The sequence below is a fragment of the Microtus pennsylvanicus genome, chromosome 19 (assembly GCF_037038515.1).
Source record: "Microtus pennsylvanicus isolate mMicPen1 chromosome 19, mMicPen1.hap1, whole genome shotgun sequence".
Taxonomy (NCBI): Eukaryota; Metazoa; Chordata; class Mammalia; order Rodentia; family Cricetidae; genus Microtus; species Microtus pennsylvanicus.
Window position 1 is genome coordinate 5,217,179 of NC_134597.1, and position 72,089 is coordinate 5,289,267.

General features: G+C 42.5%; 1 protein-coding gene across 2 annotated transcripts; it reads left to right on the forward strand.

Moving 5' to 3' along the window:
• The first annotated feature begins 29,354 nt into the window (after window positions 1–29,354).
• C1galt1 (core 1 synthase, glycoprotein-N-acetylgalactosamine 3-beta-galactosyltransferase 1) lies at window positions 29,355–55,890 on the forward strand. Of its 2 annotated transcripts, none has more exons than XM_075953444.1 (4): window positions 29,355–29,561; window positions 43,342–43,578; window positions 46,825–47,492; window positions 51,232–55,890. In XM_075953444.1, the coding sequence occupies exons 1-4, from the start codon at window positions 29,555–29,557 to the stop codon at window positions 51,445–51,447; spliced, it is 1,128 nt and encodes a 375-aa protein (XP_075809559.1). In that variant the 5' UTR covers window positions 29,355–29,554; the 3' UTR covers window positions 51,448–55,890. The 2 variants fall into 2 exon arrangements, with proteins under 2 accessions (XP_075809559.1, XP_075809561.1); XM_075953446.1 differs by lacking the exon at window positions 29,355–29,561 and adding an exon at window positions 29,590–29,946.
• The last annotated feature ends 16,199 nt before the right edge of the window (window positions 55,891–72,089 follow it).

Consider the following 72,089-nt stretch of genomic DNA (forward strand, 5'->3'; position numbering starts at 1 on the left):
GATTACAATAAATGTATATTTTTCAACTTACGTTGTAGCTACTATGAGATGCTTCTAGCCATGCTATTTGGAATGCTTGGTACCTGTTATGGTTTTCTGGCTGAGTAGCATTTCTTAAATAGTTCATGTTATGGTTTTGGTCCCTTTAAGAGACAAGCCACGCCCTCCCCCATCCGCTGAGGCAGGCTGATCTTCAGCTTCCGGCCTGAGCTCACTTCTCTTTTCCATCTTCCTCTCGGAGAGGCAGCTTCGCTTCTGCCTCTCTCCCCACTTCTCTGCTTCCCCCCTTCTCTGTCTCTTTCTCCTCTTCTCTCTCTCTCTCTCTCTCTCTCTCTCTCTCTCTCTCTCTCTCTCTCTCCCTCTCTCTCTGTACCCCCCTTCACCCTTCCTCCTCCATAACCCCCTGAATAAACATTCAACCTCACCCTGCATGTCGTGTCTATCCATGTTTCTGTCTTCTGCCCGCCCGCCATGTGTCTCCCTGCCTGGAACCAGCCATTGCTCAGGGACCAGCAGCCGTCTCTGCCTGGGGCCCACTGCCTGCTGCCACATGGCCCGCTGCCACCGCTCAGGCCACCACTCAGGGACCAGCAGCTGTCTCTGCCTGGGTCTGGCTGCTCCCAGGGCCCGCTGTCTGCCGCCACATGGCCCGCCACCACCATGTGGGACCCACAGCATTTCTGCTGCCTACTGCCACCGGGGATCTTGCAGCATTTTTTAAAAAAAAAAAAACAACAGTACCCACTCCAGTGGGGAAAGGACATAGAAGAAAGCACTTTGACTTCTAATTCCCTCCATCCAGAAGTGACACAGTATATATTCTACAAGTGAGTCTGGGTAGCACCTGAGATATCTGCGGAACCCTAACTGCCTTTGCCATGGCCGATGAAGGGAATCAGAGTATAAAACACATTAACCCTTGTTGAGATGATTGCTGGAGACACCATCTTTACGTGGGGTGTGTCAGCTTGCTGCTTTCCCGCCCACAGGCAGGTTGGTACAGTGTCCCCTTGATTGCACACATTAAATGCCTTTCAAGATCCTTCTCTTGTTTACCCTGGGCATTCCCAAAGGAGTGCCTCCCATTGTTACCCTTCAGAACTGAATTGCTTCGAGTGTAAAGGAGAGACTTGAGGTTTTTTTTTTTTTTAAGGCATTCTGGGAAGGAAGAAGCAACCCCTGAGAGAGCGCCAGGACTTGGAAGAAAAGTTATAAAGGATCTGAAGGGAGTCTGTCAGTCAGCTGGCAACAAGCCCAGGGCAAGAGCAGTGGCCAGCGGCACAGTCTCCGGATCAGTACAATGAATGGCCAACAGTCTAGATGATCTGCCCTGTAATCCTGTCCTTGAGTTTAAACAATATTCAAAGCCTGATATCTCAGAGAAAAAAAAATATAGTCCAGTCTTGGGAAGGCTGGAATGTTCACACGTATTCTTGGCCCATACTTTCCAGGACAAGGCCACTGTGTGACACTGCATTTTAAGATGATTTGCCTCTCAGACCTCGTGTCCAATTTAAAAAAAAAATTGTCACCATGGAAATCATCTCTGTAGGAAAATGGAAAAGGACTTTTCTGTGCATCGGGGATGTTCCCTCCAAGCAGATGACAGCACAGATTTGGAAGGAGGACCAGACAGCATATTTTCATAACTTTTGCCAACAGCATTCAACAGAGAAGGCACATTTTTATCTCTTTCAATTGTATTCTATTTGTGCAAGTAAACCTGGAGGAACATCAAGGAAGCGAATTGAGTAACTATTTAGAGCCAGGAAAGAAAAAAAAAACTGGGGCAGATGAGCTGGGAATGAGAATTTTCACCCTGGTCTCTTATATCTATTATAAACCTTGAACATGTAAGCACGCTATGTAATCAACGCTTTGGAGTCACGTGACAGGGGAAAATCTTTCCGTGAGCACGGCCCTGTTTAGAGCTGTTTTAGAACGACGCACCTAGAGCGGAGCAGCAGAGGAGAAAGAGCCGTGGTAGAGTGGCCGTGCCCGGACTTGTGGGGTGTGGAGGCAGATACGTGAACTACCCAGGTGTTTCATCTAATTGCTCAAGGCTCTTAGTGTGACCGACCCTTCCTGGGCTGCTCCTCTCTCCTCCCTGCACCGCTTTTCTTTTTAGAGACCATCAAAGCCAGGTGTGGAGAGGACACCGGAAGAAGCAAAAAAGACTAAGGTGCTCTCGGGCTGGGTGACAAAGAGTAACTTCAAAGGCTCTGCTCAGAAAGTAGTTTCAAGGGGCTTTCGGATGTTGGTGAGCTGCATGTGGGAAACTAAATAAAGCAGAATGGAAGGGAAAGGAAGGGAAGGGAAGTACAGAAGTAAGAGGTGAGCAATCCAAGGCTAAAATGTGAACTTTAGGATGACAATGGGCTTAATGGTAATCATTGGATCTCTTTGTCCCTTGTCCCTCTGTGGCCACATGGAGTAAATCTCCCGTGTGTGTGTGTGGGCGCGCGCGCTCATATGCTTCATTTGGTTTACTAATCCGGATGCCGTAATTGACTAATCTAGGACACAGGACTGAACCTAGATTCACAGGGCACAGACTGTGCCCTCGAGTTTAGTAACTGTATCCATGTGACCATCATTGAGCTTGCTTACACAAGTCTAAAGGCACAGACCAATCATCCACGGAGGCTTCTTGGTACTGTGAGCATAAAGAGTCCAACTCATCTCAAAGGGGGTAACAGACAATTTATTCTGAAGTCAAATATGAGTAACCATGGCCTAGGATTCAGGTTACTCCTAATTCCACGTTACCTCATGGTAACAGCGTTATGAAGTTTTAATAGTAACAGAACAAAATAAATAGATTAGTAAACCAAAGCAGTTTTTAAAAATACCAGTCTTGGGGAGGGGGAGGGAAATGGGAGGCGGTGGCGGGGAGGAGGCAGAAATCCTTAATAAATAAATAAATTTAAAAAAATTAAAAAAAATAAAAATAAAAACACCAGTCTTGTAGATTGTGTGGAAGGTGTGGCTTCTTGGGTTCACAATGCAGTCAATGACAAGGTGCATGGGACAGGTCTGGGGCAGCCATGGGTACAACACACTATTCTGTAGTAGATTTTCCTTTTTAAAATGGGGCTGGAGAGATGGCTCAGAGGTTAAGAGTATTGCCTGCTCTTCCAAAGGTCCTGAGTTCAATTCCCAGCAACCACATGGTGGCTCACAACCATTTGTAATGGGGTCTGGTGCCCTCTTCTGGCCTGAAGGCATACACACAGACAGAATATTGTATACATAATAAAAAAATAAAATGTCTTTAACTGAGAGAGAATTACATCACTTTCCCTCCCTTTCCTCCAGCTCCTCTCAGCTATAATCCCTTGAACACCTTCCATGCCCCCAAGAGTTGGGCCGGGGTCTACCCCTGCTCCTGGGATTCATCTTAAGGACAGTTTCTGGTCAGCCAGCTAAAACATTGTTTGTTTTTGTGCTCCCTCTGCCCTGCCTGGTGATTAGCTGTAGTACATTGTTTACTTCATCTTGCGTGTGGCAATTTCCCACCTTCTGGGGGTAATTCCTTAGGTATTTAAGGATTTCCCCAAGATTGACTAAATGGCTTTCGGCTGATCTCCTTTCAAATGACCCTTGCCCGGCTTGCAAATGACTCAGTGGCGAGCAGGCAAACTGTACCCCAAGAGGGTAACACAGAATCTGGTGTTACACCCAAGTTGATACCCTCTTTTTTCTTTATTTTTGTCACATACATATATCTATAGAGATACAAACTGTTTTCGTTGTTGATGTGTATATGGTTTCAGGGCTGAGCACTCTGCATTCAACAGTCATATGGGGGCTCATCCCTAATTCTCCCTCACCAAGTGGTTACTGGCTCTTTGTCTAGGGAGGGACCCTGTGAAAATTTCCCCCTTTCCACTTGACACGTCCATTGATTCTGATCTTGTTTACGCAGCCGTTTCCAGGGAGACCGTTTTACAGCAGACTTCTGCCTATTCTGGCTCTAAGACTTTTTCCACCTTCTCTTCTGCACTGTTCCCTGAACCTTAGATGCAGGAGTTTGATAAAGATGGGCAAACTGAGTCTGGGCTTCTCAGGATCTGTTCATCTGTACATTGTTACAGCAGACTTCTGCCTATTCTGGCTCTAAGAATTTTTCCACCTTCTCTTCTGCACTGTTCCCTGAACCTTAGGTGCAGGAGCTGTGATACAGATGGGCAAACTGAGTCTGGGCTTCTCAGGATCTGTTCATCTGTACATTGTGTCTAGTTGTGGTTTTCCACGAGAGTCTAAAATTTAGACTATCATTTGCTGTAAGGAGAGACTCCTTTGGTGAGGGGTAGTAGGTATACTTGTCTAGGAAAGGTGACTTGCACACCTAAATTTTCTCCTTTTTTTTTTTAAGTACGAAGCAAACTAAACCACAGTATAGTAAATACATACGCTATACCAGTAAAAGTCTTTCATCATCAATATCAAATGCTGTGCATGGTAATCAAATGTATGAGCTATACTTTCAGATTACTGGGAAGCTAGTCGATTTATTACGTCAGCATCATCACAAACACATGAGCAATGTACCACACTGACTTTACAAAGGTCACCAGGTCTTGGGAAGTTTTTGGCTTTGTTATCTCATGGTACCAACATCATCCATCATCACCATAAATGTTACCATGAGGTATGTGACTGTCTGTGACCTATTTGTCATGATTTTACAGTTTGAGTAAGAACTGGCAAGTTGCCTCTGCACACTCAGTGTTGACTGGGGCATTTGACTAAAGCTGCCAGAGCCAGGGTGCCAGGTTTCACTTGCAAGCCTGAAACTCTAGCCGATGTGACTGACAAGGCTAGGGTTATCTGAGTATCACTCCCTACCCCCATTTCTCAACTGGTAACAATGCGGTAACAATGCGAGTGTTGCTTCTTTCATGAAGGCGGATCCCCCAAGTCAAAAAGGAATCCATGAGGCCTTTTAAGGCCTAAGCCTGCAAGTCAAACTCTATCCGATTTAGCAAGTTCTGTTGATTTAAAGAAGTCAGGGATTGATTAGAATTTAAGGAACAGGAAATCGATACCTACTCTTGGTGAGAGGCTAGTAAAGTGACCTCCAAAAAGGCATGGAAAGTGAAGAATGACGGGGGCCATCCCGAACAACGACACGCTCTGGTGGGTAGCACAGGCTGAAAGGGTCTACATGCCGGTCTTTGAGCTTTGCTAACCCACTCACTGTGAGGTTCTCTTTCGCGGGACTTGGGCTTGCTGCTCACCCGCTGCAGTGCCTGTACTCCAGTTGTTTGGTCTCCTACGTACTGACCATGGCTTTGGATCTGCTCCATTTGGTTTAGAGCCTGTGCTGCCAGGGTTTGCTTCCTGAGCAAGACTATACACAACTGTAGCAAAGACTGGGCAGCAAAGGCAAGAACATTGTCCAAGGTAGAATTTGGTTAAGAACACCAACTCTTGAGACAGAAGCTCACCTTTGAATCTCAGCTCTGCTGAGTATTACTGTGTTACCTCAGATGGATGCTCTCTCAATCTGTTTTCTCATGCACAAAGGAAGTTTCAGAACAGCGCGTGTCTCATACGGCTGAGGTGAGGCTCCAAGAGTACGGCCAGCTCCAAGAGGCGGCCAGCGTGGTGCCTGCGCAATCAGCGCTCAGTACACCTTCGCCGAGCATCCCACGGAAACGTGGAGAAATGGAATGGCAGCGTAATGTGATGACGACTTTGCCGTCAGAGGTGGCGAGCTCACGCTGAGGGTGATGAAATCTCCCACAGAAGAAGCCTGCCCTAAAAATTTTAAATTCAAAGAAAGCTAAATTTATAAAGGAAAAACAAGCAAATTTTCTAATTCAAAGGAAGTTGGAACACGAAGCATCTCAGTTGAACAGTTTTCTCTTTCACAAAGGGGACTCTGAGAACCTCTGTGAAAAGATGGGTTGTGTGTTTTAAAGGAGGGTTTAAAAGCTGCAAGAGGAAGAGGGAAAAAGCTAAGTAAAATGGGAACATCTCAAGAGTCTACAGAACTCTCCAATGATGAAAGCAGAAAATTACTTAAATCTTTAAGGAAAAGGGGGGGGAAGGGAGGGAAAGAAGGAAGGAAGGAAGACAGAAAGGCAGGAGGAAGGAAGGGAAGAGAAAAAGGAAGAAAGGGAGAGAGAGAGAGAGAGAGAGAGAGAGAGAGAGAGAGAGAGAGAGAGAGAAACTCCAGGGTACTCAAAAACAAACACTAGCTTCAAAAGGTCAAGAACATTGTTAAGAAACCAATATGTAAGCACCCAGCGCTGAAAGGCTTGAACACTACTGCAATGGGTTTTATTAAAAGGAGATAGTGCAGGGTAAGCTGAATGTGGTTGATATCTGATGGAAGAAAAGTCCCAGACACGGTCACTGGGGTTGTTTAAACAATTCCATTTGGGGCACACTGGCAAGCCTTTATTAGAAAATTAGCAAATAACTCCTGGAGACAGTGATGTATCTTAAATTAATTTTTTTCCTCTTTCCTGCATCTACTGTGCCTTGCCCTTCCTCTCTGTCCTTTCCATCGCCCCTAATCTAAGAGCAGCAGTAGCGTGGAGAAGAGGAAATTGTAAGCTCCTGAGGCCACAGCAGCCCTATAGATAACACACAGAAAACCACCACCCAAAAAGCCTTGTTTTCTAGGGAGAAACTGGGTGCGTTTTAGCTTCAAATAATAAATACAAATTGAAATAAACTACTCACACATACACGCACACACATGCGCACGCATGCACAAGCACATACACACACACATTTGAAGTGAAGACTTTCCTAAAAGAATTGCTGTCCAAAGCTCTGTGCGGTGCCACAGGGTCGCAAGGCTCTCTTTCACTTTTCCTGCCCACGATGCAGCTTTGTAGACCATAGCTGATGATGTAAGCATTGTCCTTAGAGAAGAGGTAGAAGGGGCACCATTTGCTCTGCGTGTTAGAAGCGTTTTTACAAAGGGAAGAAAAGTAGAATACAAGATTGTTCAAGTTTCACTGGGTAAAGCAAAGACATTCATTTGGTCATCCGTCCAGCAAATATTTGTCTAAGGCATAATTGCCAGGCACCATTCCAGAGCCTGGGGAGATACAGAGTTGCTGTTCTCTTGGGTTTTCTAATCCAGTGGAGGGAAACAGGCAATAAACGAGACATAAAAGGTGATTGGGTCCAATGATGATCATTCAAAGGTGAGAGGTTACAGGTCTCTTGGGGAAGGCATTCCTGGAAGGTCTCCCGATCAAAACAGCCTGAAGGAAATGCTGGGGCCTGGCAAGAGAGCTTCTGAGTAGAGAAATGACAAGCTCAAAGGCATGAGACACAGTGTGTGGCCTATGCCCCTCTCAGAAATACCTCATGCTTTCCTTGCAGTTCAATAGCCACTCGGGTGAACTTCTGAGTCACTTGATATAGCAGCCCCATATTTTCATTTCACATTAAACCCACAAGTGGTAACGCCAGCCCCGACCTGAGGGAGAGATCAATCTGGCCTTTGTGAAGAATGAAGAAGAGGCAGCAGGGATGCAAGTGAATGATTGGGTACGGAGTGCAGGAGACTCAGTGTGAAGTAGACAGAAGAACTGGCACTCTAGTAACACTGGTAACTTAAGACGTCACTGTTTCAGAGCTCGTCCTGCTGCTTGGCAAGAAATTCAACAACTACCCGAGAAACAGATCACTTATTTCAGATCCATGGACTCTGTCTTCCATGATAATCGTTCCATGATAATCAACAGCGCTCTTCAGTTTTAGGAAACAGTCACCATTGATTCTGACCCAAAGACGTGGTATCGTCATCAAAAACATCCATTTTTAAAAACTATCCTTCAATTCCAAAATGTTTTCAGCGAGCAACAGATGTCTTGGGTATCGGTGGCTAGTTCTTATCTGTCTCCAGTGTTCGGCACAGGCTGTGTTCTTCTGGGGTTTGCAGTCATGAATCCGTCCCCACAGCTGATACTTTACATACGTAACACGGTAGGCATGAGGGTACCAGCCTGCGAAACAACTGCAAGCCTATCCACTCTGAGCTTGCTTTATTAGAAAGTCTTCTCTTTTCTTCAATTTCTCTCCCCACTGTTGTGATGGTTTGAATACGTACCCACAGAATCCCTGCGCTGCCAACGATCCCTAGCGCAGCACTGTTGAGATGGAGGGTCTAATGGGAGGTGCTCAGGCCATGGGAGAACCACCTCTTGACAGATTAATGTCACCACGATGTCAGTAAATTTATTATTATTATGAAAAGATATAGGGGCTTGGGAAATGGTCTATTCAGTAAAGTAAAGGCATGATAAGAAGAGTTTGATCCCTGGTACCCACATAAAAGGCGGACATGGCTACATGCATCTGTAATCTTAGTACATTGGAAGCGGAGAAAGAGGGGTCTAAGACCAATGAGAAGGCTAACAACACATCCAACTCTAGGCTGCTGTCCAGTTGGGAGCAATCTCCTCAAACTTCCAGCTGCATTAAAGAAGCAGTCACATTTCAGGTTTCAGAAGGTTTGCTGAAGTGCACAGTGCTGGGTAGTGACAAGTGTCCGGATCAGCACTGAACATCATAAGCCACCACGTCCCCATTTCTTGGGGCCTGGAGATTGGCTGTTTGAGCACGAGTTCTCAGACCTGCTTCTCCTGGGCCCATTGCTCCAGCTCCAGCTATTCTGGGCAGCAGTTTCACATATCTATTGTAGTTCCCATGGGCTCACAGAATCTCTACTACTGCTGAGCTGGATGCCATACCATTGGCTAAACTTAACCTGGAAGGTTTTTTCTCCTCTCTTCTACTCATGCTCACCACTGTTTTTGCTTAACTCCTTGGGCATTTGGATTTTCTGGGACAAATGCATGCCAGTACAGTGCTCACTCGGTGTTTCTTATCAATAGTGCCCACATTTCATTATGGATTTAAGTTAAAACAATATTGATATCAAATGGGTGACTTACACTCATAGTCCTGATCTGACCTGTAACATGTACTTGGTTCTATGCTAAAGTAGGAGTTGAACGTCAAGGTCATGAGGGTCAAGTGGCTGGAAATGCCACCTAAATGCTCTCCAGTGGGTCTCTACACTCATAGCACAGGCCTCAACTGCAAACCTCTCGGCTGCAACTTCAGCTACCAACCAGGTATCTTAAACTACACATCTACCAGATGCCTCAACTACCTACCGGATATCTCAAACTGCACATCTAATAGACACTTCAACTTAACATACCATTAAAAAAAACCAATATGTGATATTACCCCAAACACCCTTTTTTCCTAGTTCCATGATCTACTTATAAATAAAGCCTTACCTTTCCAGTTGCTTAGGTGAAAAGCTTTGGCGTCCCCTTTAAAGCTCTCTGCTTACACTACATCCAATCAGCCAGAAACATTGCTGCCTCAGGCTTCACGATGGAAACAGGAATTTTAGAAAGAAAAGGATTTTTGTCATCGCCCCCTTCCCCTTTGAAAAGTCCAATTACAAACCAAGAACTTGACAAATGCTGATTACTCAATAAACCTAAGCTGAGTGACCTGGTGAATGTGAGCCTCCAGAGGTGATTGCTGTTGAACTCACTAGGATGCCATCAATTCTAGAGACCACTGGATTCCAAGGAAAGCACACTCAGCAGCTTAAGACTTCCCATGGTTCCCTCATGCAGTGCATGGGAGTCTGCCTTGTGGGACAACCTGACACACCCACCATGCTCCAAAGAGTCCAGGCCTGGATGGACCTTTCCCTCAGACTAACACATGGCTGTTTGCAGGAGTTCTAGTTACGCACTGTGCCTGATACTTCCGGTCTCACGCTAACCCTGTTCCCATCTTCTAAGACCCTAGAACACAAGAAGCTTCCTGTTTCTCCGAAAAGAGAACTCAATACCTTTGAAAAGGGGCCCAGAATTTAGAAAAGGCGGTTTGTACTGCCTGGGGGATGAAAGGGCCCAGAATTTAGAAAAGATAAAGACCTTCTTTTACTCTTTCTCAGTACGTGTGTGTGTGTGTGTATGTGTGTGTGTCTGTGTCTGTGTCTGTGTGAGAGAGAGACAGAGCGAGAACGATTACACTCACATATACACACTCTTACAATTCCTCTCCTAAAGTTATCTGCCATCTTTTCTTCAGTGGGCAATGACTTTACTAATCTTACGTTGTTTGAATGCTGGGGGAGACTGAATAATTTCCAGAAGTCAAAATGATATGTATAACAGAGCATATTTGAAAATATAAACCATTTAAAAGATATAAACCATATAAATCACATATAAACCATAATGAGAGATTTGAGTTTTGGCCAAGTGTCTAAGGGGCTTAATTAACCATAGCCTATGCAGCTCCATCCTAGGAGGGGACAGAGCAGCCGGAGGCCTGTAGTGACTGACAGGTGAACACAGGCTGAGTGAGCTCCTCACTAACTGAAAAAGTAATCTCTATTTTTTAAAACTATATCGATGGATAGATAAATTTATATATGTATATTCTATATATGAATATTACGTAATTGTATTAAATATGCGTCATGATTGTAATGCTCATTCCAAAGAAATATTTTATAATTGGCACTTCTTCTAAGATGGCTATCAGGGCAGAAGGACCACATTTATTTGTAAAATGCGAAATTAGCAGACTGGATTGCCACAATCAGCAAAGGAGAAACTTGGTCTACTAAGAAACAAGGGTATTTCCATGTTCGGGTGCCAATTCAACCTAATTAAAGGTAATCAAACACGTGAATGGTTATGGTAAGTGATAAAATCAGAAAATAAGGCAAAGTCAAACACATAAAAACAAATTATTCCAAGGAAAGCCATTGCCAAAGAAGTTGTAGAAAGTGAGGTGTCAGAGCCTCACCTCTATAAGCCAGAAAGATAACTCTGCAGCCAAAGGGGCCTGGAAAATAAACTTGAAATAATTGTTTTGTGAATCTTTAATGCAAACTTGGAACTAGAACAGCAAAATAAAGAGGAGGAAAGGCATAAATTGAGACTGATGCATATTTAAATATTTAACATATTCTAGGAGTTTACTTTAGTCCAAACAAATCAACTGCCCTCTTTCATCTTTCAACCCCTACTAAGAAGACATTATCTTGTCCCTTTAACTACTAATAAGACTTCCTCACAGAGAGGTCATACAAGAGATCCTAGCCTCAAAACCAGCCACTAATACTAAGATTTGAATTCAAGTTGGCGTGAATCCCAAACTTTGTTTATTCTACTTGGTGATTATCTTCTACAACCCAAATTTAATTGAGCATGGTTTTGAGAACTTGGATGTGAACTGGGACAGCAATGAGGTTTTAGTTAAGATTGGAACAATAGTGTGTCAAGCAATAACAGCAACAACGAAGATTGTCACATACCAGACTCCAAGCCAAGTGCCAAGAAGCAGTCCAAGAATCTATCAAAATGATGCTGACCAGTGTCCCATGAGCAGAGGGAGCCCTAGCTGGGTACTCTCCTATTCAAAAAGATCACTAAAAAATAATGGAATCTTTCCCACCGAGGGAATGGGGTAGAAGAAAAGGGGAAGCCACCTCACAGGTCTGTGAGTAACACTGGTGAGACCCATTGTCCAGTCACCCACATGAAGGCAGAGTTGTGAATAACGGTTACCTCTCATCCTCAGAGGATCACAGTGGCAATAATGATCCCAACCGCGGTGAGAGCATGCCAGCCGACCCTTGCTGAGGCCTGTTCACACCTACACTAAGCGTCTTGCAGCGTTGCATCATTTGACCACAATACTCCTTTACAGTCGATGCTCTTAATATTCTTATTTTATAAATAAGAGAATCAAGGCTGGGGAGCAATGTGGCTCCAGAAAATCAATTATTATGCTATAGATAATAATTTCCTTCATAAATGTTCTCATTAGTAAGGAGATTTCTACGTTTAATGACTATTTCTTACCAAATAATGCTCTAGTTCTTATGCAACCATCTGTTGCCTTTAGATGACTTTGATTCTGCTCCCAGCAATGATGCAAAATGTAGTAACCGATATTAAGCCTGTAAAACATGTTGATGTCCAAAAAAAAAAACAACCCCAACAAATCACTGGGACCATAATGCAAAGTATGGAAACACATACATTACACCCCTCTAGGAACAGCTACCTTACATCATGTGGTCATTTAGAACTAAACTTTCATTTGGTGAGATGAAATTGCTATTTTCTGTGAAAAATTATTGTCCTTTAATATGCTTAATAAGACGTGGACTGGAAAAAGAAAGGCTCTACCAAATCAGCTCCCAAATATGGAGACAGGCAGCTCCCGGTGGCTGCCCTAGTCTTCTCCAGCCCTTGTCATGGGGAAGAACCTTTCGTCTCCAGAGGCAGACCCCATTAATGCATCTCCAGAAGAGACTGGGCCTGAAGAAAACACTGCATATACAAATAAACTCACGTCTAGCTCATCTGCTCATAGCTGCTTTCTTCTTAGCATAAAGCCTTTCTCTCGCTCTTGTTGGCGTCTCCTTCCACTCAAAGGAAAACCTATCTGCAGATTCATGAAGCTTGGAGAAACTGCAGCCGATCATTTCGGCAAGTCTAAAACTTACGCCAGTGCGTCATCCAGATCCAAAGACCAATTAGGCACAGACACGACAGGGTGACTTAAAAACATATCGAATGATCACACACAGAAGCCTCAGGAAAATAAAACACAAGGCAACATATAAGTTTCCATTTCTATGGACACAAATCTGTTTTGAAGGCTGTGAGTTAGTACAGTAATAATGAGAAACAATCATAATGTATGTTGTGAAAAAATCTGCCAACCTATATGGCATATACTTCTAGTTTTCTTTTAAACATGAGTATACTTCTGTTCAAAGATAAAAAAAAATCCCCAAAACTGGTAATAGTTTTTTCCTAGCTCACTGAACTATAATAAGTTTTATTTCTAATATTTCTATAGTAGATACAAGTTGCAGCAAACTTTAAGTAAATGAAATCATTCTATTTTGCTATTAGTTACAAGGAACAGAATTTTTTGTTTATTTGGGAGGATGAGTAATGATATTTAATGTCATCGAATAAGCTCTTAAAGCTAACTCAAGTAAGCACCGGAAAACTCTGGATGGATTTCCTGGCTCAGCCGTGAACCATCTGTACATCTTAGCCACAACACTCACACAAACAGCTTCCTTATTTAAGAAATAAGGGCGCTAAATTACTGGATCTAAGTTCTTTCTCTAAAAGTAACATTCTTTCAGCACGTTCTCATTCCATCGCATTGAGTGACGGCCAGTGGTAACAGCAGCCGTTCCTTTTCCTTTCTCTCTGAACCTTAAAGGCAATAACGCACACACACACAGAGACACGCACACACACACACACAGAGAGATTCACTCATCTATCGTTTGTTCAAATATCATTTATCACAGACTCTCACATGTCTGCAGTTCCATTGGAGCCTCTCCTATAGCGTTCTCAAGGGAGCTTTGTTTCTGTCTTCTCAGGGAATGACAGGCTATGCGCACTTGCGTGCTCACAACTGCTTTGATTTTTGCGTAAGTTATACTTCAAAGTAGTTTGTGTATAAGGATCACGGCTTCGTATTTTCTTCAGCATTGTAAGCACGCTGTTCCACCATTTTATGAGAAAACAAAGTCAGACGTAGGTATGATTTATTTATTTTTATAGTGACAGTCTTTAAGGCCTAAATACACATAGAGGATTTTTTTTAAAAAAATTGTTCAAATATGCCTCAGCACTGAACATTCTAGACTCGGTATTGCAAGATCAATAGTGGTCTTTTAATACAGGTGTTCTTTTTTATCTCACAAGGCTTTCCAGGCACTGTGAAGCTTATATTTGCTTTGTTCAATGCTTTCATTCTGCCCCTTCCACAGTGATGGACACACAGCCTGGGCTTTCTTGTCCCATTCGATGTCACCCTTCCTCTTGAGATTTACTTATTTATACTCCTCTTGAAAATGAATTTCCAAGGTATTACCTCTGATGATTGTGGAGTAGGTTGCTTAAGAACAAATCGAGTGTTGAAAACCACACAATGTAGATTTATGGGACCAGAATTAAAAAAGAAAGGGAACCCAGAGTTCATTGCTTTTACCACGGAGACATTTGCTTATTAGAAAACAATAAAGGATGAGAAATTGAAAAGAACTTTTGATGGATTCAAGAAGCTGAGTGAAAATATGTGTTCAGCTCTATACAGCAAAAGGGGATCCTTAAAACGCTTTGGTATTTCACTTGGAAACTAAAGGGAAATATTTTATGTATTGAGTAAACTGAAATAAGCCCCAGAGAACAGCGAATCAGTCCAGTTCTGATTTATGGCAACCCCCAGTTGATGTTTACCCGCCATGTATGCTGTCCTTTGATAGTTTCTATTGCTTTCCTCCTTTTTAGGGAACATTGTTACATTAGTTGTAGGTCACATTGTTACATTAGTTTTCACCTGATTTGTTTTATTGATTACTTTCTAGCACACACTTATTATCTGTAGTTTCATTGTTCTTTTGCACAAGCATATGCCTTTGCTATTCTACCACATTTATATTAGTTATGTTTAGTTTCTTGTTCCTGGGATCACATACCAGACAGAATCAGCTGAGGAAGGGTTGATTTGGCCTCAGTGTGAAGGCACTGTCCCCAGTGACAGAGACAGATGTGGCGGCTGAGCATGAAGCCGGGGTTGTGCCGCACCCACCAGAAGGAGGCAATAAAACATAAATGCTGGCCTTCAGCTTCCTTTCTCCTGTTTATTCTGAGACCCTGCTTGTGGGCTGATACTGCCCACCTTCAGAGTAGGGCTTTCCTGCTCAATGAAACATTTACAGAAATGCCATAACAGACACATCCAGTATGTGTCTATGGTGAGTCTAACTCTCCTTGGCAATGAAACTTAACAATCAGGAAAGCCTTTTGTTCTGTGTGTAAACAAAATCAGGTAAGCTGCACATTTAGGACGTGGTTTCCTTATGAGGGACTGGGAGGCACCGTGCAGGCTTTTCATTACTTGAAGGTTCCCACCTTTTGCTAACACCAAAGGAGGCAGGCAGAATGATCAACAGATGGACTCATTCAGGTTTAAACAGGCTTTTTGGCTAGTGATAGCCACTCTTAGCGATGACTCCTCTGAACTCCCCCACCTCTGTCCCCAGTGTTCAATACTTCTTTTCCTTCCCTTACACTTCCATCCTCACCTTAAGTTCCCTTCACCTGGTATTTTTCACAACAGAGAATGAAGTAGTATTTTCCACAATAAAAAGGTTCAGCTGGGTATTTCTGGGGGTTCGTTGAAGTATTTAAACCATTCCACCTTTTATGGCTCACTCTGTTTGCTTGAGAACATTTCTGTCTCATCCCTCTGTAAATCGGGGCTTTGCGCCATCTTCTTCCTCGTAGTATTTTCACGAGACCCTCCGAGCAAGGTCCTGTTTATTTCAACTGGTTGTTGGCAATTTATCTACTGCAGCGTTTACAGAACCATCAAACTCTGCTCTCTCCCTCTGCCCCTCTGTGCAGCTGCTAACCCTATCGACACTCTGTAGAGAGTCCGCTGTTGCCTGTGGTTTGGGTGGGGCAAAGTCCTCTGGCCTTGTGACCCCCGCAGGGATCCTTTTTCAGTTAGTCTTCTGGAGAATGTGGTGATTATGTTTTTGTATTCTAGTTATTCAGTGTGTTTTTAGGAACATATTTGGGGTAATTCACGGTTTTGCCTCGACCTAAAGATGGGCTTATTTTTGAGTCCTGAGCCTAGCAATGCAGTCTGTCGGTGGGCTCTGACTCTGCTCCACTCTGAAACCCTGCCCGGCTCCTGAGGTGGTGCTAACTTGTAATACAGTTTCTGGTCTCTTAGCCACGTTTATTGGTTTCTATAATGGAAAGATTTTTTTTTAAAGTATAGTAAGCCTCTTTTTTTTTTTGCAATTGCCTATATTACGATATTGCTTTCATTTTCTTCCCCAATCTTCTTCAAATTTTGTCTTCCTTCATTAGCTACCCTTAGTTAAAATGTGGACACGTGCATTTTGAGTAATTTCTTCAATCAAAGAGATTCTTTATCCTTTAAAAGACTTCATTTGAGAACAGTCTTAACACTCAAAGTGTTCCTCTTAGACACGATTCATACTGTTTTTGAGGACCCCCAGGCACAATGCCTCCTTTAGTGTTCAGAGACTTGCTAAATTGAAAATAGCTCCTGTGTGTTACTATTGAATTAACGTTATAGCACATTCCTTTTAGAAGAAAATAGGAATATTCAAGCCGTTTACTCTCTCCCTGCTAGAACTAAAGAATAAGGTGAAATCACTGTATTTCTCTGTCTGCCCCTTGGGATGTCAGAATAAGATCTTTTCTCTAAGGACAAAATATTTAAACGGGAGGCTAGGGTGGGCAAGGAGAGGGTCTCTGACAGCCAATGATTTACTGCAGAGCGCTGTCCTTGGCTCTGATTAGTTTAATTCTGTCAACGTGATAAGCTCCGTGAGTGCAGGCTACACTTGGTGTTGTTTGAAGGTAAATAAAAAATCATCTTTCAAGGCACATTAGACACAGTTCTGAGATTTAAAAAGAAATGTAATTAGAAAGTTGTGTGTGTGCGCGCGCGTGCGCATGTGTGTGCACTGGCACCTCTGAGCCAACGTTTGTCACATGTGTGCATGTGTTTAAGGAGGCCAGAGAGGGTACCAGACTCCCTGGAGCTATAGGAGAAATCAATTGTGAGAAGCCTGATGAAGTTTCTGAGAACCAAAGTCAGGTCCTCTAGAAGAGCTAAGATAAACCTTCCTACAGAGATATCGCTCCAGCCCTTTAACTGTACACTTGCGGGCAGGCAGACTGAGTCAGCTATTCAACCGGTCTGGTCTGTATCTCAATTTTATTATTTGAGTGCAGTATTCCTACATGACATAGCTGTGGTGAAAATGTGTTTTTAATAATATATACACCTCATGTAATGTACACATATAAATGTATACATATATGTATATATTTGTATATATAGTGATCCTTTCATATCCATGGGTTCTACTGATCATGAGTCAAAGATTTTTTTTTTTTAGATTTTATTTACTGTTGTGTATAACGTGTGTGAGTGCACAGCTCGGCAGATGTGAGGAGGTTCTAGGACAACTCTGGGTAGTTGGTTTTCTCCTTCCACTGTGGAGCCGAGGCACTGAACTAGATTTGCAGGCCTGCACAGTAAGTGCCCTTCTCTGATGACACATCTTGCGGTCCTTCAAATATTTCTATAATTCAAATGTGAGCTGAACATTTGCAGATTTTGCTTATCATTATTGACTAAACAATAACAACTCTTTACTCACTTTGAGATTGTATCTGGTAGTAGAAGTAAGCTAGAGATTTATAATACATTGAATTATAAGCGCAGGTCATAGGTTTGTACAGTTTTGATGTCTAAGGGTCTTGCAACCATTTCTCATAGATACTGGAGCATGCACACACAATACACACGCATGCATTACCTGCACATTACAACTGCATCAGGTAGGAACCATATACATGTAAGTACATGCACTCATATCAACAACTGTTCCTTTTGACTAATGATGTCAGACTCAAACTCAAAGCGTCTCAGAAACAGTTGCCTCTATTTTGGGGAGAGTTACACTTTGGCTTCTTATCAGATGGTATATATCCTTTACTTGTACTATTTTGGGGGAGTCACTCTGCTCTGCAGACTATGGAGGTTTTAACAGCTAAAAAGGAAGTTAGAAACCACTTTGTCTAACTCATTTACTGATGCGATAATTGTCTCTTGGATTAAAAAAAATCACATCATTTCCATGTATGAATCTTTATACTGAGTATCTTTATATTTGCTACTCAGTACTTTCTGCAAAGGGGCCAAAACACAGCAGAAAATTGACATGTTTGATGAAAAATATTGCTTCAAAATCATCAGTCAATCCATTTGCCATCATTATAGCTGTTGATAAAAAACTATCATTTATAGTAATGTGCTATCCTCTTTGCAAATATACTTCAGCTTAGTCCTTCAGCAGGTAAGAACTATGAGACTCAGAAGGCAGAGGAGCAGAGTCGGTATTGAGAAACACATCTTCTCCCACGCCATTATATACCAGGTTGAGTCACGGTGGAATTTTAAAACCACCTCAGAAAACATGAGGGCTTCCCATACTATATGATATGTGCTATTTATATCTGAAAAGATGTATGCATGTGCAGATAATTTTGGCAAAAATAGACACAAACAGGCCACAAAGAGGGCTGAGCACTCAACCACACCAGTGTCGTCACCGTGGCTGGTTAGAAGTCTGCCATCACGGTGATGGGACGATGCTATTGAGGGCTCCATTTTGTTCCTGGGTCTTGGCTGTCAAGAGGCCAACAGTCCTGTTCTCTGTTGCTTTCCTGCCACAATGCATTGACTCACCTCATGCCCAGAAAATAGAACCAGCCTTCTTTGAAACGGAATCTCTGTAAGCAGGATCCAAAATAAATCATTCACCCCTTACATTTTTTTTTTTTTGGTCACGTCACTATTTCTCCATGGAAACAAGACGTCTAAACAAAACACAATTTGCTTATTTAGCTATCATATTCTGGACCCTTAGGTTATTTCCACCTTTCGGCTTTTATGAATACTGTTGCTGTGAACATTCATGTGCAAACATATTATCCTTTTCTTTTAAAAGCTTATCTCAAAAAGAACTAGAGGCTTGTACGGTGCTGTGTTCTGAATGTTTCAGTGCCCAGCTGGCAGTATTCTTTTAGCACTAAGTAGAGACTGAGAAGTAGAGCCTCGCTGGAAGATGTACATCACTGGGCACACTTCCCTTCTCGTCTCTGTGCCGGGTGGGCCATGGCCCTCCCACTGTGAACTATGATGGGCTGAATCCTCTGAAACCTTGAGCTGTCATAACTGTTTCCTTCTTTAACATGTTATTTCAGGTACCTTGTCACAGAAAACACAAAGGTCATGACGTATTTGGTAAATCCTGTGTTTAGCTTTTAGAGAATGCGTTCATTTCCACACTGCCTGTACCCCTGTATGCTCCTACTAGTGATGTACAAGTGTTCCAGCTTCTCTGCATCCTTGTTCAAACTTGGTATTTTCTGTATTCTCCCTTTCTAACTACCTGGTAAATCGGAAGTGGTACCTCCTTTTTGTCTTTGATTTATACTACATTGATGCTTAGGGATATTGCACATTCTCCTGTGCTTATCATCCATCTTTCTTCTTTGGAGAGTGGTCTGATCTCATCCCTTGCCCACTGTTTGCTCAGGCTGTTCATAGTATAAATGTTGGGTTAAGTTTATCAGTGGCTTTGTTGATGGTTTTCCCTTCATTATCCATAAAGGGCACTTGTATTTGTAATCTCTTTTTAGGCTTTATTAGAAGTTCATTGTGTTACGTTAGGTTGAATTTTCGCTGATCTATATTCTATGGGTTTGGAGAAATGATATGTACTCCCTTTATAGTACCATAATGTTCTGCCCTAAATCTCCTATCTTCTACTTATTTATGCCACCTTCTTTTCAGACTTCCAGCAACCAGTGGTCACCTTGCATAGACTTTCCTTTTCTAGAAAACCACCTGGTTGGAAGCATGTAGCTTTTTCATATCTTTTTACACTTAATATGCATATAAGATTCCAGTATAGCGTTTAGTATTTTAATACCTTATTGTCTTATAGAGTGGAATAATATCTGTACTACTCACTTTTCTCCTTACTCTGACCAAGTGACCAATAGGAAGAACCTAAAGAAGGAAACACAGGAGTCTCACGGCTCCAGAGAAATTTTAGTCTACTGTGTGTGTGTGGTGGGGGGGAGGGCACAGAATGACAGAATTCCATCTGTGGGAATGAGATTATATAGTGGGGACTTCTCACAAGGCCATAGACCATAAAACACGGAAAATGTAGAATGGTCAAAACCAGAGTGGCCATAACCGTCAAAGGCCCACCCCTTGGAATTTCCTTGTATCAATAGGCCCCAGCTCCCAGTGGTCACATAGCTTTCAAAACAGCCATATAAGCTGGAGACTGAGCACTCAAATGTCTGCGGAGATATTTCAGATTTAAATCATGAAGTATTTCATTGTCTGAATTTGATAGAGTTTATCCAGTATTCTCTATTACGGCATTAACCCATTAGGTTATTGTAACAAAATATCAGGGACTAGGTGACTTAAGGAACAGAAATTTGTTTTTGTAGAGGTATAGAGCCCAGAAGTCCTGTTCAGTGCTCTCTGCCTGGTTTACAGATAGTCATCTTCTCACATAGCCTGACATAGTCTTCTCTGTAGATACACCTAGGGAGGGAGGGAGAGGGAACGGAGGGCCTAAGGTTGGGAAGAAGAAGGAGGTGGTGGGGAGAGGTAGGGGAGAACACTGTCTTTTCATCTCTCCCTCTTCTTACTGCAGCACCAGCTCTGTCAGTCTAGACCTTCCCCCAGGACCTCATTCAGCCTTTGCCGTGTCCCTGCAGGCTCTCTGTCAGGCCACAGTGTCCGTTAGGACTGTAGCGCTTGGATTTGGGATGGCGCTACTCATTCAGCTCACAGTGCCGCAGTCAGATTCAGACAGACTCTTGAATTTGAGAACCAAGTCTGTTTTATTCCTCCTGGAACCTGGTAAATGCTATCAACAGCAGCTGGGTTGGTACCGCTTTAAGGCTTTGACTCCTCGTGTGGTTGTAGAGGCATTGCAGGGCTGCAACTTGGCCACTATTGCCTGAAGACTCACTGCCCCGCAGAGCTGTCCTGTGGAGGAGAGCAGGAGGAGGGAAAGCAAAACCAGCAGGAAACATCCTTCACGCTGTCAAGTGTCCCTCCCTTGTGTGAGTGCCTACCTGGGTGCTGTAAGTCTCGACTTCTTTCCATGGCTCTCACGAAATTGCTTTAACAGTTGCGGGGTTCTGATGTTCCTACAGGACAAGGACCTGGAGCTCCCTCCTCTGCTGTTTGGCTGCCTTCCAGCTTCCAGGCTCTTCCCAAGCCTCGTGTTGCTCCTTAGATCAACAGTTTGGTTTCCATCTCTCATGCATTTAGAATGACTACCTACACCTTACCTAAACAAAGTGATTACATATATTTTCATTTTTATGAAAAAATTTGTGTAGCTTTTTTTTTAACTTATTCATATTTTTGAGAGAGGATATTCATGTATAATCCAGGCTGGTTTCCAATTCTCTCTCTTCCTGCTTTAGCCGTCCACGTGCTCTGACTATAAGTGGGAATCACTCACTGAGCCTGGCAAATATGTGTGGAACAGTGGGAAATTATCTAGGCATATTAATTTAACAAGAACCAACAAACTTTGAAATATATGCTTGCAAGAGAAATGCAAGTAGGAAGAAAGTCTTCTTTACAGACAATGATCGTGGGACCCAACTTAGACGTAAGATTGAGAGAAGAGCCGAGCAATGGGATGCTCCTGAACTGGAGGCGGAGAAGCCCTAAAAGATACCTGCTGCAGGGCCGGGTAACTGGCTCTGGGGGTGAAAGTGCTTCCTGCCGAGCAGGAGACATGGTGAAAGGAGAGAACCAATTCTTGCAGGTTGTCCTCTGACCCCCACTATGTGGCATGACACATGCATACCACCACACTAATATCCATAGATAGGTGCAATCAGATACATGTGATAAAAAGTGACCTACTTTATAAACTCCCTCTTATATCTAAAAACACAAATTAAGAGAAAAATAATTTTCCCATGCTATGCATTAAAATTTGTGAGACTTATGTTTCAGTAACAGTATGAATATTCATAAATGACCGACTCCTTCAGGGCTTCCAGACAAGATTCAGCTATTCCTCTTACAACAACGTTCACCGCTTTTGGCCAGCCACCAGAGGAATACTGTGACTATCACACCAGGAAGTTCGAGAACACAAAGTCCGGGAACCTGACCCAATGAGCAGCAGACACTGTTGAGATGAGACCAGTTCCTGGTACACCCCTTGCAGCCGGTTTTCACACTAATACGTGAGTCATGCTGAGTCCACTTCCCTTGAGGTTAAAAGTATTTCCTAGACTTTATCTCCTGCCCTGTTCTGCTCTTCACGGTTAGCCCTTCCTCAGTCAGTCAATTCAGAAAGTGCACCAGCCTTCCTTTCCCAGTGTCTTTTTTTTATTGATTTTTATTGAGCTCTACATTTTTCTCTCCTCCCCTCCCCTTCAACCCTCCCCCAAGGTCCCCACGCTTCCAATTTACTCAGGAGATCTTGTCTTTTTCTACTTCCCATGTACATTAGACCTATGTATATCTATGTTAGTGTACTCATGGTTGTCTAAGTTCTCTGGGATTGTGATTTGTAGGCTGGCTTTCTTTGCTTTATGTTTAAAAACCACCTATGAGTGGGCACATGTGATAATTGTCTTTCTGTGTCAGAGTTACCTCACTCAAAAGCGTAGTTCTAATTCGCATGATGAAATGGCAGGCCATCCCACTCCATTCGGGCAAGGACTAACCCCGTTGTCTAGCGCATCACCACTGTGCACACCACTCACTCAGTACACACGTCACAGCTATCTCCTCTGTCGGCTCACCACCGCACACACTGCTCACGCTGAAGGAACCCTCTTCAGCTCACCACGGCACACACTGCTCACGCTCAAGGAACCCTCTTCAGTCACAGCTATCTCCTCTGTCGGCTCACCACGGCACACACTGCTCACGCTCAAGGAACCCTCATTATTATTATTTAATAGTGGCCTCAAAGTGAGGGGATGGTGATGTTAACACTACGGCCACAGCAAAGAGAAGCCAGAATGTACTTTCTTTAAATGAAAGGTTTAAAAGTTCTTAATAAGAAAAGTGAATTATATACGGGGGTTCCTAAGGTACCATGGGATTGTAGAAGGGAGACCAGCTTTTGATAGTGTACTATTATAATTATTCTATTTTATTGTTTATCTTTTACTATGTCTACTTTATAAATTAAAATTTATCATAGCTATTTCTGTGTGGAAGAAACATAGTGTATATAGGGCTTGGCACTGGATGCCCCTTCTGTTAAGCAGTGAAGGGTTTGAAACCTATTCCTCATGGATAAGGGGGGACAACTGCAGGACGAAGCCAGGGAGACGTGAGAATTGCAAGAGCAGTACTTGCACTGTACATGAAGGCCAAGCTTCCTCATTCTGATGCAGAAACTTCTTACCCACGCTGATACCAGGCACTTAGGTCTGAAACCCCACCGCCTTAACTTTTTGTGTTTCAAAAGGAAATAGAAAATAGAACTCTGAGAAGGAAAACAGATTGAGTTATTGGTGGGGGACAATTCTGTATTTTGTCAATTACGTTTCAAATAAGTGCTGATTGCCAGTAGCCAGATAGGAAGTAGAGGTGGGGAAATGAGAACAGGAGTATTCTGGGAAGAAGGAAGCTCCCTTGCCAGTCTTGTTCAGACCACTGAAGAAGCAGGATGTGACCTGCCCTGCTGAAAAAGGTTCTGAGCCATGTTGTTAACATAGATAAGAACAATGGGTTAGTATAAGCTACAAGAGCTAATAAGAAGCTTGAGCTAATGGGCCAATCAGTTTATAACTTAGGTAGACCTGTGTGTGATTTTCTTTGGGGGCTTACCGCCTGTGGGAACTGGGCAGGATAGAAACCCTGACAAACAGCAGGCCCTTGTGTTACAAGTTATCGTTTGGCCAGAGCCAGGGAAAGGAAAAGTTGGTAGATTCTCTCCACCTTTCCTGAGACAGTTCCAGTCACACAGAACCGTGAACAGAAGCCAGGGCGTTGGCATCCACTCATTCACCTCTGAGCTGTGCCCTCGGAGCCTTGGGACGGCTCTCTGGAGGGAGGTTCTCTCTCCGGCACCGGAGCTTTGGCTTCCCTTTTCCCTGCATGGGACTCATGGGGGAATGTGAACTGTTCGGGATCGGTTTTCAGGTCCCTGGTATATATTGTTACAGCACCAGAGAACCGAGGACTCTCAGTAACTGCATCAGCGCTACCCCTGTGCCTCACAGTCCTCTGCCCTGAAGGAGAAGAAAATATAGTCTACTACTTCTTTTCTTGTTGTTGACTGCAACTTCAGACTACTATTGGTTAAATGTTTGTTTGTGAGGAGGAATATTTAAGCACCACTGTGCTGCAAAGAGGGGCAGACACCGGACCCAGTTACAAATTAACTCTTGAAAAGCAAAAGCAGCTAGTTATAATTATGTATTCTCTTTAAAGCACAATAAATTTTCAACAGGCTAATAAAATGAGATCTGTCACAGAATAAGCTACCATCCTGCCACACAATTAAATTCAACCTGTTTGCTATGAATAAAGCTGATATTTTACAAATATATATGAATCAGCAAGTAAGATGTTTCCTCTTTAGGAAAAAAATCTCCATGATATGCATACACATAATATTTAATGATTATTTTTTAAAGCAAACTTCATCAATCTAACTTTTTAAAAAAGATCTATTTATTTCATGTGTTTGTTTGCTTGTCTGTATGTGTAGTATACGCACTTGGTGGCTGAGGAGGCGGGAAGAACGGGAGTTACTGACAGTTGTGACCTGTCAGATGTGGGCGCTGCGGACGCAGCTCTGGTCCTCTGGAAGAGCATCTGTGAGGGCCTGCTCTTAACTGCTGAGCATCTTTACAGTCCCTCCTCACTGCATCCTAATGAGAAGAAGGCTGTTACTCTCCAGTTACACAGCCACTTAAAATGTCATGTGCTGTTTCTTGACACAGACCGAGATTATTGCCCCCAGTTAAAAGCTAGGGGAATCGAGATTTAGAAGGGTTAGATTACTCGGGTAATCAGGCATAGAATCTAAGTTTCAGGGACTGTGTATTCTATTTGCCATGTAATATAAAGTCTATATTTAAGACTGTCAGTATCAGATCTCATCAAGATTCTATGGGAACTATTCTATGAGATATATTCTGTTCTCAATTGGTTTCTATGAGTTCTTTGTAAAAACTTTATATAATATTGATGTCAAAGTTCAAAAATAATATCAGCACTGTATGTGACTCATTACATTATGGCAGATCATTCAACAGTCTACCATAGTCATTCAACAATTAGTCATTCAAACAACAAATGATTACACACTTGCTTATGCCAGGAATGTTCTAGACTCTACTATACCCAGCTCTTATGTACCTATTTCTCTGTAACAAGCCATCCCAATTTAGTGAGGTAAGACAATTATTTAAACATGGATTATCCCAGCCTCAGGGGGGTAGAAATTGGGGAGCAATTTAGTTGAATGATTCTTGCTCAAAGTCCCTTTGGTGGCTACAGTTAAGATGTTGGCTAGGAGCCAGGCAGTGGTGGCACACACCTTTAATCCCAGCACTCAGGAGGCAGATGGATCTCTGTGAATATGGGGACAGCCTGGTCTACAAGAGCTAGTTCTAGGACAGGCTCTAAAGGTACAGAGAAACCCAGTCTCCCAAAAAAAAAACACTAAATGTATAAAGAAAGAAAGAAAGAAAGAAAGAAAGAAAGAAAGAAAGAAAGAAAGAAAGAAAGAAAGGAAGGAAGAAAATGGGACACAGGGAGGGAGGGAGAGAGAGGGAGGGAGGAAGGAAAGAAGGAAGGAAGGAAGGAAGACGTTGGCTAGGAATCCATCCATTCAGTCATCTGAGGATTGACTGGGACTGGCGGATATGCCTTGAAGATTATTTGCATGGTGGCTGACTGGAAGCCTTAATTACTTATTGAGGCGGCCTCTCAGTAAAGTTGCCACATAACTTTTGATACTATGATGCCATGATGTGATAGTTTCTTTCCCCAGCAAGTGATTCAAGGAAGGGAACAAGAAGAAAGCTGGAATACACTGTACAAACTCTCAGAGTAGTCAGGCCACCCTATTTCACCCTCTTTGTTGTCATCAACACAAGCCATTGTGTGCGCCAGTGAAAGAAGCATTATAGAATTTGTGGGTGTAGTTTCCAGTTTCCATTTGAGTGGAGATAAGTAACTTAAAACATCAACTTAAATATTGTAAAATCATTTGTTAATCTATGTATCTGGGTTTTTTTGTGATTTTTCTTTTTAGAGAAGATCTTACTATGTAGATTAGGCTGGCCTCAGATTCACAGAGATCCACCTGCCTTTGCCTGGGATTAAGTGTGTGTGCTCTCATACCAGGCCAGGTTAGCGTATATCCAATATTGGGGTGAAATTAAAGCAAATCTGCAGAGAATGTCTTACTATTGTTTGTCTGCATAGTATGTCTCTATTTTCATCTCACAACTCTATGCTAAAGTCTCTATATAGTGATGAATGATGACATATCTTATTATATCAATCAGGAATTGCATTCAGTGTTTATTAACACAAACCCAACTTACAAAACCTGCAACAGGAGTCCACAAGGATCCAGGCCAGACCTGGAAAGGTGGCTCTCCAAAGCAAGCATGAGCCCAGTACCTTCTTCCACGTCCCGCGCTAATCATAGTGTTCGCAGCTTTTATGAATACATGATCCACCTTTGTGCTATCTGCAACACGTACTTTTCTGGTCACCGTGACATAATACACGGCATCAACAGTGTAAAGGAGGAAATGCTGCTTTGGTCTATGACTTTGGAGAGTTCAGTCCAAGGTTGCGTGGCCTCCTGTGCCTCACCATGATGCCCTAACATTATCAATCTATCAAGGGATTAGAACCATCAGTATCTAATGGCCTGAGGAAATGAGACCCAGGAGTGTGTTCCAGTCATCTCCTAGGTGTTCTTTAATCCAATCACAGTAGCCACCGAAGCTGCTATCACTACATCCCTGCTGTGAGAAAGGCGGTCAGTGTCGGCCAGATTGCTGAAAGGGCACTTCTTCCATGAAGCTTTTCTTGTGCTCTAGAGATGCCCGCGTCCACTAATGGACACAGCCAGCCATAACTTATGGGTCTGAGGAAGTCAACAAATCCAGCTGGATACATTGCTGTCCTGCATACCATGCCTCTACTGGTTAGACAACTAATATCACCTGTGCTCCTACACAAGATTCTGCTCCCAAGAGCTTTGGTGCATTTTTCTGAGACATTAAATGCCAGCTAGACGACAATACTAGCTGGGAGTTATCTGTTTTAAAGGAGGGAGTCCAGTCAGTTTTGCGCCCCAAATATAAAGTATATTTTCAAAAGTAGTCATTTTTTCCTAGTTAATAAAACTGAGAAAATTAGCTGCTGTGAACATTGTTTCTGGGGATACTCCCAAGGAGATAACTGCATGGTTGTACAGGGGTAAGCTCATCAAAGACTTGTTTGAATAGGAAGGACTTGGGATGCATGCATCACTGTATGAGAAAAGAGCCATGTACCACACGTGCAGTTTCTGAGCTAGTATGTGCCTTTGGGTTCTTTCTTCCTTCCTTCCTTTTTTTTTTTTTTTAGTTTTAGAGAAATAACAAAAAAAAACATCAGAATCCTCAAAATTATTATCTCTAGATTATGAAATAATCACAGTTAATCTGCATTGCATTTTTATTTGAATTGGTTTGCATGTTTTGAATCTGCTTGATTGTGCATATATTGTTTTTCATAAAACAGTAGCTCTTTTCAAAAGAAACTAAGGAAGGGAGTTTTCATTTGACTAATATCGTTCCTATTTACATCCTCCTTTTGTCTGTAATTTTGCTAGATAAGACTATAAACTAAACTTGGAACTTACCCTTGGTTGGTGGTCTGATCTTTGCTAAAATGATGTCATTCTTTAGTGATGATAACGTTCAACAAAATTAGGGACACGGAGAATCCTGAGGTTTGTTTTATATGTAGAGCACTTTGACTTCTGGGTGGATCTTTTCCTTTTATGACTAGTATAATGCTCTTTTGGAAACTGTGTGAAGGGAGGGTTAGGGCTGAGCAGGTGCAAGAAAAGAGAGGGATCATGCTAAGGTGTCTGGGAGACAAACTGGAAGACTGTGGATCAGAGAAGGTTTACTTACCAGAATGTCAAGACACACACCCTGCCCTTCTCTTCTGGCCTGGGCCTGTCTATCGCTCTGCCCTCACTTGATTAAAATAATTAACTGCTTCAAGTTTTAAACTTCCTTTGTTTTTTTGTTTTGTTTTGTTTTGTTTTTTTGGTTTAGCAAATGGCACGAAAGCTGAATCCAAGTAAATTGGAGGTAAATGAACAGCACTGGCCAAATACATATTATTATTCCTACCAAACACACTGTTCAGTAACCTCCAAAATTTACACAATGAATGGGCCATTACCTAGAACCCAGCCCGCTAGGGTACCAATGAGGTGGCTTCGCCTTTCCAAGACAAAAGTTTAAATTTAATCCCCAGGTGAGGCTAAGTAAACACGCGCTGATTAGGACTCTGCCCTGAGGAATGGTTCAATCCACTCATGTGACTAATGGATTAATGGGTTACCAGAGATTGCTGTAAAAGCCAGTTTGGCTAGGTCTCTTTTAAGCTCTCTGTTCCTGTCATAATATCCTGCTGCCTCCGTTCAGAACCTGACAAATGAAAATGTCACCCACGCGTAAGCTCTTTGATCTTTGTCTACAATCAGCCAAAATATACCGGTCTTTCTGACTCAGCATCGTTAGTATTAGAGGCAGAAAATGGACTCAGATAAAGTTCAGTTCAAAACCCTCACTTTTATTAGCTCTGTCGTGGTGTGCTCTGAACTGCCTAAGTGGAGCATCTACCAAACCGGGCACAACCTTTCCATCCCGGGGCCTGGCTTTGTCGGTATCGATTAGGGCCAGCAAAGTCGGTAGATCTTAACTTCCACTCCCTGCTGCTGCCTCAACAGGTGGCAGCCCACTTCCTTTGTCGCAGAGGCAGCTTCCTGGTTCACAGCACCTTGGTCAATGAAGGGCAGAGGAGCTTTGCAAAGCTCTAAAGAACTTGCCCATTGCCGGACGGATGTAAAGCACCACACACGCGTTCTTCCAGGAGGCTTTCCGTTATCGTTACCGGGGATCTCTGCTCTTCTGGGGCATACATCTGGTCACACAGCCCCCTCCTGCATACTTCCTTACGCCACACTTCTTAGGGCAGGGAGATACTGGGGGAGGACAAGGGAAGAAAGAATGAAGGGGCTGATGGGCTGGAGGTCAGCGCGGCGTTAGGGTTTGTTCCGCAGATGACAGTCCCTAAGTCCCCTCTACTCTAATGGCCCCCAGCTAACGTCGCTTTCCCCGAGAGAGGAAGCTAGCGCTCGACCTCGCAGCCGACCTCCCTAGACAGGGGCCAAACCCAAACCCTCGCCGCTAGGAAGCAGGAGGGCGGGGCGAGCGCCGGCCAGCCAATCCCCGCGTCCGCACGTCGCCGTGTCCCCGCCCACGCCGCCAGGGCCCCGCCCTTCCCCGGGGCTGGTGCGGCGGCCGCGACGTCAGCCCTCGCCGACCCCTGGGTGGTGACTACGCCGTGGGCGGGCCGCGGTCAGGCCGCGCGGCGGGGAGGGGCGGGGCGAGCGGCGGCGGGAGCGAGCGGCGGGAGCGCGCGCCGGGCCCGCCTCGGCCGCCGCCGCCGCCGCCGCCGCCGCCGGGGGATGATCTGGGCGGCCGCGAGCGGCCCTGGCTAGCGGCCCGTGCCCGTGCTGCGGCCGGCCGGGGCAGCGAAGGTCGAGGGTCGCGTCGTCTTCCTCCCCGCCTCCGGGAGGGGCGAGAGGGAGCCGCGGCTGATGTCAGGTAGGGCGGGCGGAGGCGCCCGAGGGCTGCGGGTCCCGGGGCTCGGCTGCCCGCGGAGGGGCGACTGAGGGGGACGGGAGCGCGGCCAAACAGGTGTCTGGGCGGCGGGCGGGCGGGCGAGCGGCCGCCCTTGCGCTCTCCTGTGCCCGGCGGGTCCGGCGGGAGGTGCTCGGGGCGGGCCAGCGCCTAGCGGTCCTGCCCGCCGCCCCGCCCCGGCCTCCGCGCGCCCAGCGGCCGCCAGCCCTGCACTCAGGTGCGAGCACCTCCCGGCCGCTCGGGTCCCGAGCGCCAGCCTTGTCGCCCGCCGGCCGGCCGGCCGCTCAGCTTTGTCTGTGGCTGCCTCATCATGGTTGGAAGTTTCCCTGCGGCTGAGTAAACTAGCCAGGTGTGTTGGGGGCTTGCGGCTCGCACCAAGGATTTAAATTTCTTTTCCTCCCCTCTGGTAACAAAGTCTGATGGGATTTCTAGATGGTGGCTAGTTAAAGGAACTGCTTTGAATTTGCATAGTCTCAAGCACGAGTTGACTGTAACTCGGGATTGAGAATTGGGGATTTAAACAAATTTTTTTTTTATCTCCCTTCCACTCTCAGTGTTTAAAAAAAAACAAGCGGCGGGAATATTCCTTTAGGGTCCCTTACATTCTGGGAAAAATTTTTTTTCTAGTCTAGTTTTTTTTTTTTATTCATTGTGGATGCCACGATATTGACTTTAGGTTATAACGACTAAAACCGTATTCTGAATTAAAAAGTTACGCAGTGAGAACTTTTATGCATCAAACTGAGTAATTAGGCATCGTGCAAGGAACAGAAATATGGTAATTTACTGGGAGTTGAGCATAGACCATAGATAGCTCTGCCTGGATGCCAAGAAAAAGGGCTGTGCACATTACAAGTTGTTTGGTTCTGGTTAAGTTTGGAAGTGGAGCTCTGAGTTTTTAGAAAGTAGAGGACAGTTTTCCAGGCTCTTAGCAGATACACGTCAGATGAGCGTTATGCACAATGGTGCATCCTGAGCACGTATATCTTAATTTCTATTTTCTGCCACCTTGCTGTAAATTTAATGAATGTAAATGTTCAAGTTACCAAACAGTTAACTTTGTTCACCATATGTTAAGTAAAAGAGCAGTTTAGGAAGGCAAGTATGAGTCACTTAAATTCAGGACTAGTGGAGAGCTATTCACTGTCTCAGATTTACTTGGAATTTATGTTTTCCTGTTTTCTCTTACTGAGGACTCAGCATTTTACAAATACTTTGTGGTTATTGGCCACTTAAAGTTTTTTTTCCCCCAATCATGTAGCCTATAATTGTGAATAAATTTAATATTAAGAAAATTTTAGAAGCAGTTTCTTTCAGAGTGCATAGAACGAGTTAATGTTCGGTTGATCGTATGTAGATAGAGGTGCTTCATGGTGAATATGTTGGCTGTATACTGTTTCTGTGTTGAGGTTGCTGAAATGAAAATTGTGTTATGCAGCTTGGCTTTGTAATTCATGGTAATGTAAAGACAGATCTTGTGGTGAAATTATTGGTTGGAATTTTTTTGTGTGGATTTATAAATAAAATGTAAATAGGAATTGTTACCTTAATGGCTGCTATTTACCTATTACACTCAAAAGTTTTGGTTTTTCAGTACAAAATTTTTAAAATATTGAGATTTTAGTAAAACACTTAGTTGAGAATCTTATCAAGGTTAAAAGAAAGATAGACATTTTTAATGCTAAATCTGGTGGGAATAAGGTCTTTTTAAAAATTAAAAATTTAGCCGGGTGATGGTGACGCAAGCCTTTAGTTCCAGCACTTGGGAGGCAGAGATAGGCCGGATCTCAGTGAGTTCAAGGCCAGCATGGTCTACAAAGCAAGTCTGAGGACAGGCAGGACTGTTACATAGAGAAACCCTATCTGAAAAAACCAAAAAAAAAAAAAAAATTAACATGCAAGATGAGATCCATATACTTATGGATTATAGATGTCATAATACATCTCCTTTATTCTTTCAAATGAAGAAAGGAAAGACTTGCTCCATAAAATGTGAAGTTAATATTTTATCTATGAATCTAGCAAGAAACAAATGTCAAAGTATACTCAAGTTTTTGCACCTAATTCAGTTGCCCTCCTCCAGGGTCGGGGGCGGGGCTAGGATACCCTACTCCATGCCACATTAGAAGGTGGCAGAAGCCAGGGAGAAACTTGGAAGAAATTCCTTGCCCCTGCACTGTGAGGTGCGTTCAGGGCCTAGGGAGGCAATATTGGGAGAGTCTGAATTTGGGAACCAGATTATTTTACAATGAAAGCTGAATACTGAAGCACATTTTAACCACAGAATTGAAATTATAGCCAGCTCCATGTAGCCATTTGCATTCCTGTTGCTGTAGTGTTCTGAGGCTACCAAAACAAAGCACCATACACTGGGCCGTTTAAAATGTTCGCAAGGCTATGCTGTCTCTAGAGAATCTGCTGCCTTGCTCTAGGCTTTTGTGTCTTAGGTTGTCCTTGATGTTCTGCTATATCACTCCAGCCTGTGTCTCTGTCCCCATGTGGCCCTGCAGCATTGGTTATAAAAATGGGGTGCCTAGGCTCATAGCATCAAGCTCATAGGAACTTGTTCAAAAGGCAAATTTTCAAAGTTCACTGCAGATTTCTTGACTTGGAAACTTGTAACCAGGCTTCCAGATAGGCTAACCAGTCAGACGCCTTGTTTCTAGATATAAACAAGGTGAGTGAAAGACGCTGAATGCTAAGATGTGCCCGGGGAAGACCCCTGAGAAGGAAAGAGCTCAAGTAGCAGAGAGAGAGAGAGGATGGTGTAAGCAAGGACAGCAAGCATGAAGACCTTGCAACACGTGGTTAAGGGACAAAGCAAGGAGTCCAAAGCTACAACACACTGGGGAAACAGAATTGGGCAGTATTGGATAAAGCTCATTTTAAGGTTTTGGCTTTTTAAAATGAAATTAGGCAGATGGTAGAGGCTTTTGAGGAAATGGGCGATGGAGTCTGATTTCACCTGATAGGAGCACTGTGGCATGCAAGCAGAAATGGACTGAAGAAAGAAGGGAGGAAGAGAAGTATTGGCTAGAAGGCTGTTGGAATAATTGAAAGATGAAGTTCAGCCCAGGGTGGAGGCAGTCGAGTCTGAAGTTCACCGGAAGAGGTACCAGACAGAGTGAATGTGAAGAGTAAGCTTTCTCCTCCTCTGGTTACCTTAGTAACCCTGCTCCCTAAAGATGATCGGTGTTGCAGCTAGTTTTGCTATATTCTTTCTGAAGTGTCTTATGTATATATGAGCAACTGCTTCACCAGGTTAGTGCAGGGGCGTGTGTAAGTGCATGCCTGTGCCAGTGTGGGTCAGAGTCAGGTCTTTCTCAGTTGCTCTCTCCCAGAACCTGGAGCTCACCAATTCTGTGAGAATAGCTGGTCAGCCAGTCCCTGTGGAGGGTAGGGTGGCATTGCTTCCCCAGGCCTGGCTTGCACCTTGCTTTTTCACATGGCTTCTGGAGGATTGAACCCAGGTCCTCACTGAGCCCTTGCGCTTTCCTAGTGGAGTGGTTCTTGGTTGAGGTTGATTTACTCCTCAGGAGAACGCTGGTTCTTGTCCAGATAGGCCTTTGGTTGTCACTACTAGTAGAAATGCTGTTGGCATCTAGTAAACAGAGGAGGGGAAGCCGCTGAACATCTTACGCACTAATAGGACACAGCAGTGCCACTAGTTAGCTCACGCTACTCCTGGGTACCAGGATTCAGAAAACGTGACTTCAAATCGCTGAGGTGAGAATATAGGGAGTGGAAGGACGAGGGCATTTTAGTCAGGTAACACGGGAGGAATAGTGGAGCTAGTGGGGTGGTTGAGAATCTGTTAACATCAAGCTCATTGAATGGATTAGTGGAGAGATGAAGTGGAAATGTGGGCAGAATCATCAAGCAGAGGTTTATACATCATGCTAATTAAAGATGGTTCATTGCACACTTGTGGCTGTAGAAGTCTGTGATGATTCATGGGGCAGCAGGGCCACTGTTTGAGTGAAGTAGGGACGAGTAGCAGAAGAGTAGCGTGTATGGGGAGACAGGCTCATCAGGAGCTTCCATGAGAGCAGAGTGAAAGGAGACAGTGGATCACAGGAGAGATGTTAGAAAGACAAAGTAAAGTTGGCAACACTTGGTGCTTGGACGTGGATGAGAGTAAGTGGAGCATGTAGAGTGTGCCTGTGGTGTCTCTGGTACAGCTGACTGCTCGGCATGTAAGGCCAGGGCTTGACCCCAACACCCTCCGTACACGTAATCCCCCCCCCCCCCAATTTCTAGTTTCAACAATCAGATTCTGAGTGAAAGAGGGATAGGTTGCTGGGTAGCTAAGATAATTACCAGTATTTAAGGTAAGATGAACAGATTAACTGATGAAGTGATCTACTTTTGTTTTTGTTTTGTTTTGTTTTTTTTTTTTGGCTTTGGTCTTGTTGCCTGTAGTCAAGGTGGAAGTGCGTGCATATTTGAGTCCATATGATTGTGAATCTTAGAGAATTCTGAAAATGATCAAGAGTAACTTTTCATTTTCACTCTCTAGATAAACGACTCTCTTAGCTAGGGTTTCTGTTTCTGTGATGAAACACCATACCAAAAAGCAAGTTGGGGAGGAAAGGGTTTATTTGGCTTACACTTGAGCATTGCTCTTCATCACTGAAGGACGTCAGGACAGGAACTCAAACAGGGCCGGAGCTGATACAGGTGCATGGCGGGGAGCTGCTTTGTTTTACATAGACAGAAATTTGTGTGTGTGTGTGTGTGTGTGTGTGTGTGTGTATTAACTGTTTAAAACATACAATGAAACTGTACTATGTTGGCTTTAGTACTTTGTTTTACAAAATGTCTTTTCTGCAGTTAAAATGAGGTCATATTGGGGAAAATGCATGATCGTGATGGAGTGGAGAGCGGGGGATTTCTTTACTGTAAAGTCAGTGCTGCTGAGGGGTGACATTAAGGGACCAGGAGTTACAGGCATTGTGTTGGCTTTGTCTTTTCTGAGACCAGGCCTTGTGGGGCTGGAGAGCCTTGAACTTCTGGTCCTTCTACCTCTACCTTCCAAATGCTGGGATTACAGGTGTGAACCAACATGCTGCTATTTTTGTGGGAGGTGGGAGAGATAATAGGCGGGCAAGGTTTCATACAGACTTTGGGGGAGAGCCAGGGTAGAGTTAAAAATAAAACCTAATGCTCTGCCTGTCCTTTGAAAGGTCCCCCCTTCATTCTCTCTTTTGTTTCATATCATACTCTATGTACTGTATTACCAGTGAAAATATTAGCCACAGGTGCAAATATTTTCCTCATAAACACATGTAGGTCGTTGTTTTTAACAGTTGTGGAGTTTTTTTTTTTAATTTTTAAATTTTTATTTATTAGTTTATTATGCATTCAGTGTTCGGCCTGCAAGTATCCCTGAAGACCAGAAGAGGGCACCAGATCAGATGGTTGTGAGCCACCATGTGGTTGCTGGGAATTGAACTCAGGACCTTTGGAAGAACAGCCAGTGCTCTTAACCTCTGAGCCATCTCTCCAGCCCCCAGTTGCGGAGTTTAATGCTGTGTGAACCAACATATGAGCATATGACTGTTACGAATATCTAAAAGGCTTTGAATTTCTGACTTGAAGTGATTGTTCAAGGTATATTCAGTTAAACTTCTGAGATAATTGCCTAATATTCTTTGAAAAGACCGTAAAAGTATGTGTAAGAGTGTGTAGTTCCAGTTAGTAAGTACTGTATTGTTAACAAACTGTAGAAATTCTGCCAGTATGCTAGCTTAGAAAGACCCTCTCCATTTTGACCTTTCCTTAATCGTTGGTGAAATTGATCAGCCTTGACTAACTCTGTATTTCCTTTTGTATTTTTATGTTGTTAATCATCTGTCTTTATGTTGTGCACTCATGTTAAAGCGTGTTATAAAGAAACAGCCTTTGAGCCAGCCGCTTTGCCCCCAGGACTTGCCTACTGAGTAAACTGGTTTTCTATAGGCCCAGCTTCTGAGCTGAAGAAGCTCTCAGTTCACTGGATAAATGTGCAGAAAGATGTTTTCTCCCAGTCTGTTTTTAAAATATTGAAATCTTAGAAGCATTTGGAATTATTAATTATTAGAAAAGGCCCCAGCTGGTTGCTTTTGTCTTTTCCAAAGGACTAATTATTTTCATACTATGCCTTGCATAAGCCGTCCCTTCCTTGATGTCAGATGCTGTGTGGATTATGTATTCCATTTCCACGTGTACTTGTTTTGTATTGTTTGTTTTTCCACACCACTTCAACCTGATGAAATCCTTCTGGTAAAGACTGCCAGGTGTCTGTCTAGGGTGGACAAGAGGAAGTGATTCGTTAGCAGTCACGTGGGAGTCGGCACAGCTGCCAAAGAGTAGATCTCACTGAGGAAGACCAGTGCTGTATGGATAGGCTTTGGAGGAGGGCGGTGTTGAGGCAGAATTCCAGTGTCACAGTGCTTAGTAGTTTTACAGACACATTGAGACTGGGAGTGGAAAAGGTTAGTAAAGATTTGGCATGGTGTGTGGAGACCATGGAGGTAAGATAGCTGCGGAATGTTCTGTGTGTCCACCCTTCCCTGAAGCCCCGCGTTGGAAATTGAGGTTGCTTCAGATGCAGAATCATCGGTCAGCCATGCACAAAGCGGAGGGTCAGTTTCACTGACGGCATTTCAAGCGCTGTGCTTTCTGGCAGTCTGTAGAGCTGTACAGCAAGTCTGTTGTTAATTGATATGCTTTTACAGACATGGTGATTGACCTGCCAGTCTCAACATCTAATTGTTAAATCTTTCTGTTCAGCTCTGGTTTGTTTAGTCATGAGAAAGAACATATGTGGATGTGTGTTTGAGACAGGGTGGCCCTAGGCTGGCCTTTAAGTCCTAAATCCCTTTGCCTTCACCTTCCAAGTGCTGAGATTATTTGTGTGTGCCACCATGCCTCAGTGTAAGCCTATTTTAAAGTGCAGTATGCATTGTGTATTTCCGCCACCCATTCACCGTTCAAAAATTCCCCATTCCTTGGCTCGCCTTGGTGGCGCAGGTCTTTAATTCCAGCACTTGTGAGACAGACAGGCAGATCTCTGAGTTCCAGGCTGGTGAGACTACAGTTTGGGTTCCAGGACAGCCAGGGCTTCTTAAAAATAAATACATAAATAAGTAAAAATTAAATATTTGTGCTCTCATTTTCCCAAAGTCTTACAACATTTTTTAGAACTATTCAAGCCCCATGTCCATTTTGAGTTGAACGGATTTTTGAGTTTTAGTTCATCACATAACATAAGCCCCATCAATCCCAAATTATTTATATGATTTGGGTTTTACTCATTTTGTGCCTTGATTTTTTTTTAACTTGATAAAGTCTTTAGATACAAAAGGTTTTATGTTGTTTGTTTTTGCTGCTAATAAGTTAATTATTGTTTTTACTTTTTAGGGCCTCTTGATTCCAAAAATTATAATTTTTCTAGTTTGAAAATATTGTTGGGATTTTATTAAAGATTTTATAGAGCATTTTGTTAATTATACTGACTCTACATCAACACTGTATTTTAACAGTGTTAAGGCTTATGGTTCATGATCATGAAATATATTTGTGCTTATTTTTTCCTTCAGATGTTTTAGCGGTCTGTTATTGGACACATATAATTGTCTTATCTTTTGTCCTCTTGATTACTATCTGTATGTTGTGTCTCTTCTGTGCTTTACTTTCAACTGTGTGTCTTTGGATGGGAAGTTTATTGGATCATGTTTATCCATACTGCCCTTTAGAGCTTAATCCATTTTCATTTAGAGTAGTTACAAACCAGGAGGGACTCCCCCCCAGTGGTCTCCTAGCCCCCCCCACACACACACACTGCATTTCTATGTCATTTTCTTTGAGCCTGTTGTTTACGCTCTTTTCTTTGGGTATCAAGGGAACTCTGCTTTAGAGTCCATACCCATTTAACCTCAATAGTGTACAGAAATGTCTTTTTTAACTCCCCCAGTTCACTGTTGATTCTACAGTTACATCTTTATGCATTGTGTGTCAAAACTATCTGTTAAATTATATGGGAACCAAGTGTAGAGCTAAAAACCTAAGTTATAATGGTAAGAGATTTTCTGTTTACCGGTGTGTTTAATTTTTATTTTTTATGGTCTGCTGTACTTTTACAGGAGTCTGCATTTCCTGCAGAGCAGGTCTCTACTAATGAATTGCTTTGGGTGTTGTTTACACAAGAATGTCTTAAGTTCCCTTTCACTTTGAAGGGAAAATTTTGTCAGATGTAGGATTCGTGGTCGACTTTTTTTTTCTTCTTAACACTTTAAATATATCAGCCTACTACCTTCTGTCCTCCAAAGTTTCTGATGAGAAATAGGATAATCTTCTGACAGTCACTTGTAGGCCATGAATCACTTCTTCGTGCTTTCAAAATTGTCTCTGGCCTAAGGTTTGATTTAAATGTATGTTGGTTTATATCTTTGCAATCATCCTCCCTGAAGTCTGATCAGCCTGTTGGGTGCTAATATTGAAATCTTGTATTGAATCTGGGGGTTGCTAGTGGTTGTTTCTCTGAATAGACTTTCCCTCCTGCTCCGTGCCTCTGCTGGACTCCTTCCTTCATGCTGTCCACAGACCTTATATTCCTCTTTGTTAGTCCTTGGGCCTTTCAATTGTTCTGTCCTCAGGCTTGCTGTTTGTTTCTTTTCCTGCCTGCTCAAATTTGTGTTTGTTCCTCCCTCCCTCCCTCCCTCCCTCCCTCCCTCCCTCCCTCCCTCCCTCCCTCCCTCCCTCCCTCTTCTTCTAGTAGATTTTTAAATTTAGTTAATAATGCTCAATGCTTTTAAGCTTCAGATTTTTTTATTTGGTTTCCTTTTTAGGTTTTCTGTTTCTTCAGAGTTATTGTCTAGTAGATGACCGTCAGGTCTGTCTTAGCAACAGTTGTTGGGTTTCGCTTCCTCATTGCTATACATGAATCATATTTTCTCCCTTGTGTTCCTTGTGTTATTTGAAAAAGAAAACATGTTTCCAATTAATAATGTGATCATGAAATCAGACTGTCGCTTTTGCTGGTGTTTGGTGTTTTGGTTTACATTGCTGTAGTCCGTCTCTGGTAAGAATCAGTATAAACAAGGCATTTCTGAGGTTTTCCATTCTGCCGTTGTCATTGCCCTTGTGCATGCAGTTGCTCCTGTGGGTGTCTTAGTTCTGAATGTCTAGTTCCTAAAAGGAGGTGGAGGAGAAGAAAATAGAAAGGGATGGGGAAGGTATCAGCCTTTCAAATCCCCTGAAGTCACTTTACCCAGAGGGGATGGGCTTACGAGGGCGGATGGGTATATCAGTAGTGACTGCCCGTCTGTATCCAGATCTGTGATCAGAAGCAGCAGTCAGCAGTTTATAGGATTCAGAAGACAGATTTTTTTTGCCCACCTTTGTCCCCATAACCTTCAAACAACTGCCCCACAAATATGTACTCTACAGACAGCTACCTACCAAGCAGGCCTTGTAGAGGGAAAGATGGTAGTTACTTCTAAGAGGTGAAATTAACTGAAATCGCTTACAATTTACCTTACTTTCCAAGTCTTCCGTAGGAAATTTTGAGCCGTTGATAGTTTATCTTAGAGTTCTAAAATAGTTAACATAATACCATATAATGTCTGGGTGAAAACGTTCCTAATACTAGCCTACCCTTTCCCCAGAATCTATTGATTGTTCACATGTCAAAAATGTGTCTCGTCTTTCAATTCATCACCCTTGAGTGGAATTGTAGCTCCCTTTATGTGAACCTTGTACTTTTAACACGATAGTTACTCTTTGTTGCCTACAGCTTTTCTTGCTATTACAATGATTTTCTGCATAATTACTTATAATCTGTATATAAAAGTGTGATTCACTTCACAAATAGCCACCTTTAAATGACTTTTTAAAGTGTTTCCAACTCTTCAGTCGGTCAAATTATCAGTTAACTTATTTTTTTTTACAAATATACGTATACCTATTATTTTTATTATTTACTTTTTTATACACTTGAACTGGTGTGTGCCTCTGGTGCAGTACTATGGCATCAATAATGGTTGTAATAACTTACACCTTTATCTTGAACTAATATTTAATTTAGTAGGGGAACATCTAAGGACACGGATACGTTCATCATAATTGGTAAAGTTAACCTAGGCTCTCAAGTTTAGTGTCTCAGTAGATACTGTGACTGTGGCAAGGGAAGAAGTAGCTATAGATACGGCAATTTATTAGTCTCAGAAGGTAGACGTCTTGGTAATTGATGCCAATAAAGGGTGCTTTGTTCTCATGAAGATAGAGATAGGGAAAAAGAGAAACCATTCCAAAATAATCTACTAAGTCTTCAAGGCCGTGCCCTGGATTGGGTTTCAGGCAGCTGGTGGCACAGAACTGATGGGGCTTCGAGAATATTAGCTATGCCTGGGAGGCTTCCAGTGTGTTAAATCATGGCCAGTGGTTCCTGTTGGCCGAAACTGAAGAAGAGACTCTGCCACTTGTTCTTACTGATGTGATGTACTTGATGGCTCAAGTACACTGGGCCAAGCAACTATGGACTGAATCTGTTGAAAGTGGGAATCAAGATAAAATTTTCCTCCTTTCTGCTGTTTATATGAAGCGTTTTGCCACAGTGACCATAAAAATAACAAATCTAGGAAGCTCATAGTTTATTGGTAGAGAGGTGCATAGCCTTCTGATAATGCATGAGTGTCGTAGAGGTGTGAGTGGAGGAACAGGAAGGGCTGCATGTTAATTACAAGTAGTTAATTTACTTGTGATGATTGAGCCATGGGTATCAGAATACCAAAGCTAATCTGTCTATAAGATAAAATGTGATAGGTTATTCAGGGCAGAAAAATGCAAGAGTCAGAGCCATCCTTACAAAAGTTCATGGCAAACTCTAAGAATGGGCTTAACGTGTTCAGGTTGATATCCCCGGGAGGCCTGCTCTTTTCTGAAGAGACATGGAGGAGGAGAGGGAGGAGAAGCCACAGTCGGGATGTAATACATGAGAGAGAGAAAAAGGGCTTTCTAAGTAGTACAGATAAGCGGGAAGGCAGAGAGATGCACTAGAGCTGGAACTTGTCTGCCAGGGTTAGCCGTTTGATTTTCTCCTGGGCATTGGAAAGGCTTAGCCAGCTTAGCCTTCTCAGGGGTTTATGCTGCACACGCTGGTTATAAGTTCCACTGTCAACCTTTGTTTTTATTAAATAATGGCTCCAAACTGTTAGAATGGTAACAGGGGCCATGTGGGCATGCTAAAGAGAAACCGCAATATGCCCATTAAAAGTGAAAAAATAAGTTAAAATTTTCAATTTAAGTTGAGAAATGGAGTGGGAATTCCAATCGTCATGATGACATGGTAGAGTATAGAGCTATGAAGATAGATAGGTGTGCCCCTTGTGGTCACCCAAGCCAGGCAGTGTTTCAGAGTACTGAAGCACTGTAGTTTGCTTCCTTTTGGCTGAAGTTGAAGAACAGACTTACTACTGTCCTGAGAAAAGGCTCATTGTTAACAACTGTGGCAGACAAGAGGCTTTATTTTGCTTTCTGGAAGTTTTTACTGACAGGAAACAATTCGCCAGGATTCTATCCTCATGATAGAACACGTGGCCTTTAACTGTTTGCCTTTACGTTGAACTTATCAGAATCTAATCCCACGGGGAGTCAGTGCAGGTCAGGATTCTGTTTAATGATAATGCAGGAATTTAAGAAAATCCCTATAGTATGTGATGTATGGGTATGGGTATGTACTTTCTGCAGTACTTGTGTGGAGGTCCAGAGATCGTATTTCAGTATTTAGTTCTCCCTTCCATTGTGAGTTCTAGGATTAATATTGGGTAGTCTGGTTTATGCAGCAAGCACTTGCTCACTGGAACCATCCCTACATCAGAGTTTTAAATCGTTCAATGTGTTTTTCAATTTTTATGATTTTATGATATCAGGTTATTAAATAAATTTTCTCTGTACTCAAATAGTTTTAACAGTGAGGTTTTTGGGCGATAACTGCATAATAAGTTGAGTATCTGTCTTAGGGTTTGCTAGTTTAGCATCTAGTTAACGTTTCTGTTGCTGTGATACAACATGACCAAAAGCAATTTGGGGAGGAAAGGGTTTATTTCACTTCCTTTTGTATCACAGTTTATCGTTGAAGGCAGTCAGGGCAGGAACTTGAACAGGGTAGGAACCTGGTGGCAGGAGCTGATGCAGAGAGACCATGGAGGGCTGTTGCTTACTGGCTTGCTCCTACCGTGAACTATAGACTTGGCATGTTCTTAGATTTGTTAGTTATGTAGTGCTTTCCCTGAAAGGTCTGATAATTCTTAGCTGACTTCATAATTTACAGTTCCTCAATCGTAAATTGATCTAATGTGAGTGCATCATTGGGCAACCCTATTGGAATTTCATAGTTCTAACAACTAGTTAGTTTTTAGCTTTCCCTACCTCAAAACCATGGTAGCAGATGACGCCACGGCTCTCTCTTTCCAAAGGCTAGTTAGGGTCACTTTGTCCTGGTGCTGGTGCTCAGTCTCAACATCTAGTTCCCTGTTCTCTGTGGAATGTGGCTGCCCAACTACGTCTGAAGCTGCATTGCCAGTGTAAATGCTGTAGAAGTTGCTAGAACATTTTCTTCCTAAGGCTGACTTCAAGCAAGGATCAACCAGTTCTGCCTTGACGGATTGAGTTAAATTGTCCTCCTTGTGACCTCACTTAGGATCTTTTGTTTAGCTTCCTCCCTTGTCTGTCTTCTTTCAAAGTTTTTCCAGAGAATATTTTGGTTGGCTCTTAGGAGAAACTGGGGTCCAGAATGGTGAAGAGAGTTTATTTGAGTTGTTCCAAGTAGCAAATAAGAAGACACAGATTGAAATGTGTTCCTAAGGCATAGAAATTTCAAACAAGTATCAAAGACAAGATCCCAGATAGAGGAATTGCATCAGCTTTTTGCCAGAAGTTTCATGCTCACAGAGAAGCAGTGTCTTGTAAGAAAAGGGATTGGGTAATTTAAAAAAAATAAATAGCACAGTTCTCCTTAAAGGAGGAAAGAAGAGAAAGAAAGAAAATCTTGAGGCAGACCTGATCCCTGCTTGTAATCTCAGCACTTGGAAAGTGGAGATAGGATTCCTCTAAAACTACACTGCATACCAAGTTGCCCTGCTTAAGACCCTGTTCCAAGCAAACCGGAATTCTTAAGAAAGGAAAAGAGAGATGTGAGATGACCCTAGTGGGTGCCTGTTCTCAGATCTCTTAGCTGCTTTCCTTAGTTTTACTTCTACCAGGTAGGCCACAAATCCAAATAAATTTTAACACGGAGCCTTTGTAAAGTACCACCGTGTAAGAGCCACCTCAATTTTAACAGGAAAGTATGAGAGAAAAATGGAGATGTATAATCAGTTTTTTTAAAGAACAAGAGGAAAGACAGTATGTAGCTCACAAACCCTGGAGCATTTTATTTCTAGCTCTTCCCAGGGTTTGCTTACTCCACATTGAAGAGTAGACTAAATGGTGATGGCTACAAAAGTGAAGGCGCTAGACCTGACAGCCGAGCGTGAAAGTGATCCTGCAAACAAGCTTGGCTCATGGTGGATCTGGTGAGAGGAGATCCCAGCTCTATGCCAACAGAGCTTAGAATTGTTCACACAGGACCATGAAAGCCACACATGAAAACTAAACCTCAGGATTTTTTTTTTCTTGATAATGTAGATCGCTTTACACTTTTATAACAGGATGCTAATTTTTAAATTATTATTTCTTATTAATTATTATTATTCTTTTACAGAAATACACTCTCGGGAAATGGCCTCTAAATCTTGGCTGAATTTTTTAATCTTCCTCTGTGGATCAGCAATAGGATTTTTTTTATGTTCTCAACTGTTCAGTATTTTGTTGGGAGAGGAAGGTGACACCCAGCCTAGTATGCTTCATAATGACCCTCATGCTGGACATTTAGATGATAATGGACACAGTCACCTCAAGGGACAAGTGGACTTCAATGCAGACTCTAGCCAACATAAAGGTAAAGTATGTGTTGTAAGAAGTATTTGACTGTTGAATGTGCCGGGAAGTTACATAAATCTCATTGTATTGCTGCCTACAACTGTTGATTGAAATGAACCCTATGTGTTAGATATTAAGGTGATTTTTGATTCATTTGTCTTGGGAGAAAAACCTAAGATTTATTTAAGAAGTTAATCATTTTAAATGGATATGGTTCATAAACCATGATAGAAGTTTTGAGAATTTTTCTTATATAAACTGTTTGGGTTTTGTTACCCTAGAGAAACACATAAGATGTATATATTTTACACATTAGTCAGTGGTTAACTAATCATTTTTCTTTTTGAGGGTCGAAGAGGTATAGAAGTAAGGATAGTGAGTAGATGTTACAGTGGCTTCATTTATCCTGGTTCTTATCCCTGAAACCAAACTTTTCTCAGGCGGGTCTTCTGTATATCCCTTCTCTGTGTCTCTGTCCTTTAGCTCTGTCTGTTTGATGTCATCAGTTCTTGGAATGTTCATTTCTGCTGTTTCTTTACTGAGTTTATCTTCAGCCTCTCAAAACTGTATAAATTGAATTCCTAGTCCTCCCTACTTCAGAACAGCATTTCCATGTTTTCTCCTTTATCTAGCACTGTTGCTGTGAGCTGGGAACTGTGAAACTGTGGGACAGTCCTTATCCATCTCACTTGGTTCCAGAACAGCATTTCCATGTTTTCTCCTTTATCTAGCACTGTTGCTGTGAGCTGGGAACTGTGAAACTGTGGGACAGTCCTTATTCATCTCACTTGGTTCCAGAACAGCATTTCCATGTTTTCTCCTTTATCTAGCACTGTTGTGAGCTGGGAACTGTGAAACTGTGGGACAGTCCTTATTCATCTCACTTGGTTCCAGAACAGCATTTCCATGTTTTCTCCTTTATCTAGCACTGTTGCTGTGAGCTGGGAACTGTGAAACTGTGGGACAGTCCTTATTCATCTCACTTGGTTCCAGAACAGCATTTCCATGTTTTCTCCTTTATCTAGCACTGTTGCTGTGAGCTGGGAACTGTGAAACTGTGGGACAGTCCTTATTCATCTCACTTGGTTCCAGTTATTACTGAACTAGCAGTTCTACACTGCCATTTCCAAAATCTCTTGCTCTTAGTCCAAATAAGTTTTCTCCAAGACCGGCTTCCAGCTCGCTCTGCCTCTTCTTGTCCTTTCCTTTAGTGAGCTTTTCCTGAAGACCCTTGTTCTGCATGTCTGTTCTGGAGCCACTTCATTTCTCCTTCTGCTTTGCCCACATCCTTAGATCCCTGCTCTCATTTCATAGTCCCTACACTTTCTTTTCCCTCAGCACTCAGGACGCTTTAAACATGCATCTGTCCAACTGGATGGAGAGATGGCTCAGTGGTTACGAGTACTAGTTGTTTTTTCCATAGGACCTGGGTTTGATTTCCAGCACCCAAACTGAGGCTTACAATAGGGGCCCTCCATTTCCAGAAGGATCAGATACCCTCTTCCGGCCTCCTTGGGCACTTCATGCCATGTGGTTACAGACATGCATACAGGCAAAAACACCCATACACTTAAATGTATCTTATTAAAAAAAAATCTTTCTACCACTGCATTTCCTACTATGCAACAATTACTGGTTTGCTTGTGAAGTTCCCTGCTAAGCTGTGAATTCTGTTCCGGCAAGAAATGTTTCTCATTCATATTCCCACGTCTGTTCTGGGATACAGCTGTTGTGTACAAAGAAACTAATAAATGAAGAAGTGAAAGGGTCTGCCAGCTCCCAGTTGTGGGGATAAATCTCGTCCTGTATACAGCCATTTTTGCTGTCCATTTTGGTGTGTCTGTGTGACTAAGAGATTGATTTCTTAGTTCCACGGGCAGTGGAAGCTTTCTAACTGCAGACTGCAGTCGCCTGCTCCTCTGGACTGAGTTCCTGTATTCCATGGCACGAGCATTCTTTCATGGCCACCTCACCTTTCCTTCTGTTCTCTTCTACTCAGTTAACTAACACGACCTCATTGTTAATCTTCTACAGGTGAGACTTCTTAGGATTAACTGATGCGTTCTTATCAAGTGCGGCTTATAGACGCACTGGTCTGTAACCAAACAAGTGTTGAAATCAGGAGTAAAGCAGGGATTCGCAAACTGATTTTGTCTAGATCTAAAAATAGAGGTGGAGGGCTTGCATTTTACATGTTCCAAAGCTAAGAGTTTTCTAATGATTAATTTTACCATGTTTATAGGCCTCTAACAATTGGAAATAAATATTGCTACTTTACCACATCTCATTTTAAAAGCCCCACTCTATGGCCACACACTTACGTACATATGCATGGTACTAATTAAACTTGAGTTATTAATAATAATAAAAATAAAAAGAGGACATGAAGTTGGGGGAAGAAGGGGTGGAACACTGGGGAGTTGGAAAGATATAGTGGTGGGTGACCAATATATACTGTATAAATGTATACAACTTTCAAAGAAGAAAAATATGTTTTTAAGAAGCCCTAGTCGAGATCTTCTAATTGAACCCTTCCTCTAGACCAGTGATGCTCATATTGTGGGCTGACAGCTTGAGAATTGTTTACACCTAGGTTATGGGTCAGTTTAAGTTCCTAAGCACACTACAGTGGGCAGTAGGCATTTTTATCAAACCTCATTTGATGGTTATGGTATTCAGCTGTATATTGTGATGTGAGCCGCCTATGTCTTTGCAAACGATAGCTTACAGAGACACTGTTTTAGATAATTTCAGAACTCAGACCTCTGCCCATTGCTCTGTTCTGTTTCCAACTGCTGGGTTTGCATTTTGGAATGAAGCGCACTTAGTATTATCTGAGCAATCTCAACCCTACATTAACTCCTATGCTTTCAGCTGATGTTAGCATGAAAGTCTTCAAGAACACCTGAGGGGACTTGTTGAAATTCGTAACAATTGACTCATGACCTTCAAATGAAGTGACTTCAGCAGCAGAGCTTTTTTTGTTTTGTTCTTTATTCTTCTGTCTTTTAGAAACCCATTCACAGCAATGAGAAATTCCCAAGAATGTTCTGTTACTTTCTGTGTAGTGTTAAGTAGCAAGAGTATGTGAGATGGTCTTTGAATATGGGTTTGCGGTGGAGCATGCTACACTACCGCACTTCCAACCACCTTCCCAGAGGGTAAATAGAGCCTTGGAAATAATTTATGAAAAGTTTCTTGGGTATGATTTATTAGGATTTTATGTCTGTATAAATGTAACTCTTAAAAAATGTTTGTTTGATAGATGAGAACACGGACATTGCTGAGAACCTCTATCAGAAAGTTAAAATTCTTTGTTGGGTTATGACAAGCCCTCAAAATCTAGAGAAAAAGGCCAAACATGTCAAAGCTACATGGGCCCAGCGTTGTAATAAAGTATTATTTATGAGTTCAGAAGAAAATCAAGACTTCCCTACTGTGGGATTGAAAACCAAAGAAGGCAGAGAGCAGCTCTACTGGAAAACAATTAAAGCTTTTCAGTATGTGTATGACCATTATTTAGAAGATGCGGATTGGTTTATGAAAGCAGATGATGACACATATGTCATACTGGACAATCTGAGATGGCTTCTGTCAAAGTATAACCCTGAACAACCCATTTACTTTGGGAGAAGGTTTAAGCCCTATGTGAAGCAGGGATACATGAGTGGAGGAGCAGGATATGTACTAAGCAAAGAAGCCTTGAGAAGATTTGTAGATGCATTTAAAACAGAGAAATGTACACATAGTTCCTCCATTGAAGACTTAGCCCTGGGAAGGTGCATGGAAATTATAAACGTAGAAGCTGGAGATTCCAGAGACACCACTGGAAAAGAAACTTTCCACCCGTTTGTACCAGAACACCACTTGATCAAAGGTTATCTACCAAAAACATTTTGGTACTGGAACTACAATTATTATCCTCCTGTAGAGGTAAGTCTAGAAATTAGTATTACTTGTTTTAATGTATGCACTGGCAGTATAGCAAAGCAGATGAGAGTAGAGGTCCTAGCCAGTCATTTAGTAGACATCTATTGATACCTTTGTATGCCAGCCACTAGCTTAGAGAAGTCAATACATCAAGTTCCAGTTTTCTTACCTTCTACCCAAAGAGCTACAGAATAGGCACACTTAGAAAGATGTGACTTTAGATGATGGCAGGTGATTCTCAACCAGTGGATTGTGACCCCTTTGGCAAGCCTCTATCTCCAAAAATATTTATATTATATTTATAACAGCAGGAAAATTACAGTTATAAAGTAGCAATGAAAATAATTTTATGGTTGGGGGTCACTACAACATGAAGAACTGGAGAACCACAGCACTAAAGTTAATCAAGGACACAGTGTGACCTGAAATGGGCTGGGCAACCATACGGAGGTAACCTGGAACCAAACTTGGGTAAGGCCAGCAAGCCGTGTAAAAATCTAAATAAGGAGCCTTATAGTTACCAGGGTGAAGATCCTGTTCTTCACTTCATAGTTGAATGATCGTGATGTACAAGATTTGGCTAATCTTTGGGCCTCAGTTTTTTCATTTGTAAAATGGTGTGATCTATCTGTCATTTACCTGTAATTACCGTGTATTATAGCCTATGGTGGTTTTTAATGATAAGTATGGCTCTAGTTTGTATCTTAGTGTGCGTTTCTCACAGCTGTGCCTGAGTTACGTTGTCCTTTTTGAGAACTATCTCAATGTACACATCCAACTTTACCCAGTAGAAATCTTGTTGCCACTTCCAGTCTAGTTCTCTTATCTCTTTCCCTGAGCTACACACTGCCAAGAATGAAATGTTAGTTTTTATCACGTGGGCGTTCATATTTCCCTACATGTTGGTACATGCATCAATAAGTCAGCATTGTTTTGTAGATTTAAAATCACATTATAGCACTTACATCTTCGTACAAATTTCCACTTTTACACATGATATATATTAACATTGATATAGCTCTCTTCATCTGAGTTCTTTGTGACAATTTAATATATTAATATTCTATAATTAATTTTGCTGCTGATAGGAGAAACCCTATATGCCCATGATGTGGGAGTGTCATATATCAATCTGTTGACTTCATTGGTTAAGCAATAAAGAAACTGCTTGTCCCTGATAGGTTAAAACATAGGTGGGAGGAGTAAACAGAACAGAATGCTGGGAGGAAGAGGAAGTGAGCTCAGAGATGCCATGCTCCCCTCTCCCGGGCAGACTCACGCGATTCAGCTCTGACCTAGGATGGACGTAGGCTAGAATCTTCCCGGTAAGCGCACCTTGGGGTGCTACACACATGATTGGAAATGGGCTAGTCCAGGTGCGAGAGTTAGCCCAGAAGAGGCTAGATATATTGGGCCAAGCAGTGTTTAAAAGAATACAGTGTCCGTGTAACTGTTTCGGGGCATAAGCTAGCCAGGCAGCCGGGGTACTGGGGACGCAGCCCCACTGCTCCTATTACTACATGCCCATTATAAGCACCAGTACAGTGAATTACTTAATGAGTCTAGGATTATAAAACCTTGCTTTTCAGACTTATTGATTAGTAATGCCTGAAGCAAGTCAGTAATTCTTTATCCATCCTTTTTCTGGCCCTAGCATATAAATAGTACACTTCAGGGTACCACTCCAAGCCAGTATTTCCAAATGGTGTACATTTTCTTTTTGCTATAAGGAAACTTGATGTTTTATCTTAAGTTCTGAACCTCTTCCCATATAAAAATATATTCAAATTCACTATTAGAATCATGTAACAGATATACCCAGATACATACAGTATTTCATAAAGAGTGTCAGATATTCCATACATGTATAGTAGCAGCAAAAGCACACAATGCTTGTCATATTGTAACAGTAGAATATCCTTCCTTCTTTCTAAGAGTAAAAAGAGGGCCTATTTAACAGTGTGCTTTATAGGAACAAAATAAAGTACCTTCTACTTGAATCATAGTGGCTTTTAAGTGACAAAATGTTGTCTTTAGAAAAATGTATTCTATTAGGTTGAAGATTCTAAGACAAATGCAAGTATTGAAATTGTATAAATCTTATAAAACTTATCAGAAGGTTCTAAAACACACAGAATGGAACCAAATGTTTTAATAATTTTTCCCTTTGCAGTGTGAATTACTGTTTTTAAAGAGTTTCTTAATACACATATTTTTCTCTGTAATAATCACTAAGAATACAAATTTTATTGCTGTGTTGGAGTTTTGGGTTGTTTTGCTTTGGTCTTTATTCTTTCTTGTGAGAAAGGAGGCTGGCCTTGAACCTGCGGCGGTCCTCAGATCCTGAGTGCTGTGGTTTCAGAGCTGTGCCGCTGCACCTGCCTGCAGAGTTGTTTAGGTCGCAACTTAAGATGTTAGATCGGTTGGTCAGAAGAATGTAGTTCAGAAATGACAAAATGTAGTTTACTCTTTATTTCAGGCATTTCTTTTTTTACACTAACTGTAGTCTGTCTGAAACAGCGCACAGTCGAGATGGAGAGCTCCCGATTTCTCCGAATCATAGGATCATTTCTTAGACGCGTCCAGTGCAGCTTCATCGTCTACATAGCATCACCTATGGGAGGGTCGGGATCTGACTGTGGTGCTGTTGCCGTTTTTTTGGGATTTGGCTGTATTGGTTTGAACCTTTTACTTTAAGAAGTTTTTAAACCATTCAATGTGCATTACTCTCCCTCTCTTTGCTTCTGAATTGTTTTGGCAACTGTGATGTCCCTTTCTTTGCAGATAACTCATTAATTTAATGAAAATGCCAAGACGTTTTTAGAGTCCTTGGTTAAATTTATAGTTTTCCTCAGATTGTTGTAGCTTGTGTTTGCTTTAGATTTATTTTATTTTATGTGTGACTGTTTTGCATGTGTGTGTTCCCTGTGCCCCAGAAGGTCAGAAGGGAAGTTATGGGTGATAGTGAGCTACTACCATGTGTGTAGGTGCTGGGAACTGAACCTGGGTCCTCTGCAAGAGCAACAAGTGCTCTTCACACTGAACCATCTCTCCACCTCCCTGTGGCTACATTTAAATATCCCCCACATATTTAGTATATGTGGAACTTCTTACTGGGCTTTTTAACTAGCATATATGAAAATGTAGACAGTTTGTTTTCAGTGCTGAACCTAAGCCTTCACAGCTACGAGGCTCGTGCTCTACTACTGTGTTATATCCTTAGCCCTTTGAGAACTTTAAAGCGGCTTTGAATCTGCCTGTTGTAACATTGGTATAGCTGATGATTTTACTCCCCTGAAAGTCATGCAGTCTTCAAGTAACTTGGAGTCCCCCACAAGGGGCTACTTTGTTTTTTCTTTAGTACGTAGATTTTCATTTTTGCTTACTGTATTTTATTTATAGTGCTTAAGAACAGTATTTGAGCCAGTCACTAAAAACGCCAGCAAATAAAGCCTTATTCTTTATACAGCTCTCCCTTTAATTTGAAGAAATCAAGAATTTAAATGGTTAAGCACGAAAAATAAGAAAACACAGTTTTAGTTGAAAGTGTTGTGATAGTTCCAGGTTTATTTGTTTTTAAATTCTTGGGAAGGGAGAGAACTGTTGGCATCTTATACCATCTGATGGGTTAGGCACCCCTGCCTTCTCCCTCAAGCTTTGATGTTTCAGATTGTAACGGGTGTGAATGTGTGGATGTGTGCTACTGTGCCCTTACTAACACTGTCTGCTTCTGGTGTTTTAGGGTCCTGGTTGCTGTTCTGATATTGCAGTTTCTTTTCACTATGTCGATTCGACAACTATGTATGAATTAGAATACCTCGTGTATCATCTTCGTCCATATGGCTACTTATACAGATATCAGCCTGCCTTACCCGAGGATATACTAAAAGAAATTAATCAAGCAAACAAAAACGAAGATACGAAAGTAAAATTAAGCAACCTTGAAAAACGACCGTGAGTGGACTGAGGTCAAATGGTCTACATTGCACTGAAGGACTTCTTCCTTTCTGACAGAATCCTGAAATCCCAGTGAGGAACTGATCGGAAGTGAATATTCCATATAGAATTTTTTCCAATGGATGACTATAATCTGAAGCATTTAAAGAGCTGTGAAGTCTGTTAAAATGTGTTTTGATACAGTAATATATAAATATAAATATATATGAAGAATTTGTGTTTTAAATGGTAACAGAAGAGCTAGAAAGGCTCTGTCCTCTGTTCCTGACAGTGTGTGTTGTTGTCACTAGAGCTGGAGGGGTTCCGTTTGTGATCACCTACTACGCCGCACCGTGAGAACACAATGCTGAACAGATCTGCCTTAAAACTAGAAAGAAATACTGTCGCTCAGTATACACTCTGCTCACGTGTATGATACAAACCAGCCTCCCAGTTGCCGCCTGAAAACTTTGCTGCGATTGTATGACTTATAATTGGCAGTGTTTCCTCAAGAAGAAATAGCATAAGAATGCCCCCTGAAGTTCACTAATAAACCACATTTTCCAATTATTCTGAGCCTTGACTACAGTATATACTTAGTTCTATGTAGCATCAACCTTGTACCAAGTCCCCGTTGTCTCCTTTCTAGGTGTCTGACCCTTGAATACCATTTTCACTGGTCATGCTTATGTACTCAAAGCATTGACAGCATTCTATAAAACATGTGTTTAATAATATTCTGTTCCAAAATCCACCCATTATTAATTGTGGGTAACCTAATTAGATTTAATGCTGTTTGGACAAGCTTTTCTTGTATTGGTACCACTCTCGGGAATTATTCATGGCATTGTAAATCGATCATTTCAAAGTCTTTCCAACTATAAATTATCGTTCCTTTTATTTTCATCCTGTGGAGATGGAATTTGTTGTGCCTTTCATAACTTGCTTAAAGCACTTTTAAAATTAATTTTATGTCTGATGTGCCTGTTAACACTGGCAAAAATTTTGAATGTGGTTTTTGGCCAGAATCAATTAAAAACACTAGCAAGTAAAGAACACAGACAAACTAAACTGTCGTCTATTTTATTTGTAAATGACAACTTGTGTCATGCTGAATTCTCACTTGGAGATGATTGTGGTGCTGTGGTCCTAACAGCAGAGCCCCATTCGAAACCGCGTCAGAAGCAGTGTGGACCGTCCTAACTCCAGAGCACTTCTGAGGGATAGAGAACTTCTCTTTTTGTCATTAGCAATACTGAGTGTAGAACAGAGTATTTTACACTAGTAAATTCCACTAGATTATTTTTAATTTTGAATAATTTGCATTTCTTATGCTAATTTTGCATGATTATTACACCACTGACTCTGTAATCTGGCTAAATAATAAATATACTTTATATTTATTGTGCCAAAACCATAACCTCTATAGATGATATATTTGAAGGGGTGGCTATATCGTTGGCTAGTTATGGATCACTCTGTCCACATGATGAAAATCAAAGCAACTTTACAAATTAACTTGGTTTGAGTTGTTCTCATGGTAGTGCCGATACCCGAGGCTCTCTCCTCCGTTCTCTGAGCAGCTCTTTACCTGTGTTCCATGTGTGTTACCCCTCTTTACTAACAGTTGCTCATAGGAAGTGAATGCTGCGGTGAAGCCTGGGCTGCGGAGTCATGAAGCCTGGCCCAAGTTCCTCCTCCATCACTGTTTGTGTAACCTTGAACAATTTACTTAATCTTTCTGTGCCTCGATTTCCTCATCTAAAAATTAGGGAGAATGATACTACCTACCTCACAGGATATTAATGAGAATTATAGAAATGAATAGACATAAGGTCGTTAGAACCTTATCTGGCCCAGAATAGGGCATGGTTTTAAGTATAAGCTTTTACTCTGTTACCTTGGAGTATAAATAATTTGACTTAGGTAAATGAGATGATCAAATCAGATTAGAAGGAAATATTTACATAACATATCGTATCCATCTGGTGCCTGCTGTGCGCCAGATACTGCGCTATTCTGTGCATTTGTGTTGACTTCAAGATGGGTGTTAGGCCATGTTGTAGATGAGGAAGCTAAGGCTCAAAGACTTCATTTGTTTCCACTCACAGTGATAGTAAGAAGGCCGGGATTTATGATCCAGACCTGTGTGGGGTTTATGTCAGCTCTAGGCTTAGTTGTATATCTATAAACACATACATGTACATGTATGTACATACACATATATGTATATACATATGCACATGCATACATATACATGTATATATGTATGTATGTAATAATGAATATGTATACACACAGAGAGACATATGAATACTATATAACATCTGGTACTTTTAGCCAATAATAGTCCAAGTGGTCAAACAACATAATTGGTATAGTGATTCATAAATTGTGATTCTCACACCCTTACCTGGAGTTTGAGATGGAGATCTCAAGTGTTGATTTTGAGCATGAGGCCCTGGAATATACATTCATAACCAGATACCTTCTAATGAGAGTTACTAAATTGGCACTGCTGGTAGCCTGTGTGGCTCTCCCACCTGCCCAGACCACCTAAGTCAGAAACTCCAGGATAGTGGGTAGCAGTTCCATTTAAAGAACTCCTCAAGTTAGTCTTACTAATCCCATGTTGAGAACCATTACCTGTTTACCTACATGATTTTGGTGCAAATAGTCTTTGGAACACTCAGGATTTCTGCCCAGGACAGAGGCATTTTTCAAAGACTAAAACATGTCTAAATCAGTGTAGTCCAGGACCATACTATATTAAAGGTAAAATGCTAGAGAGTTTAAAGGACCCGTGCATCATTGGTTTCGGCAAAATTCCTAATTTTCCTATAGTGACTCTTATCAGGACCCTCAAAAGCTGCAATTCTCCAAGTTTAGTCATTTCGCACTAAGCAGAAAGGGGTCAGTAAGTACTAATATGTACATATGGATTCATTAAAACATCTGTAAATTAATATGGAAAATATCCACTGGTTGCTAAAACTTTGCAGCAGAAATTGAAAATGCTACTTTATAATATGCCAAGAATTTTCTGCTGATTCATACCATCCGCTTAAGTTTTGTCATTTTTAAAAATCGTTCACCTATCCTATGATCTAATGAAGCAAAATTTTTCTCCCAAGTATATGGTAGAGCACATTAAACAAGAGTTTAGGGGATAATGGTTTATTTGCCATCTTTTAGATTAAGATCGCTGCCATGTGAATAACTGATTGCAGTGTGGTTTCGAGGCATAAGATTTAATGAAGTCTCATGTTCTCTATTAGTCATATGCTTGTTTTTCTAGTGGGAATCCATAGACACAAAGCAGGCTTCTATCCCACTTGAACTCTCTTGGACGGTTTGAACGTATCTGGATTTCAGAGGTCAGTTTGCTACTACAAAGGATGACAAAATAAATCACGGACCAGTTCATACTGTCTTGAGTTGTGGTGATTGGGTTTGCTGATTGGTTATTTTCATAGTTGTTTCTTGAGTTTGCATCGTTTTACCCTCTTATCCTGTCAGGCTGCATTGCCAGATGGAGACCCTGTTGTACTTGAAAGACATCCTCACTGGTTTGTTAGCTCCTTCCTACCTGTTTCCTTGCATCCTCGGTTCACGAGGTCATTATTCTGTATTTGATATTTCCTTTATGCTTAACCTCCACTTTTGGCTCCCTATAGTGCTGTCTCCTTGTGACTGACTTGGGTGGCCAGAACGCCTATCATCTGTGATGGTTTTATTCCTACACTAAGGTTTCCCATGAGACTGAAAATACAACAGTAGTCTGCTGGCTCTCAGGCTACTTGCCCTGATTGACCGTGTACAGCCTCAAACAATTCTACATCAGTAATTAAAGGAAGTAAAGATATTTACTTCTTCTAAAAGAAAAGAAGAAATACATTGACTTCATTTCACTTGATTTGTATTAGGCCTGCTAGAAACATACATGGGAAATGTGATAGACAAGCTGTGTGGTATATTTCACACTAACCTCTGTTGGTTAAAGATGACTTACAGTTATAAATCAAGCTGTATTGAAATCTTCACAGTGATTGAAATGAGAACTTCATAGTCTCTTTAGAGAAGCGACTTAAAAGCAGCATTAGAGTTGAATGTGCTTCGTTTAAACTCCCTTACCTCCTGAGTTTCTTGGTTACATTTGTTAAGCGTGAGTAACTCTGCAGGGAGCTGTAAGTGGGTGATCGACGTGAAGTGTAATATTAGAGGGGAACTAACCTCACTGCTGAGCAGTGTGTTGTATTATACATTGAATGTTTGTGTTTTGGAATTTACAAAGTATTTAAAGTAATAGTGTCAATGAAGGGTTTAAAAATGTCTGGTGACTTGCTAATTTAAGTAATCACCGTTAGTCAGAAAAATGTATTTTTAAATGTTTTTTAAAGTGCCTTTTGAGAATTTTTAAACAATGGATTCACACAACTGCATAAAATAAATGACCATGTTCAAATTTGCTCCATCTGTGTGGTTTTTTTTAACTGATATAAGGGGTGATATTATTTATGGATAGTTTGGGGGATTCTTCTATCAAAGCTTTTCTGTGTGTATAAGCTTGCATAATTGTTCTAGGATATATATTATGTAAAGCATCAAAGTGTTCCACACGTGACTTAGAATAACGGACCTTTAAAATTAGAATATCTACTCACTCCATTCCTGGAGAGAAGGAAAGTGGAGAGGGGGGAAGGGGAGAGTTGAGAGCCAGCAGGACAGGAGAGGACAAAGATCGCTTTCCTGTTTGTTAATTATTTTTATCTTTCATGGAAACTGGGGAATTCATTTATTCAGTAAATATTTACACCAGGCATCAGCTGGAAATACAGTGGCAAGCAGAACACAGGTTCCTGTTCTCCAGTTCTCATTCTCGAGCTAGGAAATAAGTCAGTAGAGGGGAATGGTATTAGGAGAACAAAGAGATTTTAAAAAGCAGTTTCTGTATGGTTTTTCAAAGAGCTCCGAGGAAGTAACTCCAACATGAATGACAAACACTTTGTGAGTTTCTCAGTCGCCTATGAAATTCATTGTTCTTGGTATATAAAAATTGGCCACCATCTTTGTTTGAACATGCTTTGGACACATGCAAGCTCACTGAGGTGTGAGGGTAGGCCAGAATACTGGGTGTTTGTAGTCTGAATTAATCTGGTACTCGGGTGTACTAATATTCAGTTGGTCTGCAATATTTAGGATACAAATCAAGATGGACTTAGTATTCTTTCTAGGCAAGTGGTCTAGATGTCCATGGGGCCCTTGAGTCTAACCAGTGTGACTCGGCTATTACAACCTGCTCCCCATATGCTCCTCATCCATACCGGCATATGTGGCAGCAGCTGTGGACCTCATTCTGTGGTTGTGATGATTTACTCAGATGCCAAAATGTTCTGCTGGAGAGTGTGGAGTAAAGGGAACACTCTACTGGGAGTGCAAACTTGTACAGCCACTTCGGAAATCAACATGGCAGTTTCTCAGAAAACTGGGAATCAATCTTCCTCAAGATCCAGCTATACCAATGTTGGGCATATACCCAAAGGATGTTCAATTACACCACAAGAACACTTGCTCAACTATGTTTGTAACAGCATTATTCATAATAGCCAGACTCTGCAAACAACCTAGATGCCCTTCAGCCAAAGCATGGATAAGGAAAATGTGGTATATTACATAATGGGGTATTACTTAGCTCTAAAAACAATGACCTCATGAAATTTGCAGGCAAGTGAATGGAACTAGAAAAAAAAAATCTGCTTTGGTAAAGCAGACCCAGAAAGACAAACTCATGGTTTGTACTCACTCATAGGTGGATATTAGGAGTAAAGTAGAGAATAACCAACCTACAAACCACAGCTCCAGAGAGATTAGATAACTGTTACCCTTTACATACTCCCTGACAACTTTTTTTTCGGGGGTGGGGGGAAAGCAGTAAATTCAGTAATTTAGTAATTACTAAAAGCAGTAAATTTAGTAAGAGATGAGATCAACTACTTATCAAAAAATAAACATTAAGGTTCAAGGATTAAAATTCAAGAAACAGAACTCTAACTTCTACTATCTAAAACTAGTTTCAGAGTCTACTGTGTGTATGTAACAATAGACCAGCAGCCTAAAAGTGTAGTTAAAACTATTTTAATATATTTGCATATATTTAAAATAGAGTTCTTGAGAATCTGCAGACTGACCTAGAGTGAGGGTGGCCTGGGATCTAAGTAACAACAAAGCCATCACTTCTGTGGCAGGAAGGGGTAGAAGGAGAAATAGCAGACTGATTTTAGGGTTCTCTGTAACAATGCCCAGTGCTAAAACAAAACCTACCCCATTCTCATGGTGCCTGGGCAAAGTCAAACTGGATCCCAAGTTTAAATGCAAGTGAGAAAAGTCAGGGAACATGCTATGAAAACTGGTGGCACCTCTTAAAACCAGAGGAGTAGACAAAGACTAGAAGGGTGTGTCCTGGTTATCCCATTATTTCAATACAAAATGGAGATAACAGAATGTAGTTATACACCTTGGTTTCTAAAAATCAAAAACAAAACTTACAAGGGAGGTCTTAATTCCACTGAGCTTTCAAATGTTAGAAATTTTGTGAAATGCATCCCTCAAGAAATAGGAACAGGATATGCCAAATACGGTCATAAAATTACCCAAATAACTAAAAATATAGCCTGCTAACTATTAAAATGCAAATGTGAAGGCAACACAGGTCATGGAGCAAAAGAGAGACTTCGGGATGGAAAGTGTAGCCCAACGAAAGCACGAAGACGTGCACAAAGGTGTACGTCCACCCTTCTGCGTGCATAGGTTGGCAGCAGGACTGGAATGCTATGTTTTGAATGTTTTCAAAAACCTGGCCTATGTCTTTGATAGTAGAGATTGTCTCAGGGAGGAAAGGAGCTCCTGTCCCTCAGTCATTGGTGCTGTAACTGCCAGTGGTGAAGAACAGCCACAAGACACCCTCAAGCAGCATCTCAGGTACCCAGGAAGAGGAAGGCTCTCAGCGCTGACAGCTGGCAGAGGTTCCTTGTGTGTCTTGTCATGAGGATAGAAGGATGACAGCAGGCAGGGGAGGGAAGGGTCACCATGAAGCCAGCGATGGTGAGATCATCCAGGGACTAAGAGCCTTCTCGTGGCAGCCTTCCTTCCATCTGCCCCGAGGACAGAAATGTTCGGTAGCTGCTGTTAATCCTCTAAACCTTGGAGCCTTGGATTATTCCCATGTCTTGAATCACATCTGTCCTGGCTTAGTTCTTCCTTTGTGTTTCACTGAGATAGAAGACAATGGATGAGCCCTTCTTTCTATTAAAAACAAAAACAATCAAACCCCTGCTGTGATCTATAGATTAAAGATGTACAAACTACTTATTGTGAAAATCCAGAAACAGTCCCGGAGTCACTAAGCTTATCAAGATGCCAGTTCATGCAGCCTAGGGCAACAGTGTGTACAGGTCAGTGTCTTTACACTGAATGGCATTTTCATTTTTCCTGAACAACCTGACCTGTACGTTGAACTAAGAGATAAAAATCCAAATATATTTAGTCTGTATTTTCCTTCCATCTGTAAACATATTGCAGGTACCAGAATAGTTTCCAAACACTGTTTTGACTGAGTCCTTAAATTTTTTTCTCTGTAATCATCAAACTGTATAGTGAAGGAATTAATTGATCCATTTGGTTAGTAACAAAACTGAAGCTGAAGGAGTCTGGGCTTTAACTCTGTTGTGGTTCAATAGTGTTCTTATTTGGAAGTACTTTCACTGAGATAATTAGCTAAGAATCTGAAGATGAGCTAATTCTGATGTCCTTCAAGAGATAGGATAGGGTCATCTGGGTAGAGAGTCAAGACTCAAGGTGAGATGCCACAAGCCAAGGAATGCAAGGAGCTGCTAGATGCCAGAAGAGACGGGAATTCCATCTAGAGCTTTTGGAGAGAATGTGGCCGTGCCAACACATTAGTTTCGTGTATTCAAATTCCAGAACTGTGAGCAAATAAGTTTCTGCCGTTTTAAGTCTCTAGAGTTTGCAGTAATATTTTCACAACAGCCCAAAATAAACAGTGCTTATTGCCAAAGGACTGGAAAGCAGTCCTCGAGGGTTCCGTGTAAGGCATCTGACTCCCAAGCCCTTGGGAGTTACACAGAACAAGCTGTGCGGTGACTGCCCTTCCTGGCCACCTCTGCTCAGCCTGGAAAACCGACTTGCGATTCTCAGACACGTGTCCTTTCCGAAGTTCTGCTCAATCGCCATTCGGCACACTGCACTGGGTCTACTGTGAGCTTCCCTTGCTAGGACTCATAAAAAAACAACTAAGTGACTAGTTTTTAAATTACATAGGGGGTTTGTTGTGCCCAGTGTGAACAGGGTTTTGTGTCTTATTTCCCATTTTGTGTGATAAATAATATGACTTATATTTTTTGAGCATAGAAATAGATGATGAGAGACCCTGTCACTCTAAGGAATGTCTTGAGGCTGGTATATAGTCCCTACTCTATTCTCTACCACAATTATGGAACCACCGAGTACAAACACTTTTCTTATGGATGCAATGACCCCTCAAACAGGTTTTCTACTCCAGAAAATGTGGATTGAACTTTCACATACCACACCACCAGACAAAAATCCTTGCAATTATGTTAAGAGAATATAGACCATAAGAGGGAAAGAAGGTAAGACCCTGTATCTGAGGTCACCACACACTCTAGACATTGGGCTCCTTCCTGAAGATTAACTCCCATAGCAACAGAGGGTGCTATTCAAGCTGCCAAGACAAAAAAATCAATCAATAGTCCTACCCAGCATTTAAGTCCATGATCCACAACAATGCCCAGCCATGCAAGATATCCCCCATGGTGCTTATTTATTGAGGGTAATGAACATTTGTCTAATGGGATTTAGAGCCACTCCATGGAGGAAATTTGTGTCTGGCACTGTAAACCTAGATAACTACCCAAGGCTGTAGAACTCATGGACCCTAGAGGAGAAATTTCTAGTATTTTTCTAAATCAATGTAACTTCTGACTGTATTATAAACACACCCACAGGTAAGTGCAGTCTGCACCCCTCATCAGAGAGGCTTCTTTTTGTAGCAGTTGAAACTGCTACAGAGAGTCACAGCTAGTCAGAATGCAAAGAACAAGTGGGCATAAGCTACCCATCTCCAGCTAGTACATCTACAATACATCCCCTCCACCCAAGGCTCAGGAAGATGGCAAAGGGCGGTGGGGTGGGCAGAGAGATCATAAGAACCAGAAGACCAGGAAGCCTGCTGCAGCATAGTGTCTTCTAGACCCGACAGAGGAGTTGCAGCCTTGAATCTCAACAGAACGGCTGCCTAAATAAGACCTGAGCACTGATAATCTCAGTCAATGTACCAACAGGGATGACAGAAGTTTCACAAGGCCCCACTCCCAGATTGGCATGAACCATAAGGTGACCATCACTGCTTGACAAAGTTCATGCATATCGACATTGTGGACCACACTTCTCCAGCACCTGAGATTGCACAGAGGTAAGAAGTCTCTGGTGGCTGGCTCCTCTGCTTCTCTGTTCTTTCGGCTTTTGCCCTAATATCTGATTCTGGGTTTTTATTGTTAAGGCTAAATAGATTTACGTTTCAGTCCCTTTCTACCTCAGGATAGTTACATGTTCCCAACAATTCCAGTGAGTCAATAAAAAGTCCAGAGACTCCCTTACGAGAGTCGTCAAGCATCCTGCACCAGGCAGGCTGTTGGCTTTCCTTGCCAGCTGTTTCTAGGGTACCAGAAGTGGCTTAACTGTCTCACTACAGAGACAGCTGAGGCACCACATCTTCAGATCTTGGGTTAATTGACCGCTGAGAGCATGGAAAGATGTCCTCTTATTCCAGCTTCAACATAGCTAGCTACACCCTCCTTCCTGCTGAAGAGCTGAGCGCACCCCAGGACATCAACAGTGAAGACATTTGCTATTTCAGAAAACTGTGGTCTGCACTTTGGATTTATGTTCCCTATGAGAAAAAGTCTCCCAAAGAACCAATAGTATTAAAGCATGAGGCAACAACCAAAGGTAGATGAGGCCATCTCAAGCTCTGCCCTGATTCCTCTTTGCTTTCACTGAGCTGAGAGTTTCAAACATCTTGGGATCAAACCTCTATTATGTCACCCTCTTATATCAGTCAGGCTTGATCTCACTTACATTGTGTGTGTGTGTGTTTAAATATTAAACTTCTAGGAGATGGATAGCTTTTGGGAGATAGTTCAGTCAGTAAAGGTGTTATTATTTTGCTGACCTTTCCTGACACCTGGGTACCCTGTCCTTTTAAGAGACAAGCTCCACTTGCTCCCAATCCCGCCCCCTTCTGCCAAGGCAAGTGGATCCCTGCCTCCTCTCCAGCCTGCTCTCTCTCTTCCTGTCCCTCTTCTGAAGAGGTAACTACTACTTCCTTTCCTTCTTTCTCCCCTCCCGTTTCTCCCCTTCTCACCTCTTCCCCTCCATAACCCACTAAATAAACTCTATACCCAAACTCTGTCTCTCTCTCTGCATGGCTTATTTGTCTTTCTCACCTGCCAAGAGGACCCGTTGAGGCCTTGGGGGACCCGTCAAGGCCTAGGGTGACCCGCCACTTCTCCTTGTGGGAAGGGTCCCCCAACAACCATGTGTTTATAAAGTATAGCAAAGGATTTGTCTTACAAGTATAAGGATTTGATTCTGACTCCTACAACTTACTGAAAACACTGGGTGTGGTGGGGATATTTGTAATTTCAGTGCTGAGGAGGTAGCCAGTCAGCCTCCCTCTCATTAGTGCGCTGCAAGCCAATGACAGACAGACAGACGGACGGACGGATGGACGGACAAGAGGTGGAGAATGTTCTTGAGGATGATCCCTGAGGTGGTTCTCTGGCGTCTATATGCACATCATCCCACGTGTGTGTGTGTGCACGTGCGCACACACACACACACATACACACACACACTAATTAAGAAGTGGAAGGGGAAAATCAGTTGCAAAGAGAAATGAAATTACCCTCTGGAAGGGAGTGTAAGCGGACACGTGGCAGCAGTTTCCTTGGTAAGTGGTGGTTTCTGCATGGAAATCACCGTTTTACCAGACTAGCCCTTGAGTCCATGCGGTTTATGCTTAGACCCAGACAGCTTGCTTGGACAGTCCTCCCACACCCCTGCCCCCATAGAAAGACGGCATCCAGATGCTGAGTGACTCGGGAGAATGATGCAGAATGAAGCCGAGAAAATTAACCTGAGCGTGAGGTTTCACAACATGGAGATCCAGTCTTCCTAGTGTTGGGAAGTCTATGAAGACACGGAGCGGGAGAACATGAAAACTGCGGCAGTGTTCTTAAATTTCACTGTACAGTCACAAAGGACATCACACACACAGCCAACTGGCTCACAATCATGCAAATGAGTAGTTTATTATGTAAATTCTGCTCTGTGGTAAGCAGTAGAAATTGGTTTACTTGAATTCTCATTCATTCCATAGTCTACGGATCCCAGGCTCTCAGAGTGTTTTCTAAATGTGTTCTCTAATTCCTCCAGGGCCCTGCGTAGAACTGTTTGAAAATCACATGTCAGTTTGCCCTCTTCTTTCTTTACATTTAAAATTCTTGATGCCGAATTACTCAGCGCCCCTGTTTCTGCTGAAATGAAAGGAGGTAAGGGAAGGGCAGAGGAACCTGCAGAAACCGTTAGGAGGGACTTCGCCCGGCGGCGCTGTTGGCAGCACTTGAGAGGTCATCATTTTTTAATGAAGTTTTTTAAAAAGTAGTCACTTCCTTTGAAGTGACACAGCTTTCCCCAGCCTCTGCAATGTGTGGCAGGATACTAATCATTTTCTTTTTAAAGCACTAAAGTTAACTCCACCCCTGGTCTGGCATGTTGATGTCACAGGCATTATTGCGACTTTCTCTTTAGACTTTCAACAGGAATTTGACCCAAGATTCACCCAAGCTACCCAAGTACCACAGGTCAGCAAATATTTGTTTTATCTTGCCAGCTTTAATATAGGTCTAAATCACACCCAGGAGGCTGGGGTACAGAATATATATACATCAGATCCCCTAATACCTTAAAAGCCAAGCTAGGTCAACACTGTTTTTTTTGTGGAAAGCACACAAGGGCCGTTGTGATGAATTCCAGTCACTCTAAGAGCTGACCCTGTGTTTAGTTAACTCTCTTTTCCCCAACAGAATATTTTTATTAATTATTTGGAATTTTATACAATGTACCGGGATGGTACTCACTTCCCATTCCTCCAAGGTCCACCCCCCACCCTTGTGCCCCGCCCTCTCCCCTCAAAAAGAACAATATACCGTCTAATTTGTGTAGCCCATATACTCACTGGAGCATGGGCAAACTCACAGTGGCCAGACCCTTGAAGAGAACTGAGTCTTTGCCTCCTCCCCACCCCCTCCCAAAGGCACTGACAGAAGCCATCAACTGTGAGGAGCTACACATGAGTCTGCAGTCATTAGTATCACTGCAAAAAAAAAAAAAAGCTTCCTTGTCAGTAGAAGCCAGTAGCAACCCAGGCCGTGACTTCCGCATGGTTTTGGTGGCAACTCTGATCAGGGCATTCTGTCTCTAGGTCCCCTTCTCTGCATTCACCTCTCCATCCCACCATATATTTTTCCCAATTCCATGAAACCAACTTTAAAAGCATCTTCCCACAAGACTTGTCTTTCTCGGGTCGTTCCAGAGCCATTGTGAGCTCTGCACACTCCTCTTCCACCGCCTGGTGCCTGGAAACTTCCAGACTGTTGTTAACTCTTAGAGACTTCCAACATTTCAGAGCTACCTCTCAGTAATGTGAACCCAATGGAACAGGGTGGATACCATCCTAAGACCTCACTCTTCACTTAGGTCAACAGCGTGGATGAAGGACGGAGTTCTATCACCAGGAAGTACCACATAGATGCCCCCCATTTTCTACCACTTTCTGCCACACGTGACTAGGCCAGCAACTTGACTCGACATTCTCTTCTTGCATTTATTTTTTAATTATTACCCTGTTTTAGTATTCTAGCTTTGAATCAAGGTAAGCAAAGAGTAGCATCTTTGAATTGTATGCGATACCCAGTTTAGTTTCCTTGCCCGTAGAGAACATTTGACGGTGTGAGCATTTGAGCTGGCTCTGAACACACTTGAAACTGGAGAAAGTGTTACCAATAGAGAAGTGGAAAAGACCATCAGTGGAGTCTTTTGTGGAATTATTCTGATTATACGGATATTCGTTATTATTCCCTTGGAAAATAAACAGTGTCATTTAGTAACAAGAGGAGGGGCTCCCAGGAAGAACTAGATAGACTAACTGACTCGAGAGGTGACGATACAGAGAAGCAGGCAGGAGAAACCCCTTGGGGCAAGAAGGGATTCGAATGCTGCTCAACTCACATACGCAGGGTTGCTTCTTTAACCTCCTTCTTGTCAACCCTTTGCTCGGCTTCTCTCTCTTCTTCAGCTGTAATTCTTATGCTCATATAAATGACTATCCCCTTCTTTTGGAATTTTTTTCTTCCTGGTGTTGAATAGAGAAAGAGAGAAAGTCCCAGTTCCAGGAGTTTCTTGCCCCGAAATGATTCCTCCAAGTCAAGGAGACAATTCAAATATACCACGCCAGCCTGAGCACTTAGAGCCAGGTAAAGAGCAATTCAACGATGGAAAACCCTCATTTCCCTAGAGAAAGCCATGCAGTCACTTGTCACGGAGTTTTCCTGGCAATGTTTGTCTATGGTTAAACCCATTTTGAGTTATTGGTTTTGTTTTTTAAATTTTGAAGCATAACCAGGTGGTGGTGGCGCATGCCTTTAATCCTAGCACTCAGGAGGCAGAGGCAGGCAGATCTCTGTGAGTTTGAGGGCAGCCTGGGCTACAAGAGCTAGTCCTAGGATAGGCTCCAAAGCTACAGAGAAGCCATGTCTCAAAAAACCAAAATAATAATAATAATAATAATTTTGAGGCATAGAAATACGATTTGGGTACCTTAAAAATATGTTTTGGTCTCTGCCAATGTTCTCCATGTTAATTTTTATTTCCTTAAAAATGTTAAGCACAATCATAGAATACATGTAAATGATGCCATTATCTGGATCTTTTATTGCTACAATCTGTGGTCTGTTATTTCTTTGGCTACGCTTTTGCATTTTTCTCTTACTGTGGGTTGAGTGCTACCTCTGGCAGGAACATAGTACTTCTCAGGAGCCCTTTGACTGAAAAAAATAAACCAGTGGCCTACCTTAGAGAGGCCATAATGTGTACTTCCCCACGACCTGTGGCCACGGTGTGAAATGATTGACGGCCCAAGATTTGCACTGCTCTCTGTTTACCGATTCTGTAGTGAAATCACAGGGAACTCAGCACAGAATGGCCCTGGGAGAAGCCGATGAAGTGAAGCAAGGCCTTACCCTCACCCCTGCAAAGTGGAGAGCACTCACTTACCTTGGTCAGTATTCAATCCAGGAACGTCTCCCTCACAGTTTAGACAAGCAGGGGTGAGCTGAACCTTGTGGTCTAAGAGGGAGGCTAAGCCTACACGTAATCCCTCAGCAGTTATACTTCAGTGGCCTCCAGAATTAAATTGAGAGCGCAAGTGCTGCGGAAGGATGATGCCCTTCATTCCTGACCCTAGCTCTGTCCTGCAGAGCTAGAGCCGCATACTTAACTGACCTCAATTCACTAAAAGCCACAGAGCAGAGAAACTGCAGCTTCTCCCTTGATAAGAAGGACAAAGACTCGAACCCAGTATACTCCCAGATAGACCCCAGTCAGCAAAGCCCGTCTTGACATCCGGACTAGACACCGGGACTCAGCTTGACTCTTTTAACGCTGTATAGCAGAGAAGGCCTTGAAACAGTTAATGTACCAGGACAACTTCATGTAAATAAATCATCAGAGCATGGGATACTACGTGTGGAACACAAGCATAAACGGTGTAAATGTATCAGTTTCAATTTGTATATTAAAGCCACATGCCTGCCTGATGTGCTTTCAGCCTCAATGTCAAAGTGGGCTATAACATTCCTGTGCACTATCCAACACCCTGGTCTTCAGTTTAGAGCTCGGAAATGAATTTAAAACAAAAACAAAATTACCAGTTGGAATTTTATGGGCAGTGCATTACATGACATCCAGGAGCCAATCTTCATGAGTAAGAACACAGAGACCCAACACGTCCCAGGACTAACATCAAGACTATCTTTCCAGGTTACAGTCCTGTCCACCCCCACTGACCATACAGAGTGTGTTGATGCATTTTAGAGAAAGACTCCCTTGAATTATTGTTTCAAAGATGGTGGAATGTTGTTATTAATTTGAGTTTTGAAATGGTTCCCTTCTTATTCTATAAATGCCATAGATGGTATCCCTACATATGATTGACAGCATCCCCTCCTCTCACCTGTACCCCAAACATGGTATGTCTGATGTACTCTGAAGAAAATGGGTCTGATGTCTGTGTGACCTTTGGTAAGTTTTTAACTTCCTGTCACTTCTTTTTAGTTATCTTCTGGGAATGAAACTGAAGTCCACGATGGGGATTTCCCAATCTTCCCTATCCAAATATCTTTCCTACATCTTAAACTGCTGGGTCATTTACCCCCTTCACTCTCAAAATTTACTCAAAAGCACATATGTGTTTTTAAGACAAAGGCACAAAGACTGTGAAGGTATCTTTCACCCAATCTATCCTCAAGGTTGGATCTGTTGGTGAGACTGTCAGGATCTGTCGCTAGCCAGAGAGGAATACCCACACAGGTTGGGGTTGGTACTCTAGGGGTTCACTGTCTCTAGAGAGGTCAATGGAGCAGGATTGGGCAGAAGCCAAGGCCTGAGCTGGTACTCAAAGATAGGATGCAGCATGAACAGTTGTTAATTTTTGTTCTGCTTGAGGCATGGCTGTCTGTTCTTGTCCTAACATTTAGCAGTCATTGGAGAGTGGACCAAGACCATGGGCAAAATGCCTCTCTTCGGCTAAGGCTGATTCCCTTAAGAGTACTCAGCAAGAGCCACCAGCTGCCAACACCTCTGGCAGGTGACAAATGATGAGTGTCTCAAGTTTGAGCAGAGACTGGGCCACGTACTACTGTGGAATCACGGTAAGAAAGTGGTTATGATGGCTGGAGATGTATCCCAGGGGCAGAGTGCCTCCCTAGCACATGAGAGGCTCTAGGTTCAAGTCCCAGCATACACACACACACACACACACACACACACACCACATGCTATGAACGTTCACCTGTCAGTTCTGCATCAAACCTGTAGTTTCATGGCTTTTTTGTCTTCTCAAGTTTTTAAAAACCATTTATTCGTTTATTGGGGTGCGGTGATACGTATGGAATAACATGCTGGTGGAAATCTGAGGACAGCTTGCAGGACTCTGCTCTTCCCTTCCCCCACCAGGGTCCTAGAATCAAACTCAGGTGGTCAGCAGGTTTGGTGAGAAGCACCTTTCCTGCGCCGTCTTGTTGACCCTGATTGGTTTGTGGAGATGACTACTTTAGATTTTCCTAGCACTACAAGCGTTCTTTGTGTTTTTATTCTAATCCCTAAGCTGTTTTCCATGGTGGTGGTTAAAGCAGGAAAAGCAATGCCGGCCGGAGCACTCGTGAAAAGCTGTTCTGGGCAGCTGGAAGATATATATGCGTTGACACCATCCTTACCCTGGTGTTTCCTTAATAGGGTATATAAATTGTCCTGACATGGAGCTGCAATAAAAGACTTGGTAGGTAGTACGTGTCACCGAAGGGCGATAGCATCCGTGAGAGCCACTAGGGAACTGATACTCAACAGGAGAGAACATGTGGAGTTATAACAGGCAGGGTATCTAAAATCACCCCCAGAGATGTCTTTATCCTACTCTGAAGAACCTTTGAGCATGATAACACACAGCACTTCTGTGATCCTGCTAGGTGATAAAGCACAGGCAACCTTAGCTTCCCGGCTTAGTCACGTGAGCTCAGAGTAACCACACAAGCCTTTAAAACTAGAGAGCTTTTGCTAGTTTCCTCCAGGACAGCAGCCTGCCTCTGTCACCAAGGCAGTGACATCATCTCCTGTCCCCAGGGGCCTTCCACAGTGACCTGGGCACCCTTAAAGTGTCCTCCAGGCACAGCTTGCTCCTTTTGCCTTTTCTCCCCTCTCTTGCCTCTTGCTCCTCCTCTGTCTCTCGTCTTCCTCTTGTTTCTTCCCTGTCTCTTTGTCTGTCTGCCTGCCTCTCTCGTGTCCCCACTCCTACATGGCCTTTTGCTCTTTCACTCCCCCCTTCACCCCTCCCCCAACAAACTTCTTGCGCTCTTTTTTTTTTTTTCTCATGGAGTGTTTACTTAGTGGTTTACCTTGGCAGGACCCATGGAAAGGTATCCACCTCTTTCTTTTTCTCTTCTCTTCTCTTCTCTTTTCTTATCTTTACATTGATACTGTGACTTGGATAGGCTCTCCTGGGGTTTGGTCTGGCCACACTGGAATCCTACCTGCCTGCTCCACTCACAACAGATCTGCTTTCTCTTTCTCATTCACCGACAGCTTTGCCTTCCAATCCATACACTGGCAATTGGGTCTCTGGTGGGGCTACCCACCACTGCCCCTGGATGTGAGGCTTCATTTTTTTGAACACAATCCTCACTCTCTGGCTTTTCTTGAAGTCCTGGTGAAGAGATGGTGGTGGTGGGTGGAGTAGGAATGGGGACCAAGAGGGGGACACATGGCCAAAATAGCATGGTTATATAGGAATAAGAAGCTGGGGGAAAGGTAGCCCACAAGATGGAGAAGGTATGGGAAGAGGACAGGGTGAGAGGACCCCAGAGGAGCCAGGAGGCTAGCATGAATTCTGTAGCATGCTGGTGATGCAGAGAGTGCCTGGAACCGCCCCCCCCCAAAAAAAAAACCAACCCACAGTGGGCTTTGGTATGTTAACAAGGACCACAATTAACCTTTTGTCCTAGGCTTCTTTTGGACCTGACACTGATGAGTTTTCATACCTGAGTCACCTACCTAAGAAAAAAGTTAAAAAATATTACTTAATTAAAAATCATTATACTGACCCTCAGCCTAAATCAATGATATCCAGGCATCTGGAACTTTCAAAGGATCCTTGGATGGTTGTGTATAACCTGATGATGTTCACAGTGTCCCTCAGCACTGGCACAAGACCTGTGTTATTTCCCTAGCCCTTCACGGGCCATGGCTTTCTGCGGGCTGTGTATCTGTGTCCTTGGAACTGAAGTATTCCCTCCTGGAAGGAAGGAAGGGAGTTCCTGAAGTACCATAAGGCCGCTCCCTGAGGTTACCTGAGCTTAGTCTGTTGTTGAATGGGGGAGGGATTCTTCTGTGGAGCTGCCTGCAGCTCTGGGGACTCACCAACCATGACAGTTGGGCTTTTCAAGAGCGCAGCTGCCCAAGTCTCGCATGTTCCTAAGAAACTCATGGATTCACGGTGCTGGATTGGGTTATGTCAGTGCCTGTCTAGGGAGAAAACATTCGTGTATGTCTTCCAGTTTAAGAATGTCAGTCAGTTACCTTAGAGGAGATTAGCTCTCCTAACAAGGGTGCACCACCACTCAGGGCGTGACTGAAAAGTAAAATCAGTGGGAGAAGCAAGAATTCACCTGATTTCTTGTCTCACCTCTTCATCTGGGACATCTTTCCAGCTCTTCTGCCTCTTGGTCTTTGCTTCACACAATTTGTACCCCTGGTTCTGAGGTCTTTGCATTAGATTACTGCAGCAGCTTTCCCAGACCCCCAGCTCCTAGACTGCAGATTGCAGGACTCTGTACAAATGTATGATGAAATCCTCATCATCCATTGTTGGGGGCTGACGCATAACTGATGGCAGTCTGTTTGTTTAGTCCCAGCTCCATCACATATACACAAACCTCTCCTCTCTCTCTCTCTCTCTCTCTCTCTCTCTCTCTCTCTCTCTCTCTCTCTCTCTCTCCATATGTGTGTGTGTGTGCATAAATATATATATATGTGTGTATATATGTATATGTTGTAGAATATTATTTTAAGATGTGTTACATTTGTTTATGCTGTGGAACATTTGTTTAATGATGGAAAGATGTGTTGCATTCTTTTATGTTGTATTGTTTAACATTGTTTAACACTGTGAAGCTGTGTTACTTTGCCTGTCGAATAAAGGGCTGAACAGCCAATAGCCAGGCAGAAGAAAAGATAGGCAGGACTTGTTGGCAGAGAGAATAAACAGAAGGAGAGAAAGAGAGATCAAGGAACAAGATAAAGAGGAGGATTCCAGGGGTCAGCCACCCAGTCACACAGCAGATATGGACTAAGAAGGGAAAAATCAATATACAGAAATAGGAAAAGGTAAAAGCCCAGAGGCAAAGGGTAGCTGGAATAATGTAAGTTAAGAATAGCTGCTTAGAAATAAGCCAGTGTAACGCAGGACATTCGTAACTAATGCTAAGCTTACATGAGTGTGATTTATTTGGGAGCTGGGTGGCAGATTCCCCCAAAGAGTAAAAAGCAAAAATGTGACCTGATGCTACAAATTGAAAATAGCACATCCAGCCTTCTGAGATGAGTCATGGAAAACAACAGAAAACAGTTTACTGTGTGCCCAGGTGACCACTGACATTAGCTTACAGTAGACTCAGAGCCTGTTCTACAGTCAAATACGACACATCTCCTATCATTTTACAGTCATGCAGATCACGAATAGCAGAACAGCTTCATGGTGACTCTCCATTAGCATACACAGCTGCAAGTTCACTGGACCTGAAGAATGCTCAAAGGCATGACTGCAAGGTGAGGAGGAAGCTTGATCACATGACTTAGGCTGCTGCTCAGCCTCACCAGAGAGTATCCCACAGCATTCTCAGAACTCCACTAGCTAAAAGATGAAGATTGTTTTCTACCGGGGCTGTTGAGATTGCTCAGTGGGTTAAGACACTTCCCACCACATCTGATGATCCGAGCTTAAGGCCCAGAAGCTATATGTTAAAAGAAGAGAACAAGGTCCATGGTAAAAGACTCCAACAAGATGTCAGGGCCTCAGCACACATGTGTGGGCACACAAGCATAAATAAGTAGAATATAATTTAAAAATACCATCTTTATGCTAACATTAACTCCAAAAGAATCTTAAATTGAAAACCATGAGCTAGACTATTTCTATATAAACCCGTCTTACTGCATCTGTTTCCCTGGAGAATCCTTCCCTTCTCCTTGAACCACTGACACAGTTCTGGCCAAAACCATGTCAGGAGGCTACCACAAGTAGGGAGTTTCTGGAAAAGATTCTCCATTATAAGAAACAGGAAGTAGAACCAGTGAGGCTCAATGAGGGCTTGTTGCTTTTCCAAGAACTCAGTTCCCAGAATCAAAGTCAAAAACTCTCAAGCACCTGTAACTCCACCTCTGTGGGACCTTGTGTCCTCTTCTGATCTCATGCCCAGGAGCGTGCATGTACATATACCCATTCTTAGACACACACACATACTTGTGATCAATCAATAAAGTGTATCTTTTAAAAGGGTAAGGGGAAGACGTGTAACCACATTGGCAGTTCCATCCCCCGGACACGGAAGAGAGAGGATGCGCTGGGGAGCAGCCATCACCCGTGGTCATGGGTGAGACTGCCATGGACCGGCTCAGGGGAGCCACTCAGACCATGGGAGAAGCAGGGTCTTGGTAACAGGAAGGCACAAGTTCAGC

Excerpts from the sequence above, each read along its gene's own strand:
- C1galt1 (XM_075953444.1), top strand. Across the intron at positions 43,579-46,824 it reads AGACTCTAGCCAACATAAAG|ATGAGAACACGGACATTGCT; the intron begins GTAAAGTATGTG and ends TTTGTTTGATAG. Across the intron at positions 47,493-51,231 it reads ATTATTATCCTCCTGTAGAG|GGTCCTGGTTGCTGTTCTGA; the intron begins GTAAGTCTAGAA and ends CTGGTGTTTTAG.